The sequence below is a fragment of the Tachypleus tridentatus genome, chromosome 3, assembly GCF_004210375.1.
Source record: "Tachypleus tridentatus isolate NWPU-2018 chromosome 3, ASM421037v1, whole genome shotgun sequence".
NCBI lineage: Eukaryota > Metazoa > Arthropoda > Merostomata > Xiphosura > Limulidae > Tachypleus > Tachypleus tridentatus.
In genome coordinates this window covers 104599162-104660109 of record NC_134827.1, presented here as the reverse complement: position 1 = coordinate 104660109, position 60948 = coordinate 104599162, and the positions used below count along the sequence as shown (strand labels likewise).

Here is a 60948-nt window from a genome sequence, read left to right as displayed (position 1 = left end):
CTACTCCTGCCGAACACAATTTCAACTGGAAGGTATGCTGGAAACCTTTGTGATAAACAGTAATGTTGAATCGAACACACGCGCTTCACGCTTGGTATTTCTGGCACACAAAACAATAGCTAAGAAAAAGCAAAATAGGTATCATAGATTAGCTTACTCTAATTTCACGTAAAATAATTAAGTTTCACAGCTATTAAGGATACCTTATTGTTATATATTACTTTTCAAGTTCATATTTCATGCTGTGTTGTAGACTACAGACTGCATAATTCTTCTCGTGATTCATAACATGCACACGTGTTACTGACGTTACGACAGTATAAACTCCAACGTTAAGCGTCCCTTATGTGATATTTTAGTGTCTACTGACTGACTGATAGATAATGCTGTATAGTGGCTTGAGGCCAGCGATGAAAACGAGTGTTCCTTTCAGACGTCCTTCGGCTCCCTTTCGGAGAAATAATGTCGTCCTTAAAATCAGACTTTTTAAGGTACAATATTACAGAAGAATAGTTGAATAAAATTTGCACGACTGTTCTGCTGAAACGAACTCTGAAAATTTCATTTACTTTGTTGTTAGAAGGGGCCATTTCTTTCCCAACCATCTCTGTTTCGTGCATTTCTCATTTAAGTAGAATATTTTGAAGATATAATTGTTTGTTTGTTTTTAAATTTCGCGCAAAGCTACACGAGAGCTATCTGCACCAGACATACCTAACAGTGTAAGACTACAGGGAAGGCAGCTAGCCATCACGACCCGCCACCAACTCTTGGGCTACTCTTTTACAAACAAATATTTGGACTGACCGTAACATAATAACGCCCCCCCCCGGCTGAAATGGTGAGCATGTTTGGTGTGACGGGGATTCGAACCTGCGACTCTCAGGTTGCGAATCGAGCGCTTCCTAACCACCTGGCCATGCAGGACCATTGAAGCTATGAAGAATTTAACATGTTGCAAATATGTATTAAAAAGAAAAAGTGTCCATCCCATGAACAGTAATTTCCACAAACGTCGCTTGGTTTTCACGTGACGTGACCCGTAAGTCGTCCTTAGCCGTGCGGGATCTAGCGAGTAACATAGTGATTGGGCTGAGTCACGTAAGAGCCGAGGTTCGACTCTGCTGAACACGCTTGGTAGTTGTGGATGAATCACGAGATTCAGTCCGGATCATTTGTTTTAAAGCTGGACAATGGCTTTATATTCGCAGTAATACCGGATTAACGCATAGGCCACATAGGCTCGGGCCATGACCTTACAGGAAACACGGGTCCCGCTAGCCACCTAAATAATATTACATTTGACAGGCATAAATATTGTCTATTGAACGTCTTCGCCCTGATCAATAGTTGCAAATAAGCGGCGGTTTTACGCAAGTGCGTCTAGTCAGGTTACTTAGTTCACATTCCCCCCGCTAGTACAGCGGTATGTCTTCGGATTTACAACGCAAAATCAGGGTTTCGATTCCCCTCGGTGGGCTCAGCAGATAGCCCGACGTGGCTTTGCTATAAGAAAACACACACATACTTAGTCCACGTGTTGCATAATATGTTGTTTAGCTTGAAAATACAAGTAGTTCGTTGAGGCATTTCGTTGGTGGTTAAATTTAGCGAACTGCTTTTAGCGAGTTTTCAGAAATGTCACTCGAAATTTTCGTGTACTTATCGGGAAAAATAAACTTTTTTTTTTCAACCTAGGTGTCTAAAGAAAACCGTAGCATTCTGTAAAGACCTTGTTTGATTAAGAGAAAGCTGTACATGGATTCGAACCCCAGATTTTAGCATTGCCAGTTCGCAAACGTACCAGTTGTTTAACAAGCGGTAAAGCTTGTAACTTTATTGTACATGGATACAACATTGTTAATCAAACACCTGAAAAACTGTTTACTTTTTTTTGTGTCAAAATTCGAAACAGAAAAACAAACTAGAAGCCAATCTCATTAGAATGATAACAAACAGTAATGTCCTTAGATATTTTAATACACGATTTTTTTAATACGAGACAATTTCATGTTTTTATATTCAAGCAAAGAGTCTCATAATATTTATTTTATTTTAAATAATGCTTCCCGATAACTCGTGAGAAATTCTTCCCGTCTTGTGGCCCATATATATCGTTCGTATTTTTTCTTGTCTGACGTTACCTTGAGGAAACATGTTCAGGATAAAACAAAAATATTTAGTTGTAATTTCTTGTATAAAGCAGCTAGCTGTAGAAGGATAGTGAGAAACATGTTCAGGGTAAAAATATTTTAAAGGTAGTTTCTCGTTTAAAGCAGCTATACAATGACTGTAAGCAACCACTTGAAGCATGAATTTTGAAATAAATATACTGTCTGTCTCTCTTGGTTACGTCTTGTATAATAAATTAAAAAGGTTTATATACCCTTTGGTTATTTGCTTTTAAGCACAATGGTGACCTTGCAAAAATTGAGTCCCAGGTTTGAGAGATACGCCCTCGAAAATTAGTAAGTTATTGGGACCTTTACGGCATAGATCTGTAGTTCTGGTATTTGATACTGTTTTAATTATTAAAAGAAAGTTAAATTAGAAAAACAGTAATTCTAGTCCGTGAAACTTAAAAACCATTGAAGTGCAAAAGGTACGGCAATGTTAGAAGTGAAGGCTGCTTCGAGTTCTTTAATTAAGGTGATCAATCCAAAACCTTTCTTAATGAATCAGGTTAATTTGTTGGTTGCAGAGGTGTATTTAGGTAGGGGCTGGAGAGGACTCAGCCACAAGGCCCACGGTCTCAATGGGGCTCATTGATAATATTATTTATATAAAATTATATAGCATTTAGGGTTCAGACAACCTTGAATCCGCCACTGGTTGGCTGTTTGACGTTTATTGGCGTAAAACAACTGGGCTATCTGTACAATGGGAAAAGTAAACCGAGATGCAAAAATTGAATTGTCTATTTTTATCTCGCTTAATTTGAAGACAGGATATTTATATATAAACGTTAACATGTGAATTTAGTTCAAATGGTGCATTGAAATGGTTAACACTTACTCTAGGCCCGGCAGAGCCAGGTAGTTAGAGCGCTCGACTCGTAATCTGAGGGTCGCGGGTTCGAATCCCCGTCACAACAAACATGCTCGCCCTTTCAGCCGTAGGGCGTTATAACGTGGCAGTTAATCCCACTATTCGTTGATGAAAGAGTAGCCCAAGAGTTGGCTGTGGGTGGTGATGACTAGGTGCCTTCCCTCTAGTCTTACACTGCTAAATTTGGGACGGCTAGCACAGATAGTCCTCGTGTAGCTTTGCGCGAAATTCCAAATAAACGAAACTGATTATATACGATTAGTTCATTGATAAAACTCGTGCACTTCAAGTATCACAATCCCTTGTCTGTACTATACTTTAACTTGAGGTAGAGCACAAAACCATTCTAACCTCGTTCAGATTAAAAACGAAAATATTTTAGAAAGGACTTGCACTTTTAGTCAAATGCACATTAGATTAGTGTTTTCGATAGCTGGAAGATAAAACTCCAAGAATAGTTTTCCAAAGAGGGAAAATCTTCCACCCAGAAGTGATGATGTCATCTAAGCGTAGGTGTCGCCCTCTCTGTAGGGCAATGACGTTTTCATCGACTATAAACCAAACACATCGACCCAACTGTCAAGACGTATCGTTAAAAATTTTAAACATATTGTATCAAGTTTTGAAGGTTTTTTCTTGTCATTACAAGTTCCAGTTCAACTGGAATGTACACTGTTTGTTTGTAGTTAAGAACACACTAAACAATGGCTTTCTGTGCTGTGCCAGTGGAGAGCAGGATATATTGAATATTATATTCTCCTACGTTTTCTTAAGGTCTGGTCTCCTTTCGAGTTATTTGTTTGTGAAGGGAATGAAACCCGTTGAAACTTTGAAAGGTGGGATATATATATATATGTTTGATGACTTATTTTCTATAGTTTCATCGTGATGCAGCACATAATTGGTAGAATAAGGGATACAGTACCACACAAGAACTTCAAACTTTAAAAAAAAATTCATATTCAATACTCTTCTACTTTTCAGTAGAAAACTATTTATCATAAATTTATTTTGGTCCATTTCTTAATTAACGCTTTTGATAAAAACTGAATTTCTTCTTCTTTTAAACAGAGCTGAGATAATACTCATTTGATTGGATACAATTTTTCGAATAATATCTGCATCATTATTGGTTCATATTTCATGACGTAAGACAATGTGGCTGTCGAATAATACCTGCATCATTATTGGTTCGTATTTCATGACGTAAAACAATGTGGCTGTCTACGTCACGCAGACCAAGTGAAAAACAAAGTACATTATAAAAACAACACATACAATATAAAAAGTGGTAGAAAAAATAAAATCATTGATTTTTATAGCCTTGTTTTCGTTTTAAACAGAAGTAAGAAAGACGAATGGCCCATAAAAAATTCCTTCCAGACAGTGTAACTATTGTCAATAGCACCAGGATTGTAGTGAGGTAAACTGAAAAAACAAAACTAATGCCTAACTAGAAAGGCAACTCGTTGTTTTAACTAACTGAAATAACGTTTCAAAATATTATTCATAGAATATCGTACGTTCTCTCAATTATTGCGTAATGCAAGTCCTTCAGACACGATTCCATACGATTAAAACCTAGCTCACAATTATTTGTATCTACTTACACAAGTACCCAAAGATAGTACGAGACAAAAGCCTATAACAAAGGGTTATCTGTGATCTGCCCACCATGGGTATCGAAATCCGCTTTCTGGCAGCTGTAATGTGCCCCTGCACTGGGGGGGGGGGTATCCAAGATTGTAAAAATCAAAGTACATATTATATACATTTTCTGGTATGGTTGTTGGCTGGGCCTTTCAATCGGCAACGTTTGTTTGTTGTTTTCCTAATGAGAGTTGGTTTCTTTATCTCCTGTTTATCTGTTAATATTTGCTTCTTGAAGCTTGTTAGGCGATGTAGTTTCGTCTTGAAGTTGTTTACCTGGAATGGGGTTCGTTATTTGGAGCTGCTTGTTGCTGTGCTATTCGCCTGCTATTATTATCAGTGTATATTTTTTTAATTATTACGAGTTTTGTGTTAAATCTTTGTTAGTCATTGTATTTCAACTGTTTATCCAGACACACTTCTGTGCTAAGTGCAATGAAGAGAAGCATCCATAAGAAGCAGTGTGCGCATGCCCATCTCGGAACGAGCCTGCTTAAAGAAATGCCACCACTACTACATTGACACGTTTATTGGGGTTAAATTGCGCATGCGTTGAGTACGCTCCGCCTCGCAAGCTGTAGAGAAAAGCGAATGGATAAATTATTGAGAGGCGGGGTTCCTCAGCTCGAGCCTCAGGGCGGGAAGGTGTTTTGTCTGATTGCTTCGCATGGCTGGTCGCCTGGTGCACATAGCATGTAGGCTGAACGGGAACTCGACGCGTCTATATGAGAGTTTGAACGTAGAGTGAGCGTGCATAGAAGTACATAAGGTTGAACCAGATACTAGTGCGGACAACAGCAGTGACCTCGGGTGTTCTATAAGCACTTACCAAGTTCGAGTGCCTCTTCATAAATACAAGAGCTATCGAGAGTTGCGAAGTACGTCTTAAACTTTGACTGAATATCCGTTTATTTTTCTGCGTACAAGAAAAAGGAAACGGGATGCCCGTCATAAGCCCAGGGAAGTACGAGCCACCTGCTCCGTCCCACTGTGCGGGCTGCGGCGGGAAGATCGCGGACCGTTACTACCTCCTGGCCGTGGACCGACAGTGGCACGTCCGTTGTCTTAAGTGTTGTGAATGTAAACTCACACTAGACTCCGAACTAACGTGTTTCTCCCGGGATGGAAACATATACTGTAAGGAGGACTATTACAGGTAAAGTTTGAATAGATCAGTTAGTTTATTTAGATGTAACAAACAAGAATAACCGTAATATAGAATACGATAAGTTGTTATTCAGAGACAATGATAGGTTAGAAGGTTGTGAATGGGTAAAGTCACATTATTCAAAAGAAAGTTTTCGAACACAAAATTGTCTAATGAAAGAGTTGAGCGACCCATACGCGTTTATTTTGCGCGCAAAAACAACAACAACTTAGGACTTGTAAAAGACGACTTCTGAATCGTCATTTTAATACTGGCATTATAAAAATAAAAATGTAAAAAAAAATTATCCGCTCGTGAAAGCTAAAAACGTACAGTCGTATGGCATTGTTATTGTAATACCTAACACATATTACATACAAAATTTAGTCTTACCGAGTTCGTATTTCATTCGTGTATGGTTTCATCTATTCATCAGTATTATGCGTCGACTAAAAGGCCTATATTTATTATCGGATGAATTACTTTATATGTATGATGTATGAACACTATTTACCATTCTTAATACGACTGACACGTTGATGTACACGCCCTTGGAAATCCAGTTCGAAGCTTTCTGTATATTAGTTCACTGTTTTCCACACAGGTGAATGACGTAACTGTCGTACAAAGGGTCATTACGAGATGAAACGTTAATTAACTTTATATTCTGAAGTGTATGTAAGAAACTAAAACTAGAAATAAACGGCTTTACATATAACACCAAATTTTTATTTTTGTCTTTAACTGGACACTCAAGCTATGTATTGTTGGTTACGATTTGTGTTTTAGTGTCTGTGTTTTCGTATATTAAAGCCACATCAGGCTACCTGCTCAGTCCATTGTGTTTTAAGTAGAACGAAACATTGAGTGTCTATTTAAAGGAAAATGAAAACTTCGGTAATTTGTGTGCGTGTTTTGTTTTAGCAAAGCTACATCGGGGTGTCTGCTGCGTTCACCGAGAGGAATAGAACCTCTGACATACATATTGTAAATCCAAAGAATAACCGCTGTCTCACCGGTAGGGGGACAATTTGGTGTTATAAAGTTTATTACTAGAATTAACGTTAAATGTTGCCAGTGTGTAATGACAGTAAATCATTTCAAAATATAACCGTAGTGACGTTGTGCACTTCAACTTCAGCCGAATGATGCGTTTTCACGTACGCGGCACCACTGTTCCAACAGTCCAGCGTACAGAAAGTAACCTACACGTGTCGGAAGCGCAACGGCGAATACGAAACGTGCAAACGAGTTTTCAATTAACGTCATTACATTTCACAACGTTAATATTAGTAATATAGATAAAAATTTAGAAAACACGTTTTATCGAGCTGCACAATTTCAAAATCGTCTGGATTATCTGGATGTATCGGTGTTTATAAAGTACTATCGCAACGTAAGTCACATTTTAGCTTGACTTACATTATGTTCTGATGGTTAGAGCAATCCACTAGCTTTCTGCGAGTCGCGGATTCGAATCCTCGCCGCCTTCCATGGTCGTCCTTTCGGCCGAGGGGAATTATAAATACCGTACGGAGAATTTTGTCCGTCAGTAAAAAGAAAGACCAAAGAGTTGTCAGTGGGAGATGTCAGCCAGCCGACTTCTCTCTGGTCCTTCACTGCTAAACTAGGAGTGGCTTTTTAGCAAGAAGATGGGAGTCACCACGTAATATTTCCCGAAGCCACGGATGATGCATCAGCATTTAAGGCACTCAAGCGGTTGTAAACAAACTCGGAACCAATCAGTGGTACAATTATAGTGAAACGTTGAGCGAAAAACTCAAGATAACGTGCACATTCGCGCGCACGTATTTTTGTAATCGACAATGAAAGTGTTTTACAAGTCCGTAAGAATTATAATGTAATAAACATTAATTCCAAAATGACTGTATACAGAACTAGGAAACCTTCCGCTGTATTTTTGCGCGCGATTTAAACATATATGTACATATTACAAGTGTTTGTAAGTACGACTTTGTTCACCCGACTACAAAAATAATTTGAACCTATGTCGTACATTTAAAAATTTCGTAATTATTTAGCTTATATAATCGTATAATCTTACAGTAATTTAGCGTTTCTTTATTTCTTTGGTTTTCATATTTTCGCGCAAAACTATTCAAGAGCTATCTGCGCTAGTTGTCCCTAATTTTGAACTAACAGACTAGAGGGAAGGCAGCTCGTAACACACTCGCGTCAACTTGTGGACTGCTCTTCCCTGACAGAGTAACGGGTTTAGACCGTAACCTTTATAACGCACTCACGACTCCAATGTGCGGAGAATTTTTATTCTCTTCACGGTAAACTGGATGCGAATGAAGTATTCGCCAGTACAGCCAGTGGTATTAAATTGTAATAATTCAATGAACATCGTGTGTTTTCTTATAACAAAGCCACATCGAGCTCTCTGCTGAGTCTATCCAGGGGAATCGAACCCCTAATTTTAGCGTTGTAAATCCGAATACTTACCGCTGTACTAGAGGGAGACTTGAAAAAGTGAATATTACATGGAATATTTCAATCTGAAAAGAAAGCCTAATATAGTCTCGAACTAAGACTATCATGGGTTTAAGTCCTCTATAATCACCCCCCCCCCCACATACATGAAAGAGAGGGAAATTATAATAATACTGTCAACGTGATGTCACTATACACACTTCAAGTTAAATGTACATCTAATCAAAAACCTTAGATGTGAAAACGTTGCGGCCAGCAAAAAAAAGTGGTGAATGTGCAACCTAAGGAAATAAAACTAAAATTGTAAGTCAAACAGGTGGCCAGTTGCATTTATAGCACTAAGTTTACAGCAAGTATTCGTTCATTAATTAGTTAAACTGAGTTCAACTTAGTGGTGAGTAAAAGAAGTCCGAGGTATAGAAGATGAAATATCTAATCACTGTTGTTAGTAACACACTGTGTCATACACTTCTTAGGCCCAGGCATGGCCAGGAGCTTAGGGTGATTAACTCGAAGTCTGAAGATCGTGGGTTCGACTTCCCGCCCTTTCAACCGCGAGGGCGTTATAAAGTTATGGTCAATCTCACTATTCGTTGGTAAAAGAGTAGCCCAACAGTTGACGATGGGTGGTGATGACTAGCTTCCATCACTAGGAATGGCTAGCGCAGATGGCTATCGCGCAACTACAGAGCAACCCAAATACAGATTGTTCCTTTCGGACACAAGACACTTGATTTTTGAGAGCTATAAATTATTCAGTGATGAAGAAAACTTAGTTCTGTACTAACAGTTTAGGAAACGAGAGTAACTTATGTAACAAATTCCAGTGCGGGCTGCCTATTGAATGTATTGGAATAAATATTAAAATCGCATTATTATTTAATTAATTATAAATTATAAAATATTATTAGTAAATACTTAAATAAACTTATTCAGTTTATTTTTTTTATTTTGTTATTAGTAAAAAAATAAAATTCGTTGGTTTTTGGCAGCAGTGTTTTTTGTTGTTATTGTTTTCCAACAAAACACCACTTGCCTCCACTTGCCATACTCTCGTCTACAGAGACGTTAACTTTTATTATTAAACGCTATATACGCGTACACTATTGTCATTTTCTGCTTACCGATAAAACTGCGTTGTTATTTTTAGTTTACGAAAATGTCACTATTTTTCTGGTGACACGGAGCAGGTGCGTGTAATCTCATCAGAGCGTACAGGAAACCAGTTTCTCACGTGCTCTTCTATTGTTCAAACACTAAATCTCGTTTCGTTCCGTGTCGTGTTTCGTTTCGCCTCCGATTGCGAGCACAAAAATATTATTCGAAAGTTAAAATTAATTTTGACATAACTTTAAATTAAAAAAAAAACTATTAATTTACTGGCTCTAACAACAATGATTAGCTAGCAATCTGTTTATGAAAAGTTTATGAATTAGTTTTATTACATAAAAAACTAGTTTCAACAGTAATAAATTACTAATTTGTCTCTTAGAACTGCTGGTATGGGTATTAACACTTTTACTACAGGTATCGAAATTTGAATTTTAACGTTATAAGACTTGCCCCTGAGCCACTGGAACGGGCTGAAGGGAGTTGGTCTGATTTATTTTATGTTTACAGGGTTTCCCACCCGCTTGTAGGTTGCTCTACTTGGTGCCGTACATGTGCTGAACATGAGTTTCAGTCCACAGAAAAGCTGAGCGTGCCTTACTCGTAATTTGCCGATCTGTAAATCCAGTAGTCCATGGTTCGCGTCCCGTTCATAACTTTGGACCTGCGTTAAGTTTGAAGGTCAAATCCCACTATTTGATCAGAGTATCGAAAAACTGTCAGCGGGTACTATTTACAAGCTGTCTTTTCTCTACTTTATCGGTTCAAAATCAGAGGCGACTCATGTAGTCAGCGCAACTGACCCAAACAAACACAGGCCACAAACATACTGATGTTGTGTTGTTTTTTTTCTTGTTCGTCTTTCGAAAGAAAAAAAAAATGTACTTGGAAAACAAAATATTTAAAGCACTCTCCTACGAAACTAACTTAATGTCATCTCTAAGTCATCTAATAACGGTAAGGGGCCACGCGGTTGTCTGCGAAATGTTGCGTGCATGCATGCATGCGTAGAATATCATGCCAGCGTTTGACCTACAAGGGCTGCCCGTCCTTTAGTAGGTAGCTGCAAAGAATTAGGTACAAAGCCGTGGGATAGACTGATAGATGTATGGTACGTAAGTGAATTATATCCTTATTATTGTATTTATGTTTGGAGTGTTTATTTTCATCTCGATCGCACTCAAGAAACACGAGGGTGAAATTGACACCGACAACGTGGAATGGTGCACACCGATTACCTTCTAGCGCGTGAAGGGGATCGCGTGCAAACAAACACTTATTAATTATTAATTGCCCGTATATGAAAAGTAATCTAGCATACAGGTCTAACGCTCAGCGCCAAGGTTATATTCACTCTCCGCTTTACGTGCTTCCTAATGGAATGGAAATATACATTTAAATGAGTTTTTTTTTCTTCTTCTCTCCCTTAGTCACCATCAACACGTTAGTATAGCCTAACCAACAAAAACCGTTTAAGGTTAAGAGGATAGGAGTTCGGCACCTTTCTTTAAAAGTGAGAATCGCGTGTGGATATTTTATCTACCACAACTGGAAGTTCGACTACCGACGCGACCGTTAATCAACACGGTAAGAAAAGCCACACAGTAATTGTGACATTAGGGGGACGGCTATAAAAACGACTTTCCACGTTCAGTAAGATACCCCTCGTTCAGTTTCAAGAATGAATGATTCCAAAAGGAAAGATGCGCGTTACTGATATATCTTCTCAGAAATGACAGTCTTAAGTTAAAACCAACTACGTGAAGACTGCAAATAGAATTAATAAAGGATACAAGTGTTGTAACGTCCGGGCGTTTCTCTTCACGTGCAAGCTGGAGGAGAGAACGCCCGGACGTTATAAGGAGCTCCTTGCCAAACGCGATCATGTTCCCTGGCAAACAAGGGTCGCTCAAAGAGAGATGTAAATAGCATCGTTATTTCGAACGACTGTACAATTTAGTTCAACCACGTTATGTGTAGAAAAGAACGTTCGCGAAACACCACATTTTCCAACGAGGGAATATTGTAAGAGTATAGGGTTATAAACCAATTGTTAAGAAAATCGTATTCAACTGTTTAGAACAATGCATCGAGAAATATTAATCCAATTTCAAGGTATCAAAAGCATTCACGAACTTTAAGTGTTAAACCACAAAGTCACGGGAAAAGCACGGGCTGTGACTACGTCTCGTGAAGTAGCGGTTTATCATCTTCATGGTGACGTAACTATGGCGATACATTGAGTCGCTACGATGACTTCTCCAGAGAAATATTTTTATTTGTCGAATTATTTCGATACGAATTAAGATAAAACTGTAAATGTTGGAAGTATCCTACATTTAAAAAAAAATATTAAAAGTTAAAAAGGATAAATAAAAATGAGACAGAAATACAGAAACCTTCCAAATTTGAAGAAAGGCACAATATTTATCTGTCAGTCCATATACCGTGTTTCTCCGATAATAAGACCTACCCATAAAATAAGACCTAGTGTGATTTTTGGGGATAGTTTTAATATAAGCCCTACCCTTAAAATAAGCCCTAGTTAAGAGTGGCAGAAAGAGGAAAGAAATAAAAAAATTAATTTATTAATTAGTTTAATAGTTAGTTAATTAGTTTGTTTAAGTATTAATCAGTTAGTTTAATAGTTTAATAATAGTTTATTTTAAATGGTTAGTTTAATAGTTTTACTTTGTAACTTCATTTTTTTAATATATAAAAATAAGACATCCCCCGAAAATAAGCCCTAGTGTCATATTTTGGAGTGAAAATTAATATAAGCCCTGTCTTATTTTCGGAGAAACACGGTATCAACATCCTTCCGTATAACAACTTACTTAGCCAGATAATTTAAAGACAACCTGTTACTTACAAGGTCTGAGGCGAACTATATAAAACTGTCCCTTATTACATTCGAAGCTACTGTTACAAATGTAAGTGGTGTTGCTGGTTAAATTAGTGCTTTCCATAAAATTAGAAAAAAATATCCTTTGCGCAAAATTCCGAAACCAACAAAGGTATGCGGTAGTTATGTACGCACAACCATGTTTTAACCTGGAGTTGATAGGCTAGGTATAAAGCAGTTATAAACAACTAAAACCAACTCCTGGACTGATGTCCTGTTATCCGACTGACGGTTTAGCATAACAGCATTTTGTTTTTGTTGAAAAGAAACACGACATCTAAATCCTAGGAGTCATAGTCTGGCCACGCTAAACTTGACCATTGATGTCCGTAATTGAAAAAAAAAAAAAAAAAAAAAAACTTTTTGAAACAAAATTCAAAGAAGTAATAATTTATAAGTTCAGCAATGTCGTTAATGGACATGTTTCTTATAACGGTGATCTTGGTTCGAAACTGTGTAAAGTATAACGTAAATTTAAGCGTGATAAAGTTGTTGTTTTTTAGCCACCCCTGGCCCGGCATGGCCAAGTGTGTTAAGGCGTTCGACTCGTTATGCGAAGGTCGCAGGTTTGAATCCCCGTCGCACCAAACATGCTTGCCCTACCAGCCGTTGGGGCGTTATACTGTGACGGTCAATCCCACTATTCGTTGATAAAAGAGTAGCCCAAGAGTTGGCTGTGGGTGGTGATGACTAGCTGCCTTCCCTTTAGTCTTACACTGCTAAATTAGGGACGGCTAGCACAGATAGCCCTCGAGTAGCTTCGTGCGAAATTCAAAAACAAACAAACATTTTGTGCTTTGCATATTTTAGGGCATTTTTTTTTTTTACAATTAGATGCAAGGGAAGTAACTTTTTATATCCTTAGATAACCTTTCATTAATCATGAATTTACATAACTTACCACCAGGGAACCGATAGTCCAGATATCGATTCTTTTCATATACTATTATATTTTTAATATATATACATTTCGTAAGAGACAAATATCTTTCCGACTGATCGGCAGTTTTAAATAATTCGTATTGAAAGGTAAAAATATTTTTTATCTTATATTAGACTGCATTTAGTAGACCGAATTATAACTGGTTTTTAAATGTCTTTTTATTCTCCATGGTCAGTCATGACTTGTTTTGTTCGATTGTGAATCTAATGATTTACGTTTCTGTAGCAACTATAGCATCACAATAATTCAGTGTTTATTACACGAAACTGAACTCCCCCCCCCCCCGAATAAAGTGCAAATTCCTCTGAAACAGCGGGTAAATTTAGTTTGGTTTTGAATTTCGCGCAAAGCTACACGAGGGCTATCTGCGCTAGTCTTTCCTAATTTAGCAGTGTATGACCAGAGGGAAGGCACCTAGTCGTCACAACCCACCGACAACTCTTTCACCAACGAATAGTGGGATTGATCATAACATTATAACGCCCCTACGGCTGAAAGGGCGAGTATGTTTGTGTGACAGGGATTCGACAGCGCGGATCACGAGTGAAGCGCCTTAGCCACCTGGCCATGCCGGGCCCGGCGGTTAAAAGTGTTAAAAAATCAAAAAACAGACCAAAACAAAATTTCAGCCTTAACAACACAACCTAAACAAATCAGTGATGTCACCTACAAGCGTGTGTTATTATTTTGTGTAACTCGTGAAGCTGAACGATTCTGAGTTTTTCAAACTGATGAATTTCAAATATGGGATAAACATGGTTCACACCTTTGATCTTTATTTTCCACATACTTACATTAGGCCTCGTAAGGCTAAACAAAACAGGAAACACAGGTAGAAAAACGCAGATTTTTTATCATATTTCGGAGTGCAGGCCAACAATCTCTTCTTTCCTTCTCATGTGAAGAAGTTAGCTTATCAATGGATCGATATAATTGCTGTTTGACACGAAGGACATCGAGTTAAATGCCACCACGTCTTATGGCTTACTAAACATGGGAATTACGTTACTCTATTTAGAATGTTAGTAGAATAATTTATATATTAAAAAAAATTATACGAAAAGAAAATTGCCGGGAGCGAATGAGTAATTAAAGCAACGAGTTATGGATTGAAGAGTCCAAGGTTAGAGCTGTGATTCTCCTACACACTCTATACGCTTTCAGCTGTGCATGGGAGTGTTATGAAAGTGAGATATTCGATTTAATAAATTGTATTGAGGCCTTGTGATGACAGGTGCTGCTGGCTGACGTCACTCTGGTCAACAGCTCAAACTTATAGACGACCCTAAAAGTCAGACTTTTCCATTTAGCCAATCTGTACACAAATTACAGATCAGGTTGAAAAAATCAAATGAAATTCATCTAAAATGAGTTGCGAAATCCATTTAATAATTCTTCTGTTTTTAATAGGAGATATACTCAAGACCAATGGTATAGTTTCAGTCACGGTAATTCTTAGGACGACGTACTAAATAATATGCAGTACAAAATGTAACCCCTTTTCAGAACGAGCAATAACAGCACAACATTCATTATTGAAACTTGTTTCTTTTTTCTATTTTTATGTCCAAATAAAACGTCCCCTCCTCCTGGTAGGTCAGCAGTAATTTTACGGTCTTAAAGCTATCATCCGGAGTTCGATTCCCTCCAGTGAATTGAGAGTAAAAAGACTTGTGTAGTTTTGCGCTAAAAACGAGAACTGAAATGTATTTCATAGAGAGTTCCATCACGGAATACGAAAAATATTACACGTGTGTGTGTGTGTGTGTGTGCGTGCAAGCCTAAGAGGCGGCACTGCTTAAAATACCAAAAACGGAACCAGGAAACAAGGGATATTTTACCTTGTGGAGGGAACTGGGTGATCCCAGTGTTTATTTGGCTTTGTATTCCATCACAGAATTCGGCATGTATACCTCTACGATTTCAGAAGAAATTACACCGATGACAATAACTGTTAATGGTTTTCTGTTACACGTAATGTTCGTTTGATGTTCTAAAGTGTCCACGCAAAGCCATCCCTAATTTTGACCTAAAAGACCAGAAAGAAAAAATATCGTCAACAATACTCGTTGTCTGCTACTATGATCAGACAGTAGGGTTTGACTTATAGCACACTCACGTGTCTAAATATTTGACTGTTCCATGTATCTGAAGACGGAGCGTAATTCTGTGGCAACGGGCGTGAAACGTAAGCCCTCGAAATCACATTCTGGCACTAAAACCCACAGAGAGAGAAATAAGACTTGCGCATATGTAGTTTTATTTCGCTTTTAACAATAAGTTCCTTGCTTTAAAAGAAACAAACCAATATAACGGAAATGAAGCCACATTAGGCTGAGTGGTGTGCTCACCTTGGAGAATAAAACCCCGGATTCTGGCGTTGCAAGGTTACTGCTATCCCACCGGGAGGTAACATAGAATACTGAAGTAAATTCCTCCTATCTCCTCCCCCATATCACTCTCTGGGGGAAGATGGGGGAATAAGAATACGTGTCAGATTTGGTGATAATCTGACCCAGTGGTTGCGGTAATTATAAGTGGACATACATTGTCAAATAATGGTTTAGATTACAATTGTTTAATTACTTATTCCTTCGTTTCTCTTAGCTAATCAATATAAATGTATGTTTCAATAACCTGTAAATATTAAATCACCTATGATATTAACATCTTCAGTAGTATCGGTCTAACTACAAGTATGTTTGCATCTCTGTTATCGATGTTTTCGACCACAATCCCAACAACAATAAAAGAATTGACCATTTTAGGAGATTCAAGTTAATCCTAAATCTACATTCTAAGCTAACCATCATAACTGTCCTCGTGGGTTACTCTTGGTTTATTCCTTTACCAATGAATAATGGGATTGGGCGTCACATTATAAGGTCCTCACGGCTGATAGGGTGAATATGTTTGGTGTAACGGGGATTCGAACCCGCGACCCTCAGATTACGAGTCAAGCGTCTTAAGCACCTGGCCATGCCGGGCCTCCCTTGTACTGGAATCCTAGAATTTATAGTTCCAGTTTTGCACAAATTGTGTGGAAATACACTGATTTAGGTGGGGGTATAGGTGTATTTATGACACGAGTTGTTCAGTAAATGCATATCAAGATATACAACTCAGAACTATTTGTTATTTGTAACAGAATACTGACTTTTATGTAAGCTCACGGTTCCAGTGGAAGTTTTAAAAACAACTTATAATGTAAATGATAGCAGTCTCGCAACGTTTAATGCCACGCTAACTACGATGACGTAACACTGGGTCTGTACGACCTCACCCATCAGCAGTCGGGGCGAAGACCGCTAAATGATCACTCCGACGATCCGGTGTTGATAAGAAATCGACCAACAAGGAATACTTTGTTCGCTGTTCTTAAGTTACCGTTTACTTAGCAAAGGAGTGTGATAGTGGTCTTCGGTTGAGTTACAAACTCAGCCAACTTTCTTAGCATCTCTTACCAGGAAGCTTCAATCTGTACCCCCTCTCTCTCTGTTGTTGTTGTTTTTAATGTGTATCCTCTGTTTCTTGGACATAAATGATTTTTTCTTCACATTTTCTAGACGTGTTACGTGCAACTCGTATTAACGTGTCTACATTTTATAACTGACACGCTAGCCGCCTTGACGCAACTTCGATTTTTTTTTTTTTCAAATCTGTAGTTTAAAATGATAACTATACATAAATAAATTCCGTCGATACCCAACATGAACATCTGATGCAGACATTTACTGTTTGTTTTTAATTTCTCGCAAAGCCACACGAGGGCTATTTGCGCCAGTCGTTCCTTTGATATATTTTACTGTTCGTATGTTTTTCTTTTCTGATTGACTTTATTTTTATTCTCACGCGCACTGGCCTAACCACACAAAATGTTCCTCTTTTTTTATTTCCCTACAACTGTAGTGAGATGGTTTAAATATTTTTTCCGCAACGTAATGCGCACAAAAGAACCGCAGACACATACTCATGCATGATATTAGCCCCCGAGCCAAGCTCGGCCAAATAGGTTGTATCAAACATGTCCGAAAACGACAGTAAATTTAACACAAGTCCACAAGTACGCGTTGTGGGCACTGACACGGCCAGTCTTGTGCTAAAGTATGAATTAACAACATTGGCCGAAAAGTGACGACATTGTCCAAAGTTCACGAACGACAATTTTATATGAGTTAAAAAAACACCAACAATTTGTGACCCATATTTTCAATGTCCAGCCACTGACATTCGTGGACCGGACTTGTTATATATACAGTAGTTTTAAAAAGTGTTTTTACGTGTACCTTCCTGTCAGATTAGATACTCTATCAATATAGTTGTACCTATATAGTATCTATTTGTTACTAAGCACAATACTACACACTGCCCTATTGGTACTCTGCCTATCACAGGTATCAAAACTCGGATTTTAAAACGTATGAGACTTGCTACGTATTCCACCAGAGGAAAGAAGAAGCGACTGTACCTGTCTTTTATTTACCTACCTTTATTTCATAATAGAAATACTGGTTAAGGCACTCGACTCGTAATGTGAGGGTCGTGGGTTCGAATCCTGGTCACACCAAACATGTTCGCCCTTTCAGTCGTGGGGACGTTAGAATATAACGGTCAATCCCATTATTCGTCGGTAAAAGAGTAGCCCAAGAGTTGGCGGTGAGTGGTAATGACTAGATACCTTCCCTCTAGCTTCTTTCTAGTGTGCTTAGACGTATTATATAACTGATTACTGCATTAACCTTCACAAAACTCGCTTGTATATTGACACCAGGTCCTTAACTTCAAGAAAAATAACATTCACTTTAGGGCGATATTTTACCGAGAAGCACAAACTAACTACTACTATATTACGAGAGTTGAATATCCTCATTTTTATCGACGTTTTCGACCATAATTCCAATGATATCTCAAAAAGGTTCAGCCAATCTAGCAAATTTAAGTTAATCCCAAATCTATACTCAAGCTATTTGAATGATCCTCATGAGAAACAGATAGATATTACAATAAACAAATGAATGACTAAAATAAATATTTGTATATTATTCTAACTTTTCACGTGCTTGAATGTTTTTACAAACTGTTTCAATGTCTTAGTGTCCTAAAACTGGTGTAACACCTTGTTATTGCCTGTCTCCCATACAGCTGGCTCCATCTGGGAGCACGCGAGAAGTTTCTAAACGTTTTAAGTACCACACACACAAATACTTCAAAACTGAAGAATAATCTTGGCAAGTTGTGCCGCTAGGAGGTACTCAACGTTCGTACATTATTAATTTGTCAAAAAAAGATATTCACAAAAAGGAAAATATAAACCACTTTTAAGTATATTTTACAAACTTGCATCATGGATAGGCTGCTGATGAAACGCTCCGACTGGGATTTGGTTTCGTTTGAATTTCGCGCAAAGCTACACGAGGACTATCTGCGCTAGCCGTCCCTAATCTAGCAGTGTAAGACTAGAGGGAAGGGAGCTAATCATCACAACCCACCGCCAACTCTTGGGCTACTTTTTTTACCAATGGGATTGACCCTAACATTATAACGACACAACGCCTGAAAGGACGAACATGTTTGGTGTGATGGGGATTCGAACCCGTGACCCTTAGATTACGAGTCGAATGCCTTAACCACCTGGCCATGCCGGGCCTTCCGAGTAGGAAGTACACAGCATAAAATAGGGGGTTGATATCTCTTCTCTCCTCCCCCATTCTCTGTTAATATAAACAAGCATTATCCTGTTGGGGTAATAGAAACAAAACACTGGATCGAGTTTTGACTTTGTGATAGATTACTAGGTCGTATTTGTCGAACAGTCCACGCAGGAATCGAAAACTGTATGAATTTGAATCATTTTACTGACCGCAAAACATCAAATACTTAGGGAGACAACTTCAAAATTCACATCTGTTCGTAAAAATATGTGTTAGTCTCGCGAAATTGAGGTTAAGCCAAGCAGACGGCGTATCCCCCAACGCAATTTGGGCCTTATTTCCGGCGATACTTAAACACAGCCAAGAAACAAACATCTGAAGGAGAAGGCACGAACCATAAGCTGGGTCACTATGTCACGTGACCTATTTTTTTATTTTACTTTTCCGCAATATTCAATTAACTATTTCATCCAAGGTTTCGATATTCGGTGTGAACATTTTTCTCAGCAGATAGTCCGATGCGGTTTTACTATAAGAAAACACACAAACAATCCTTTTGACGTAATTTGTTGCCAAAATTTTGTAGTTTGTTTAAAATTATATATATAATTCTATTATTTATACCTAAAGTCCCTTTTCCTTGAGGGGTGGGGGATAAAACATACATTAGCCGTGGTTCGTTTTGTTTATGAAAGGAAACTGGATTTAGAAATTTACATCAATGAGCGGAAGCCTGACTCGTGACTGGCGCATGTGCAGGCAATATATGAAGGAAATTCCGTTTTTAAATCTCGATATCAGCTTCGAAACGTAGTTTCCTTCTAACAACTTAACTTCTCTAAAGTTTGAGGGGAAATTTTCAGGAATGCAGAACGTTTATATACGTTTTTTTTCAAGAGTAAGTTGTCGTTGTTGTTTTGAATTAAGCACAAAGCTACATAATGGGCTATCAGTGCTCTGCCCACCACGGGTATCGAAACCCGGAATTTAGCGTTGTAAGTCCGCAGACATGCTGCTGAGCCACTGGGAGGCCAAGAATATGCTATACGAAAAAACTGAAAACACAATTATCTTCGTTTCAAGCACAACGTTTTGGAATTCTCTGGATAATATTGATAAAGAGAAATTACATAATAACGTCTACCAGAGGAAACGGCTAAACATTCTTCAATAATAATCAGTAATAAGTGGTGTTAATTACAAAAGTTAAAGGAAAATAGTTTCCACATCTTTTGCAAATATCCACCATTTTATCTCAAAGTTTTTAAACGCACGTGTATATTTTATATATAGTTATAAATTATTCAGTAGTAATACAATTTTTTGAAATATTAAGACTTTAATTACAAACTGCGTGTGTGTGCTTTTTACACTCATTAAATTCCAAGAAAACTGTTTATATTCCGGATTAACATGCACACAGGTCACAAAGTCGACAGGACAGAATGGGTGTTTATTAATAACCGCTTGTTTATTGGCGTTGAGGCTACACAGGTGTAATTTAAACCGAGTTTCTGACGTGTTGGTATGAATAAACACGTATGACAATGACTTGGGTAAAATTCTGTATTCTGACGCTGAGATTAAAAATATTGCTTAGATATATTTGAATTTCAAAATTGTACGTTATATCAGCAGCAGTACCAGCCCTCCAACAGGGCCGTGTTGATCAATTACTCCCTGTGTAATGTGATTCGCTGAATCTAGGTAATAGATATAGACAAGGGTAAAGAAAAACAAAGGAAATTGCATAATCAGGTAACAACAAAAAGTAAAAAAAATATTTTGGAAAACCGTATTAATTAAACAGCTAAGCCAAGCAGCTGTAGCATATTTACGGACTATTAATTAATAACAATAACATAGTTTACGCATATGCGAAATAAAGTAAATTATTTATTTAGGGATTTATCATCTTATGCCATTTCTAGAAAAAAAATACTATCTTAATACTAACTTTTTACTGCCATTGACTTATACGAAACAACTCTTGTTTGAAATTCACGGGCAATGATCATATCAGATCTCTCCAGAGGTACAATATATAATTTTTTAAAACGCACGAGTCTCGTAAAGAAATATGGACACTTATTTCATTATTATTATTATAAGAGTATATATAAAATAAGGCTTAGTTGAAATCTCTTGACGCGATAACGAACTGTCGCGTTGCAAACACGAGGTTAATTTCTTTTGTACTGTCTCTGAAAGCTATACGAAGGCTTAATGTGCAAAACCAATCCTAATTGCGAGACATTTGACTAGAAGGAAAGGCAAAGCAAAACACCGCCAACTCTTGGGCCACTTTTGTTTGATCAAACAGCGGAATATTGCAGATATTCGTATGTAGCTCACCCACAGTCCCAAAACATATTCTTGGTGTAATGGTAGAACGCGAACGATGAACCGTCGGATCCATAGTCCGAGGACATTTGGCCTTATTTGGCTCACGTGCTATTTGTAATTTTCTTTTCCCTGCAATACTGTTAACATGCCTTCCGTAACGCGTTTAAATACGTGGTTACACCACGTTAACTTGAACGCAATATATGTTTACAACTCAAATAACTCGTTGGCATTTACCATTTTATTTATACTTTAACAATTGGCAAGCACGTGCGATTTTGAAACAAAACTGTCCAGAATCGAACGGGAGAAATATCGTTTAAGCATAAGTCCAGTTCTTTGTTTGTACCCCCCAAAGTTTTTTTTTTTTTTTTTTTTTTACGTTCTACATAGTTTGGGGTAATCTAAAACAGTCTCCAACCACCAGAAATGCCAACACTGTTTCTTGACACAGGTTGACACTTACATTCAAGGTTAGGTTTCCATGATAAAATACAGTAAAACGATATTAGGGCTTTGTACTTACTGGAATGTGTTTACACACAAATCACTTATTTTTGCTGAGTAACGACAGATATGACCTACCGACGGTATCTCTCAACTCCCTACTACCGTTTGATCCAATGGTTTAAACCACTCAGCCAGCTTTAAGTATCGTGTTTTAAGTCGTGTCATGACAGTAAATACACAAAAAACGATACATTAAATATGGTTAAATTTCGGTAAATATGTGCAATATGTAACCTTATTCAAGATAACCATGGCGAAGTTTTTAAAAAAAATTACTTACACTGTGCACCGAAACTATGATGAAACTTCACAATTGTAATACAAGGTAATACAAAGTAATACAATTTGTAGTTCTATTATGTACACGTGTTCTTAGATCACGCAACGACAATACGTGTGACGTAGAAAAAATCTGACAAATGAGAGGAATTCTGTAACTCAAAGTTAATATTTATATTCCAATTTAAAGTCATTGTATGATTAAGATAGAATATCGACCACTCCACCCAACACACACTTCTACTGACCGATAGTCAACATTACAACAAGTTATTTTTGTGTGAGTAGCTACACAATGGACGACATGTGCTATTCATCGCAGGGAATCTAACCCCAAATTTTCACGCACCAGGTCCGTAAACGTACTTACTTCTGGGTTAGCGGCAAGTTTTGTTGTTGTTGTTGTTTTGTTTATGGAATTTTATAATTTCATTTGAAGGGGGGTTTTAGGTTTTTGTTTTTGATTTTCGCGCAAAGCTACACGAGGGCTATCTGCTCCAGCCGTCCATAATTCAGTAGCGTAAGGCTAGAGAAAAGGCAACTAGTCATCGCCACCCACCGCCATCTCTTGAGCTACTCTTTTACCAACGAATAGTGGGATTGGCCGTCGAATTACAACGTCCCCACGGCTGAAAGGGCGAGCATATGTGGTGCGACGGGGGGTATAGGAATACTATAAAAAAAAGTACAGAATTTATCATCACCGAGAGATTATTATATTTAACGTACGAAGGAAAAAAACAATTTTTTTTCCTCAAAACTTTGCACCGAAATTAGTGTTTTCACTGTTGAGGCGCCAGTTTTATACAAGCATAATAAATATTACCCTTGCTATTAGAAATGTACAGAGGAAAATGAATGGCCACGTGACCTAAACACACACAGAGTTGCCGTTGCGTTTGTGTTGTTTTATTAAAATACATAGATAGAGTCAAGCAGTTAGATGCCTATACAGTATAGAAATAATGTTTCGAAATCTGATGGTTTTAAGGGACCCTGTTGGTAAGTTACGGTTTAAATACGTGGCTTATCCGTTCACTATTATATCTATACCCGGCATGGAGAGAACTTTCCCAATTTGTTACCATGGAAATGTTTTTTTTTTTATATATATACTAACGAGGAAGTCACGTTCGATGTTGCACTGAGTCATACAGCCCTGTTCAGCAATAGCATGCTCTCTTCTGCTTGTGTTATTTCGAATGCGAATAGAAACGTTTATTTTAAACACGGCACTAAATGCGAAGTAATCCGCTCGATGTTGATATTACACATTAACCTCGATTAGACATGTTAATATTCCTTATTAAACGGGTGTAGTTTAGGACGTTAGTTTGGTGCTCAAGTTCACAAGTGTTTTCGTCACTAGTTCTCGACAAAATTCGACGTGTCAACAACACCTTTGTTTACAATACGGTCTTATCGTACAAGTTGTGGAACATAACTCCCAAGTTGCACTAACGTGAAAATAGAGATATTGAAAGTGTCAGTGTGAAGAGCACGTGCTGCTTGCTTGACCAAGTTCAAAGACTCCCTGAGTTTCGGATGCATCCTAATTTCAAACCACTGGCCAGCAAGAAGAGGACGAGCTACTACTTTCGCACCAAATATGCTCGCCCTTTTAGTCGTGGGGTTGTTATAATGTTTCAGTCAATCCCACTATTCGCTAGTAAAAGAGTAGCCCAAGAGTTGGCGGTGGGTGGTGATGACTAGCTGCCTTCCCTCTGGTCTTATACTGCCAAATTATGGACGGCTAGTGCAGATAGCCCTAAGTAGCTTTGCATAAAATTCACAAAAACAAAAACAAACAAATACAAGGAACCAACGCCTCATCGCGTTTGATTAAATTTAACCAACAGGATTAAGTGTTGTCTTAAAATGCACTAATTAGAAGGGTAGGAATGCGTTCAGCGACATTACGTCTCGAGCCTTGGACCATTAGATTCATATATTGACTTGTTCGCAACTATTCAACGCCTAAAATCTTAGGAGAGACATACCGTTAATAATATGCTAAAATTATACAACCTTATTTCACGAATTTTACTTTTAGCAATACACCTTTACCACACATACACATTTCTTCCCTTATCGATTGTAGTAAAACAAACAAACAAGTGTACTGTGGAGAATTGTGTAAAAATACAAGAATAATTGTTTGAAGCCTTATCTATGTAAACAAGTTATTCGGTATATAAAGCTGATAATGGTTCTTTTCATTAATGAATTTTCATTACGCAGTGTCCTTACAAAAATATGTTTGTAATAGCTATTATTGGCGCGTCGTATTTCTCTTGGCAATTACCGTAAACAAATAATTGTTTAGAACTGGTGGACACAGTTCACACCTGGAAGCTGTTTTTGGTCTCACAGATGCGCAACTCAAAGTAACATCCATCAGCCCTAACCTAGGCCTAACGCAACACAAAGTAACATTCATCAGCCCTAACCTAGGCCTAGCGCAACACAAAGTAACACCCATCAGCCCTAATCTAGGCCTAATAAAATCTGAGATTTTGCGATTAATTTATTTTTAACTTCACGTCACCTCTCTGTAATAGACTGTACTGACAAGTGTCTGGTCTTCAGGTTGTAATTTCATTGTGAAGTGTAAACATTATTCTTTGAAGACCCCCAAGCATATATACGTAGCCCTCTAGCAGAAAGTCTGCATGATTACGATGCTAAAAATTGAATTTTGAGCATAGTTAAGCACAAGGAGCTAACAAACATAATTTAAGTCTTTATATTACGAAGAATAGAATCTGTGGAGTCTATAATAGGAGACTTTAGTAGCCTAAAAAAGGCAAAATTTATAATAGGAAATTTTAATAGCCTAAAAAAGGCAAAATTTATAATAGGAAATTTTAATAGCCTAAAAAAGGCAAAATTTATAATAGACTTTAGTAGCCTAAAAAAGGCAAAATTTATAATAGGAGACTTTAGTAGCCTAAAAAAAGGCAAAATTTATAATAGGAAATTTTAATAGCCTAAAAAAAGGCAAAATTTATAATAGACTTTAGTAGCCTAAAAAGGCAAAATTTATAATAGGAAACTTTAGTAGCCTAAAAAAGGGCAAAATTTATAATAGGAAACTTTAGTAGCCTAAAAAAGGGCAAAATTTATAATAGGAAATTTAACTAGCCTAAAGAAAAGGCAAGAAAATAAAAATAGGAGGCTTTTTTTCCCGGCTAAAAGAACGAGCATGTTTGGTGGGATGGGAGATCCGAAACCGAGACTCTTGGATTGCGAGTCTAGCGCCCTCATCACCTGGCCTATCAAAATGGTTTTAATAGATTTAAACACTTTTAACTTATATTTTTTCTCTAATTCTCCTGTAGCAGCAAGAACTTAAGTTAGGTTACCTATGTCTTAAAGGAGATATGTTAAACTTGAACATTAAGTGTGCAATTTTGCTTCTGATTGCTCACTAACACTAAGCCTATCCATACGTTTTTTAAGTTCTAAGATTTGCTGATTATAAATAGGCTAACGCTGGGATTACTTGATCTGCTAACTTTAAGGGTTGCCCGTTCTTCTATATGATGAGTAAAATTATTAACTCAGTTTAATATAAATAATTAATATCTGATGTTAAGATAAAAATATTTGGTCATTGATTCTAACCCTAATTCTGATTTGTAAATAACTTATAAAAATATTCTTCAACTCAATTCTGTTCACACCATAAGAGTTATTGTTCGTAGAATTAAATATTTTGAAGAGCGTATCGAATATTTCACTTCGAACTATTGCCAGTTATAGATATTTTCTGTAATTTTCAAAACTTCGTACATAGTCGATTAAGCTTGCATAAATCCTAAGAACTTATGAATGAAAGCAAAGAAAACCACGTAATACCATACTACAGGCCCGGCATGGCCAGGTGTATTAAGGCGTTGGACTCGTAATCTGAAGGTCGCAGGTTAGAATCTCCCGTCCCACTAAACATGCTCGCTCTTTCAGCCGTGGGGGTGTTATAATGTAACGATCAATCCCACTGTTCGTTGGTAAAGGAATAGCCCAAAAGTTGGCGGTGGGTGACGATGACTAACTGCCTCCCCTCTAGTTTTACACTGATAAATTAGGGACAGCTAGCCCACTATTCGTTGGTAAAAGAGTACCCCAAGAGTTGGCGGTGGGTGGTGATTATTAGCTACCTTCCCTCTAGTTTTACACTGCTAAATTAGGGACGACTAGCGCAGATAGTCCTCATGTGGCCTTACGAGAAATTCAAAAACAAACAAGCCATACTACATGTGCCATGTCCAATATTGACATGTTTTTCGCCCCAGTATCTAGACTTGTCGAGCTGGCTGAGCACACGACACACGCGTAGAAACGCCTAGATCGCTACTATCGTAAGTTTGTCAACAAAAACTTTATGATGGTGACTACATTAAGAAAGTGAGTTATAAGACACACACCCATTCCTAAATCATCATGAAGAGCAGATTCCAGTGCAGAAACAGTGAAGCCTTTTTTCCCATTTTATCAACAAGTGTAATGGATACATAGATGCTCGCTTTTACTTAGTTTATTTTTGTATTTTTTCCCAATGTTCACTAAACTTAATAGAGAGATTATATGAATGTATGTGTTCTTAACTTAGTTCACGAAGTGATGAAAGACCGTGTGTACACATCTCCGTTTGTACGTCGGTCACGAGCCATAGTGACCATGAGAAATTGATTAGATTCCATGGAATGCAAACCGCGAGTCAATCGAAACTGATTAACATTAAGGAATTTCAAATGTTCACGGCCAAAGATGGCGATTAGCTCTACCAGTTTGAACTCTCTCTTGTAACTAAAGGAACTTGTTAGGTGCCACAAAAGTTCACATTGTTAGAACCAAAAATATTTTCAGTAATAGATGAGCTGTTATTGTCATTTTTTTTTTATGTGAACTGTCAGTTCTTAATCGCTTGATATTTTCCTTCTCGACCTGGTTTTGGACCGTTGTATTTGTATCAAAGTTTAATGTGTTTTTTTTTCTTCTACCAGGTTGTTTGCAGTTAAACGATGTGCCCGTTGTCAACAGGGTATCTTTGCCAACGAACTAGTTATGCGAGCTCGAGACCTAGTGTATCACGTGCATTGTTTTACGTGCGCGTGGTGTAACACAGTTCTTACCCAAGGGGATTACTTTGGGCTGAAAGACAACTTGGTCTACTGCCGTACGCACTACGAACTCCTAGTACAGGGCGAGCCCTACCTGCCACCGGACGGGGCACCAAACGGCACGGTCGGAGACCGGTCTGGCGAGCTCGTGCAGCACCATTATTCAAGCTACCCACCCGTGGAGACCGCCAAAAAAGGTAGGCCACGGAAACGGAAGGCGACAGATGTAGGAATAGACTCCATGATGGGACAAAACATGGGTAAGTTTACTCTTCTTGTTACTGTGACAACAAATTACGTCAGTGACATTTCTATTATACATGTCTGAACTTTGACTTCCCATCTTCACAGATGCACGAGAGAAAAAAGTATAATAACATAAGAACTGAAACCTTTATAAAACAAAACATATATTCCCGAAGTGTGTATATATTTAAATCACATGACCAAAACTGAAATACCACATAACAACTAAAATAAACTCGCCGAGTACCACAAGCCCATTTCTAAACCATCAGTCGCTTTTTTTTTTATTGGCTTGGCCTTTGCACTGTAGTTTTAGTAAGGTAAAAATAAAAAATAAAAACAAATTTAAATATAACAAAATAACTAAAATTTAATAATAAATAAGAGAATCTGAGCGAATTTTAATTTTTCTTAAAGACAATTTCACTTGTTGAGTCCACTAGTGTACAAAGAAAAAGACAGTAAGCATTGTTTGGAAGAGATAAAATGAGGAATTATTCAGGCCGTGTCCCATATATTATATAAAAAAAGCACCTGCAATGTGGCCCGGCATAGCCAGGCTAAGGTTAAGGCACTGGACTCGTAATCTGCTAGTCGCGGGTTTGCATCCCTGTCACACCAAACATGCTCGCCCTTTCAGCCGTGGGGGCGTTATAATGTCACAGTCAATCCCACAATTCGTTGGTAAAAGAGTAGTCCAAGAGTTGGCGGTGGGTGGTGATGACCAGCTGCCTTCCCTCTAGTCTTACACTGTTTAATTAGGGACGGCTAGCGCAGATAGTCCTCGTGTGGCTTTGCGCAAAATTCAAAACAAACCAAACCTGCTATGTAACGAATGTCGCTACACGCATATCCAAACACCTGCCCTTTCAAACCTGACACATTGTCTTCCGAAAAACAACGTAGCAGAACCGTGAACCTCACAGAGCTTCCAATTGTTAAAATAGTGTCGTGATAATTCATGGAATGATACTTTTAAACAGTGGCGTTGGGTATTCCCCTCGCAGATTCCCATATGTTTATGGGGGAAAGCACAATAGCCAGAATTGTAACTACAGTTACAGGGAAACAAAAGTAGTGGTTCAATTATTTTTGGATAGGAGAAATGTTTCGTAGTTATGCCAGGGTTTTGAGATAATGGACTGTGCTTTGTCCGCTACGGGGAATAGAACCCCAGATCTGTGGCAATTCCGTAACGCACTAGCGACTCAGGGTAATTGATAAAGAAGGATTAGATATTCATCGCATAAAAAGTTTTGAAGCATGATACTAATTTATCATTCTCAAATATTATACCGTAGCGCCATCTACTGGATATGAGAATTCGACGATGAAAACTCAAAACTTATAAAAACACGCACAAGACCAGCAATGGAAGATAATTTAGTTTGTTTCAGAACTGAAAGCTAGTTAAAAATCACAATAACACAACCTGTAAAGATCAGAAGTTAACTACCGTAATAATTAAATACATCAACAAAATTGTTAGTTAGTTTTGAAGATGGCGCTAGAAGCTGTTAAAATGGGGCCAGTTTGTACCAAGTTGTTAATTAGAAGTTACGTTTAACTAGTTGACAGTAAATGAAATTGGTTATTGAGTTGGTTGGTAATTAATTCCAACAAGCGTTTGGTGTGAATTTCGCGCAAAGCTACTTGAGGGCCTATGTGAACTGGTCGTCTCTAGTTTAGATGTGATGGACTTGAGGGAAGGAAGCTAGTTAACAACACCTACCGCCTAGTCTACTCTTGAGCTACTCTTACGAAACGAATAGCGCAATTAACCGTAACGTTATAACTCTCCTACGGCTGAAAGGGCGAGCATGTTCGCCAACAGGTGTTTCGAATCCGTGAGCAGCAGATTGCGGGTAGAGCACCCTGCCCACCCGGCCAAGCCAAGCCTTTCAACGTGCGAGTAAACACAAATAGTGAATTGTCATGTATTAGTAACAACCGAGTTATTCAGAGACTGGTGGTTACTGTTAAAAACAATCCATCAACAAGCTATGTTGATCCACATAAAAGCGAGAATTCCTGAAGTGTAATGTTAGTGCGTAAAAAGATCGCGTTTGTTTGGAATTTCGCGCAAATCTACACGAGGGCTATCTGCGCTAGCCGTCTCTAATTTAGTAGTGAAAGACTAGAGAGAATGTAACTAATCATCACCACCCACCGCCAACTCTTAAGTTACTGTTTCACCAACGAATAGTGGGATTGATCGTCACAGGAAAAGCATGGGCGAAAGGGCGAGCATGTTAGGTGTATTCGGGGATTCGAACCCGCGACCCTCATATTACAAGTTGAGTGCCCTAACCATTTGACAATGCCGGGCCCGATTCTTCGCAATGTTGACTCCTATAAAATGCCGTGGACAATTAAAAACAAAACAAGAACGCATCCCATACTGAATTTAATAACGAAAGACCGAGTTGTTGTTGTTTGCTGGTAACAGTTGCTGTCTGGAGGTTAATCCACTGGCGACAGCCACTCCTGATAGCCCCAGAGAAGATACACTATTGCCACTAATCTTGTCTTTGCTTAGTCAGACAGGTTTACAACTTTTCCAGCGGGAAGGTCGACTTTGCGATTCTATCTTCATTGAAGTCGAAGAAACTCGATTTTCATTGGCTCTCTCAATGCTACAATACAAGCTTGGGTGTTTGATTGGCATTTTTTGTAGTAACAGTAGTAGCTCTACTAGGCGAGTCTAGCATTTTAAACTTTCAAGGATTTTCCACTTTCATGTAGTTTTGTTGTTTGGTTTTTTTCGTATTCTGCGAAGGTTTTTTCCCCCCAGTGTCTTAATTTCTGTATACACATTAAACAGAGCTTTACCTACCTTCTTGCAGCTGTGCGAATAATCGTATTTTAGTGGAAGAAAATGTTGCATATTACAAAATACTGATAAACTATTTCAGTATTAGTAATATACACCGTTTCCAGATCGCACAGTTTTTGTACAACTGTTTGCTAAAATTACATCTAGTGCGTTTTACATTAAGTCCAATGGAATGGTTCAACTATTCAAACTAGGGGTAGAAGGAACCCACTGAGATGGTTTTATTGAGGAGATATATCCCCTCCCTCTTACTATTATTCTTTAGTAATACTAGTAATAAAAGTTAGTATTACTTCTGTTCGCTATTTTTGCTGCTAATAGCAGAGTCTTGGTGGTTTCGTCTCAGTAATTTCTTGAATCATATACCTATACCAACAATGCCCTCTATCACTATATGCTCGAGTTATGACGCACTATTAATTCTGCAGGGATTAAAGCCTGGAATTTCGTAGTTCATATGCAATTTAAATGAACATTAACTGATATATAAACCTACCTACGACAGCGTTACTTAACAAAGTGATACCTACGCATATTTACAATTTAGTACAGCTATACATAGAAACGACATAAACTACCAGTATCTGTGAATTGAGTTACCATAAAATATTCCAGTTACGTTATGTTACCAAATGCATAAACTCTGGTCTCGTTAGCATAAGTGATCATACTGTGATAGGGCAACACGCAATCGTTCGAGTGACTCGGCTTCATTTAGCATCGTCAGCGCATGCGCTACAGGAGGTCCTTGATATTGAATGTTTCCGTTTAGAAAACTTATATCGACTACATTGCGAAGCACTTGCTCACGTGAGCACTATCACATCCGATATGTTTCCATTTGATTTCGTATTAACATACAAGAACAAGCTTACACTGTGAGATTTTCACATAACAAATATAATGAGAAGTTAAGTTAGGGTTACGTTACATAAACTTGTCTCGTTCAATTTTTTTTTTGAAGACATGGATAAAATAATTACGTTTAACTCTTTCGTTTGTTACTATTTATTTCGCGGTCTATTTTCTCAGGGATTCGAATGACACGAACTTTAGCACTGTTTGTCTAAATAAGTGGCCGAAGAAAGTAATGAAAAACGATTTTATTTTAACATTAATAATATTGGACAAACGTTAGTGTCCACTTCATAGAATTCAATGTATACGGACTATGTCTAAGGTCTTCCATCAGATTCTTAATGATTAGAAGAGGACTGTGGCTTTTAGTTTTCCTCAATAGTACTAGGATAATTTGTGCATAAACTTAATAGCTTCTGATGTTAATGGAGTATATATGTGTGCGTTTATATATTTATAAAACTTTGGTATTTCCAGGTGTTCCTCTGATTGATCCAAGAGGCTGCAATTTAAACATTCCAACCCTTGAGAGTGGTACACCCCATCAAAATATGCCGTCACTACAGAACAGCCAGCCTCAAAGAACGAAGCGCATGCGCACGTCCTTCAAGCACCATCAACTACGAACAATGAAATCTTATTTCGCAATCAACCAGAATCCTGATGCCAAAGATCTGAAACAATTGGCCCAAAAGACAGGTCTTTCCAAAAGAGTACTTCAGGTAGAGATCACTCATTGGTTGTTTTGACACGAACAGAGCTTTCTTTACTGTATGCATTTTGACTAGAACATTTCCATAGTAAAACAAAAAAACATATCTAAAGACACGCACAAAAACGTCGCATTGCAAAGAACCAAATAGTTCGGGAAAAGCGCTTAGTTTTTTAATAAGATGTTTTTCGTTACTACATCCGTGATAAGAATGAATGGAAGTCTTAAATACATCTTTCTACAACAATGATTTCTTTTGGATTCTAGGTGTGGTTCCAGAATGCCAGAGCAAAATGGCGTAGGAATAACTTGAAGCAACAGGACCAGCAATCCCAACACCACTCGCCACAACACCAACATAGCATAAGTGTCAGTAGTCCAGGAGCAACTAGCTCCTTCTCAGAACCTAGTCCTTCAGCCTCGTGTTCGATGGGGGTCGAGTCTTCCCTGGTTGGTGTTCCTCCTCACATTCCAGTATCTTTGTCAGGCATCGAATACTCGCCCAACTCTTCCCTCACGCCGATAGTATCCCATCATGCAATGCCTTCGGGTTCTTCCAGCGATTCATTTCCTTTGAGTTCGTTCCAAGAACTGTTTTAAGTGTTTCATCCCATAATGATAAAGTATATGGAGAGCCTAATAAGACGAAACATTTTTTGGACTTTCCAAGAATTATGAAAAACAGAGTTCGGCATTATTTAGGAGTAAACTCCGGTATCGTATCGGACAAGATGGTCAGTGGACAACCTATTCATAGTTCTAGTTAATAGATGAGCTCAGCTCTTTGAAGAGTCCAGTTTTTCAGACCATGTGATCAAATTGATATGAAATTATTAAGAGCATAACGATAAATTTACATTAGCAAAATCCTTTAAACATCAGAACCAGTTTTCAATGTGAACAGGTGTTTAACTGCTTTAGTGTATACAATATATATTTAAGAAATTGTCATTCGCCAGTACTGGACTGTTAACCACTTAAATAACACGGTGGAGTAATACAAAGTAAAAAACAAATTTCGCGCTGCCCAGGTTCAAATATCATACACAAGTTAGTGATGTTTGAAAGGGTATAAAACGTTCAGCATTCCCTAACTCAACCTCAAAACTCCCCCCCCTCGCCAACTGCAGGACTACACTTGAACTAACTGCCCGAAAACATTTAAACAAAACCTTGCTCAAGTTTAAATATCACACTTGTATAAGTTTTACAGGCTTAACTCATGTGAAACATCACGTATGTTACCCCTCTCCCAAACACTTGTGTACTTGAACGGACAAAATACGTCAGCGTACAATATATTAGTATTTTCAGTTTGGAGTAGTGAATACATTCCAACCGCTAATTAGTTTTTTTTTAACGTACGCCAGCATTAAAAGGTAGGGCTGTCGGAAACAGAAAAAGGACATCTAACAATATCGTTAATTTGTTGTAATTATTATAATTATTTCAAGAGATGATGGTTTGTCAATATGTTTATATTTCTACTAATTAGGGGTAATAACAATAACTAGTAAATTTTTATATTATATTTAAAGGTTATAAACTGATATTAATAGAAATGGAATGAATACAAAACCTATGTTAAAGTGTCTTACCATTGTATGGCTACTACCACAGTTTGTAATTCACTAACATTAGAAGCAATGTTGGACGGACAGTGTCTTATCATTTTATGGCTACTACCACAGTTTGTAATTCACTAACATTAGAAGCGACGTTGGACGGACAGTGTCCTATCATTTTATGGCTACTACCACAGTTTGTATTCACTAACATTAGAAGCTTGGACGGACAGTGTCCTATCATTTTATGGCTACTACCACAGTTTGTAATTCACTAACATTAGAAGCGACGTTGGACGGACAGTGTCCTATCATTTTATGGCTACTACCACAGTTTGTAATTCACTAACATTAGAAGCGACGTTGGACGGACAGTTTCCTATCATTTTATGGCTACTACCACAGTTTGTAATTCACTAACATTAGAAGCGGACAGTGTTTAGTATTATTTATTCGATACTTTCTTCACATCATTGCAGGTGAAACAATATGCTGTAACAGTATCGTATTTAGGCTTAGCTTCTATTCACGTTAGAGTAAGTTGTACGGAAGGCTGGAAGTACTACACCAAAAACGAGTTGACCACATTTTGTGGTAATGGAAAATGGAAGGCTAAACATAACTAATACCAAAAATAATCTTTTAAGAGTTGCAGATAACTGAAAATGTTTTTAGTGCAAAGCCACAAGATGAAGGAAAGAGCGCAGATAACCTATCGCAAAGAATCTAATCCTGGATTTCAGCATAGCAAGTCCATAAACTTTTCGTTGACTCATCAGGGAACAGAAGAAAATCTTAGTTGAAATAATTAAAAATGTGATTTCTCCTAGAGGTCGCCAACAACAATTTCTTTCTTCAACCAAATGATTGCCGATTGAGGTACTTAAACTGGTTATAAAACAAATCTACTCCAAACCCTCGCTAGGTTTTAACCTTTGTTTTCAGTCTAACCTTTAAACTAGCGTATCACAGTTATTCTAACTGAGCTCAATCACAAATAAAAGCGAGTTACGGAGTAAACCTTTTAAAAGGTAATTTAAACCTTCAGTTATTTAAACTGCAATATTAAAACTTGAGTAACCAATTCTCCAGAGTGTAGATACTGGAAGTAAAAGACTGGATTAATAACAGAGTTTCTGGAATCTAATTTCATGGTGAGGAAACCCATGTACACTATTGTATATAGATTGTTTTTACTTGTATAGGATGTCACGTAGCTACTAATGATAGCAGTTGTTTTACATTGAATTTTGAAGGGAGAAGACGCAAGTGCACAGCTGAGGACTTTTCCAAACACAACATGGCAAGCACATAAGAAGAATGTTAAAATAAGGGCTTTGACTGGCTGTATATCGTGTAAATTTAGCTATCTAATCATATGACATTTAACTCTGTGCCGGTGTGTGTTCATGAGGTTGTGATGTGAGCAACGTTGTACATATTTATATTATTCGCTAGCACGTGCTGCTCGTGGGATGACGTAAGCACGCGACGTGGAGGGCGTGCTTTCACTATTGTTCAGATTTACACTGATCTGACGTTACGAGGTGTAAAACTCGTGAAACGAAATTTACTGTTACAAATAAAGAAAAAATTACAAAATGTGTGTTTATGTACATTATTCTTGCAAAGTATTTACACAATTAACTTACGGTTAAACACAAGACAAAAAAAAAACACGAAAACACACAAAAGGAAATGCGAGTCCGAGGTCGGCCAATTTTTATCCACCAATAAAGAGGCGACATTCCGTTATATAGAGGGGTTCTAGAGGACAATCATATCGAATATCTAAAATACGTGATGGGAAATATTTTTATGTTTCCGTAGTTTCGTTTGAATTTCGCATAAAACCACACGAGTGCTATCTGCACTAGCCGTCCCTAATTTAGCAGTGTAAGACTAGAGGGAAGGCAGCTAGTCATCACCACTCACCGCGAACTCTTGGGCCACAGCTGAAAGGGCAAGCATGTTTGGTGTGACGGGGATCCAAACCTGCGGTCCCCCGGATTACGAGTCTAGCACCTTAACCACCTAGCCATGAAAGGCCACGAGTAAGAAAGAGAAAGACTTGCATACTCTTCTGCAAGTGGAAGAGAAAAATCATTACATAAGAACTACTTGTTTGTGTGCATCACTACATAAGAACTACTTGTTTCTGTGCATCGTTACATAAGAACTACTTGTTTGTGTGCATTATTACATAAAAACTACTTGTTTGTGTGCATCATTACATAAGAACTACTTGTTTGTGTGCATCATTACATAAGAACTACTTGTTTCTGTGCAAAGAGAAACGTAGCAGCAAACAGGCTTATGTAGATTTTTTTTTTTCTAGAAGAAAAAAGAAAAATTCATCACGGCCATTTTGGTTGAAGAAACTACCATATTAACTAACTCTAATCTCTTCTTTAGTTTGTCCATTGTTTCATAAGTTTAAAATAAAAGGAAAACAGTAGAATTGAGATATTAGAGATAGAAATTCGAACAAAATTCCAAGAACTAAATTCTTTCTATATAAGGGTGATGTAGTTACGTTGTCACCACGTGCATTATCACATCTCTGTAGAGATTTCTACTCTTATAGTATGTTTACTCTCTCTGTCTCACACACGCGATCTATTCTATACAAATAGTGGACGAACTAAACGCTGATGTGGCTTCATTTTACCAAGAAGCGGTCTCACCTACTGGGCACTTGGACAATGGTCCGTGGCCCCACATATGGAAGGGGCCGCGATGCTATACCTTTTACTCTGCTTCCGTGGTTTATCATGATAGCCGCCTTCGCCGCCCCCCTCCCGTTTACAGAATTCCGCCCTGGGCTTCAGAAAGACCAAAACAGCCCCTGATTTTAGCGGCAATATTGAGAAATATATTAAAGCTCTTCGATTCGTTAATTTTGCTTTCGTTGTTTTACTAGCACGTGCTTAAGGTGGAAATCAAACAATCTCTCCGCTTTGTTTATTAATGGTTTTATCTAAAATCTACTACAGTGAAATTAAACCATTCTTAATCACATTTCATGCGGTTATTTATCTGGAATCATTAACGTTTTGTGATTAAAATATTTGATTAACATATGCCAGACGACACCAAGCGACATTTAAACGCGTGTAAATGATAAATCTGTTTATGATGTTTCTCAGCCAAACAATAGCGAGATTTCCCAACAAAAACTGACAGAATGTTCATGTGTTAAATTGTAATGGCTTTTCCGTTGTTCCCGACTTCAGAGGCCTGGCCCCTGGTGTCAATAAACGATATGACAAAACTTATTCCAATAGGAATGAGCTATTGAGGCTTTGGTAAGTTATCCTGAGAAACAAAGATTCAGATTTGTTTAGAATTAAACAATTCAGTTTAACACAAGAAGCAAACTATGTTAAAGAAAACGTTTCTAAAAAAAGTCCAAATCTAATGGATAAGCGATATTTAGGCTTAGCAGAAAACTTGAACTTTAATAACTAGTGACTTTCCAAAACCAAACCTTAATGTGAAGTTTTACACCAGTGATTTCCTGAAAAAGTAAAATCTATACTGTTTAATGGCAGGATTTGTTCTGTTTGCTAGGCACAAAGCTGTACCACGGGCTGTCTGTGCTGTGCCCACCAAGGGCATCAAAACCGGATGTTTGCGTTGTAAACCTTCAGGCGTACTGCTGAACATCGGGAAACAACTTAAAGATTGGTTAGTTGTTTCATTGGTTATCTGAAGTTTTAATGGCTCAAAGCAACAATGGTGTCTCTACTAGGCGACATTTAAAACTAAAAGACGATAAAAAAAAGTAAAAATAAGCTAAACAGCGCTCAGAAATCAGGTGAAAAAACTGAAAACTTGCAGATAACAATGGCTCGTAAAAAACTATAAAAAACACGATACGGACGACGTCAAACATCGCCAGTGACACTGTTAAACATCGAAGGTGAACCCAGAAGGAAAAAAAAAACTCACTGAAAACAGGATCAAAGATTTCTCACACCGAACGCCAACTCTTCGAAAATAGTTATTTTTTTAACTATGACATTACTGTTGGTAACAAAACCTATTGAATTATTACTGTTATTAAATTTTAGTTTTATTTTAGCTATTTGTGCACGAGATTACTGTAATTCTGGTGATTGCAGGATCGCTAATGACTTGCGAGCACACAGTAAAAATGTGAACAAGAAGTACAATCAGTTTAGTTAGTTCCATTAATTAACGTTAGGAGGCTATCTGAATATTGTAGATAAATGAACAAAATATTTTGGGAGGGGAAAGATTTATTCTTTATCGTATGTTGTAGATTTGTTTGTTTATTCTGAATTTTGCGCAAAGCTGCACGAGAGTTAACTGCGCTAGCCGTCAATTATTTAGGAGTGTAAGACCAGAAGAAAGGCAGCTAGTGATCACCGCCCACCGCCAACTCTTGGGTTATTCTTTTACCAAAGAATAATGGGACTGAACGGACATTATAACGCCCCCACGGTTGAAAGGGCGAGCATGTTTAGTGTAACGGGGATTCGAATCAGTGACCCTCAAATTACGAAGTAAGCGCCCCCTAACCAAGCCAGGTCTGCTTTAGTTGTTGTTGTTTTTCATAATACTAATTTCTTAAGGAAACCAACTGAACAAACGAAACATCTCCATCATACTGTGAATAACTAAAACCATAACTGTTTGTTTTTTAATTGTCCAAATAGCCACACCTTCTTCTACCGTCGGGAGATGTGAACAAATTTTGAGGAGTGTAGGGTGGGGAACAAAATATTGTTTCAGATTATTATTATTATGATGACTCATGTGTATACAGGAAGAAGGTGGGAGGAAAGGCCCCCCTTCAAATCACGCCTCCTCCTTCCTTGATGAATAGTCCAAAATCCGTTAGGTACGAACTTACACGCGTGGCGGAACAGTGAATCAGGAAGGAGAGATCGAAACTTAACCGACTTACGGAACAAGGCCGAATAAGTTTCCCATTTATCTTGAATGTTTAGCTTATAAAGAAAGCTCACTAGACACGACTTGACGTTGTCTTACTTAAGATAAGGTTAATAATTTACACGGACCACATGCTGTAGCACTAGTAGGAGAGTTTTTTTATTGCATAATATTATTCACCGATAATAATCAATGTATAAAAAAGTCACTATTTGAAGGCAAGTTTTAACGCTAAAGTAAAGCCATTGTTCGCGGCAGCAAAAGTTCCGCATGGAGATTCGTTTCTCCGATTTTTTTTTTTGGCAGTGGAACGAGAACCATGGATCCACAATCCGGCACGCTAAGCCCAAAAAAAGAATTTGATATTGAACATTTGAATTGTATACATATTATATTGTTTTGGTATATTAAATGAAAATTGTAGTTAACAACAATAAATAAATAAATCATATTTGTTTCTCCCCCCCCACAATGAAAATTGTAGTTAACAACAATAAATAAATAAATCATATTTGTTTCTCCCCCCCACTTATTTCATAAGAACTTTTCTTTACATAAGTCTAAACAGTGGTGTATGTCCAATAGAGACTTACCGCTCTTCCTCTGTATAAAATGTATATTTGATCACACCATTTAGCTTAGTGTCTTTAGTACAAGGTGTTGCGTGTCTATCACTGTCATGAGGTTCGTTCTGTACAACGTACCTAACCTACTTAATTCGCGCGTAGTTTCAGCACGTTACTTCACTAATTACTTGAAATGAACATTACCTTTACGTTTTATACTTAAAATATATTCACAACAAATCATTTCGTACGAGTACCATTCCCTCGCCTATAGTTCATTATAGTATTATTACTTTCAGCTGAGACAAGTGTTGAAAAGGTTTTAAAAAAGTAAGTAACAAATGGGCGGGTTAAGGCGTTCGAGTCGTAATCTGAGGGTCACAGGTTCGAATCCCCATCGTACCAAACAAGCTCGCTCTTTCAGCCGTGGGGGCGTTATAATGTGACGATAAATCCCACTATTCGTTGGTAAAAGAGTAACCCAAGAGTTGGCGGTGGGTGGTGATGACTAGCTGCCTTCCCTCTAGTCTTACACTGCTAAATTAGGGATGGCTAGCCCAGATATCCCTTGAGTAGCTTTGCGCGAAATTTAAAAAAAAAAAAGACTTCATTAACCATTGCAAGAACTGTCACAACAAACATGATCGCCCTTTCAGCCGTGGGGGCGTTATAATGTTATGGTAAATCCCACTATTCGTTGGTAAAAGAGTAGCCCAAGAGTTGGCGGTGGATGGTGATGATTAGCTGCCTTTCATCTAGTCTTACACTGTTAAATTAGGGGCGGTTATCGTAAATAGCCCTCGAGTAGCTTTGCGCGAAATTAAAACAAACAAACAAACAAGTTGGTCGTTATGCCATAAACGTTCTGAAAAGAACACATTATGTTTAACTATAGAGCATCGTAGCTAACAAGGTACGAAATCGTACAGACCTAGTTAGGATTAATTACAAAAAATCTATTTGAAAGTTTACACTTCCAACTGAAATAAGACTATCATATGTCGTAACAAGAGCTGGTTCTGGAGAGCAGGAAACCATCTAATTGACCAGCGGCTGGTGATTTCATTGAAGGACTGGAGGCACGAGGCCCTTGTGAGTTGAAAGCAGGTAGGGGTGAGGAGCTTATGTTGAGGTGTTGCAAGTTTTGATGGCCCGATTTTACTGATACTATGCGTTTTTACCAAACGAGATTAAGTTTCTTGTGTAGCTGTTGAATACGGCCGCTTTACGACAGTGTAGTGACGAATACTAGCACTCCAAGTCAAAGATGACATGCGCAGTAGGGGCAGCTTCTATCTCGAGATCTAAATTTTATTATCGAGTAGTGTTGCAAATAACCATCACGTTTATTTGTTTGTTTTGTTGTTTTTAAATGTGGTACGTTATCTGTAAATAGCGGTGAAATAAAAGTAACAGAGGCGGTCGATAAATGAGGAGATAGGGTTAAAAGTGGCTTAATCAAAGGTCCTTTTTTATATAGGAGTATAGATTGTTTGTTTGGTTTTGAATTTCACGCAAAGCTACCCGAGGGCTATATGTGTTAGTCCTCCCTAATTTAGCAGTGTAAGACGAGAGGGAAGACAGCTAGTCATCACCACCCACCGCCAACTCTTGGGCTACTCTTTTACCAACGAATAGTGGGATTGACCGTCACATTATAACGCCTCCACGGCCGAAAGGGCGAGCATGTTTCGTGCGACTGGGATTCGAACCCGCAACCCTCGGATTACGAGCCGAGTGCCTTAACCACCTGGCCATGCCGGGCCTAAGAAGTATAGAAATAAAGGTTTAATAGTATTTGTTAACTTTGATGTTTGTTAAATGAAATTATAGACACATATTCCTCTATTTTCATTTTGAGTAACCCTTACCGATCAGAGATACGATTGGTAAAAAGTTAGCGGTTGGTTGCGTCTACAAGCCTGTTGCATTCCCTGTTGACAGTATTTCCAAACAAGAAAAGGCAGTATATAGCCATAGGTTTTTCAATATAAAATCATTATAATTAGCTTATTGATTACATGGGTGAAGGTTTAGCTTTTCTCTCCTTCCGTTGTCCACAACTTTTGCCCTCCTACATAAAAAAAAAAGAAGTGACGTCACCAACAGTCCTGTTTGCTACTCCCAGATGTCTCCCTCCAGCTCTATTCCATTTCCACATCTTTGGTTCACGTGCTACCATGAGTTAAGCATATCTTTGCTACTAGTGTCATGACGCCCGTGTTGTCATGAATACACTTTTTTTGGGGGTGGGAGAGTGTTCTTCGTACCCTTGCAGGTCTGCAAGATCTCTAACTGCTCCGTGTACCAAGGACAAGGGCGTTGGCAGAGTTCACCACGTATACGAAGTTGGGCACATTTATAACTTTAGTAATCCAGTTTACGGACGCTGTACAAGTTGAAACCATTACGAGTTCACGTTACGAGGAAGTCGAGTTCGTCAGAATGTTAACGTTTATCGAAAAATGTGCAATTTCTTAGCAGACGAACACTTGTAAAAAGTAAGTTTAATAAACGTTTGAAAGAGTTCTACAAGAGGGTCCCGACACTTTGACGTTAGATTTGTCTCTTATAAATCACTGTTGTGAACCAAAAAGTGATTTGAAAGAAACCTAAATAACCACAATAACATTTTAGCGAAAATACACTATCTGTCCACCGTGAGAAACTGAATCCTGGGTTCTAGCGTTGTAAAACTTTTAAGTTACACGTGAATAAAAATAACCCCCCACCCCCTCCTCATCTTATATGTAAAGAAGTTAAGGTAATATTCCGTCGTAGGCTCAGCGGTAAGCTGAATACCGATTTATAACGAGAAAGTCATGGGTTCCACCTCGTGCCAGTACTGTATTAGTATTTCATTGTGTTATTCTAAAGTGAGGGAAAAGTTACTGTTGATTAAAGTTTCTATACTACCAAAATTACACGTGACGTCAGATTGTTGCTCATTAAATGAAGACATGTTAAGCACTGTAGACGTAACACCAGTCTAGCTGCGAAACTCGAGATTATGTTGTGATGTAATAGACATCGTCTCTAGACTAACGCGATTGGTCGAGCACTAGGCTTTTGAATGTACCGCACCAATAAAATGTCGTTTGGCACTGCAATGCTGCATTATTGATGAACTAACAACAGATAACATGAAAGTACACCTAAAGATTCAGGCTTAAGGAATTAGTTATTCTTTGCTTATTTATTCGAGTTATTATCTACGATGAAAAGTTCCGATAGATAAAAATTCCTTCAAGTAATACCAAGGAATCTGCCACGTCACGATAAGAAACATTCCGCATAAACATATTTAAACCAAAATTTGTTTTGTTTTTCTGTTGCGGTAAGTGAAGCCATTGTAAATGTTCAGGTTGTTGATTTTTAACCTCGGAGGAAAAAAACAACAAAAACTTTCAGCTAGGCCTACCTGATCAAAGTTAAACAAAGTAAAAACAATACATATAGAAAAAAAAACAACTAAGAAACAAAAATATCCAAGGTTTGTTAAACTAACCACGAAAACGTTTAAAACAAAATAAACAAATCAAACATTTCGCCTTCGAAACAAACGTGTAGCTTTATTTAAATATTATATTTAAGTGTAGTTTAATGTAGTTTAGGAATGAGGATTAAGAAAAGGCCCAGTATGACTCGTAATCTTGAAATCGCCGGTTCGAATCCCTCTCATATCAAACATGGTCGTTCTTTCTGTCGTGGGAGCGCTATAAATTTAAGGTCAATCCACTATTCGTTGGTAAAAGAGTAATCCAAGAGTTGGCGGTGGGTGATGACGACGACCTGCCTTTCCTGTGGTTGTAACTTTTTAGAAGGAAGTGTATGATTTTTGTACATTTCTATACATGATTGATGTTGTCTGTTTGTTTAAAGTTAAGCACAACGTTATACAATGAGCTCTCTGTGCTATGACAGCCCCGAGTATCGAAACCCGGTTTTCCGCAGACATACTCATGGAACCCCTGTTCCACTCGGGGGCGCGCATGATTTAAAGCAAACAAAAATAACCATAAGCTTTATATTTGAAATTTATAATAATAAATGATTTTTTTAAATATAATAATTCGTATTATTACGATTACGAAATATATCCCCATTTAAAGAAACCAGTCCACGAGTCAGTGGATTCACTAACACATAGAAACCAGTCCACGAGTCAGTGGATTCATTAACACAAAGAAACCAATCCACGAGTCAGTGGATTCACTAACACATAGAAACCAGTCCACGAGTCAGTGGATTCATTAACACATAGAAACCAGTCCACGAGTCAGTGGATTCACTAACACAAAGAAACCAATCCACGAGTTAGTCGATTCACTAACACATAGAAACCAGTCCACGAGTCAGTGGATTCACTAACACATAGAAACCAGTCCACGAGTCAGTGGATTCATTAACACACAGAAACCAGTCCACGAGTCAGTGGATTCATTAACACACAGAAACCAGTCCACGAGTCAGTGGATTCATTAACACATAGAAACCAGTCCACGAGTCAGTTGATTCACTAACACAAAGAAACCAGTCCACGAGTCAGTGGATTCATTAACACAAAGAAACCAGTCCACGAGTCAGTGGATTCATTAACACAAAGAAACCAATCCACGAGTCAGTGGATTCACTAACACATAGAGACCAATCCACGAGTCAGTGGATTCACTAACACATAGAAACCAGTCCACGAGTCAGTGGATTCCTTAACACAAAGAAACCAATCCACGAGTCAGTGAATTCACTAACACATAGAAACCAGTCCACGAGTCAGTGGATTCACTAACACACAGAAACCAGTCCACGAGTCAGTGGATTCATTAACACACAGAAACCAGTCCACGAGTCAGTGGATTCATTAACACACAGAAACCAGTCCACGAGTCAGTGGATTCACTAACACATAGAAACCAGTCCACAAGTCAGTGGATTCATTAACACAAAGAAACCAATCCACGAGTCAATGGATTCACTAACACACAGAAACCAGTCCACGAGTCAGTGGATTCATTAACACATAGAAACCAGTCCACGAGTCAGTGGATTCACTAACACATAGAAACCAGTCCACGAGTCAGTGGATTCCTTAACATAAAGACACCAGTCCACGAGTCAGTGGATTCACTAACACATAGAAACCAGTCCACGAGTCAGCGGATTCATTAACACATAGAAACCAGTCCACGAGTCAGTGGATTCACTAACACATAGAAACCAGTCCACGAGTCAGTGGATTCATTAACACAAAGAAACCAGTCCACGAGTCAGTGGATTCACTAACACATAGAAACCAGTCTACGAGTCAGTGAATTCATTAACACATAGAGACCAATCCACGAGTCAGTGGATTCACTAACACATAGAAACCAGTCCACGAGTCAGTGGATTCATTAACACAAAGAAACCAATCCACGAGTCAGTGAATTCACTAACACATAGAAACCAGTCCACGAGTCAGTGGATTCACTAACACATAGAAACCAGTCCACGAGTCAGTGAATTCATTAACACACAGAAACCAGTCCACGAGACAGTGGATTCATTAACACACAGAAACCAGTCCACGAGTCAGTGGATTCACTAACACATAGAAACCAGTCCACGAGTCAGTGGATTCATTAACACAAATAAACCAGTCCACGAGTCAGTGGATTCACTAACACATAGAAACCAGTCCACGAGTCAGCGGATTCATTAACACATAGAAACCAGTCCACGAGTCAGTGGATTCACTAATACATAGAAACCAGTCCACGAGTCAGTGGATTCACTAACACATAGAAACCAATCCACGAGTCAGTGGATTCATTAACACATAGAAACCAGTCCACGAGTCAGTGGATTCATTAACACATAGAAACCAGTCCACGAGTCAGTGGATTCACTAACACATAGAAACCAATCCACGAGTCAGTGGATTCACTAATACATAGAAACCAGTCCACGAGTCAGTGGATTCACTAACACATAGAAACCAGTCCACGAGTCAGTGGATTCCTTAACACAAAGAAACCAGTCCACGAGTCAGTGAATTCACTAACACATAGAAACCAGTCCACGAGTCAGTGGATTCATTAACACACAGAAACCAGTCCACGAGTCAGTGGATTCACTAACACATAGAAACCAGTCCACGAGTCAGTGAATTCACTAACACATAGAAACCAATCCACGAGTCAGTGGATTCACTAATACATAGAAACCAGTCCACGAGTCAGTGGATTCACTAACACATAGAAACCAATCCACGAGTCAGTGGATTCCTTAACACAAAGAAACCAGTCCACGAGTCAGTGGATTCACTAACACATAGAAACCAGTCCACGAGTCAGTGGATTCATTAACACACAGAAACCAGTCCACGAGTCAGTGGATTCACTAACACATAGAAACCAGTCCACGAGTCAGTGGATTCCTTAACACATAGAAACCAGTCCACGAGTCAGTGGATTCCTTAACACAAAGAAACCAGTCCACGAGTCAGTGGATTCACTAACACAAAGAAACCAGTCCACGAGTCAGTGGATTCACTAACACATAGAAACCAGTCCACGAGTCAGCGGATTCAATAACACATAAAAACCAGTCCACGAGTCAGCGGATTCACTAACACATGGAAACCAGTCCACGAGTCAGCGGATTCACTAACACATAGAAACCAGTCCACGAGTCAGTGGATTCACTAACACATAGAAACCAATCCACGAGTCAGTGGATTCACTAACACATAGAAACCAGTCCACGAGTCAGTGGATTCACTAACACATAGAAACCAGTCCACGAGTCAGTGGATTCATTAACACATAGAAACCAGTCCACGAGTCAGTGGATTCACTAACACATAGAAACCAGTCCACGAGTCAGTGGATTCATTAACACATAGAAACCAATCCACGAGTCAGTGGATTCATTAACACATAGAAACCAGTCCACGAGTCAGTGGATTCACTAACACATAGAAACCAATCCACGAGTCAGTGGATTCACTAACACACAGAAACCAATCCACGAGTCAGTGGATTCACTAACACACAGAAACCAATCCACGAGTCAGTGGATTCACTTACACACAGAAACCAGTCCACGAGTCAGTGGATTCATTAACACATAGAAACCAATCCACGAGTCAGTGGATTCATTAACACATAGAAACCAGTCCACGAGTCAGTGGATTCATTAACACATAGAAACCAATCCACGAGTCAGTGGATTCATTAACACATAGAAACCAGTCCACGAGTCAGTGGATTCATTAACACATAGAAACCAATCCACGAGTCAGTGGATTCACTAACACATAGAAACCAGTCCACGAGTCAGTGGATTCACTAACACATAGAAACCAGTCCACGAGTCAGTGGATTCACTAACACATAGAAACCAGTCCACGAGTCAGTGGATTCATTAACACACAGAAACCAGTCCACGAGACAGTGGATTCATTAACACACAGAAACCAGTCCACGAATCAGTGGATTCACTAACACATAGAAACCAGTCCACGAGTCAGTGGATTCATTAACACAAATAAACCAGTCCACGAGTCAGTGGATTCACTAACACATAGAAACCAGTCCACGAGTCAGCGGATTCATTAACACATAGAAACCAGTCCACGAGTCAGTGGATTCACTAATACATAGAAACCAGTCCACGAGTCAGTGGATTCACTAACACATAGAAACCAATCCACGAGTCAGTGGATTCATTAACACATAGAAACCAGTCCACGAGTCAGTGGATTCATTAACACATAGAAACCAGTCCACGAGTCAGTGGATTCACTAACACATAGAAACCAATCCACGAGTCAGTGGATTCACTAATACATAGAAACCAGTCCACGAGTCAGTGGATTCACTAACACATAGAAACCAGTCCACGAGTCAGTGGATTCCTTAACACAAAGAAACCAGTCCACGAGTCAGTGAATTCACTAACACATAGAAACCAGTCCACGAGTCAGTGGATTCATTAACACACAGAAACCAGTCCACGAGTCAGTGGATTCACTAACACATAGAAACCAGTCCACGAGTCAGTGAATTCACTAACACATAGAAACCAATCCACGAGTCAGTGGATTCACTAATACATAGAAACCAGTCCACGAGTCAGTGGATTCACTAACACATAGAAACCAATCCACGAGTCAGTGGATTCCTTAACACAAAGAAACCAGTCCACGAGTCAGTGGATTCACTAACACATAGAAACCAGTCCACGAGTCAGTGGATTCATTAACACACAGAAACCAGTCCACGAGTCAGTGGATTCACTAACACATAGAAACCAGTCCACGAGTCAGTGGATTCCTTAACACATAGAAACCAGTCCACGAGTCAGTGGATTCCTTAACACAAAGAAACCAGTCCACGAGTCAGTGGATTCACTAACACAAAGAAACCAGTCCACGAGTCAGTGGATTCACTAACACATAGAAACCAGTCCACGAGTCAGCGGATTCAATAACACATAGAAACCAGTCCACGAGTCAGCGGATTCACTAACACATAGAAACCAGTCCACGAGTCAGCGGATTCACTAACACATAGAAACCAGTCCACGAGTCAGTGGATTCACTAACACATAGAAACCAATCCACGAGTCAGTGGATTCACTAACACATAGAAACCAATCCACGAGTCAGTGGATTCACTAACACATAGAAACCAATCCACGAGTCAGTGGATTCACTAACACACAGAAACCAATCCACGAGTCAGTGGATTCACTAACACACAGAAACCAATCCACGAGTCAGTGGATTCACTTACACACAGAAACCAGTCCACGAGTCAGTGGATTCATTAACACATAGAAACCAATCCACGAGTCAGTGGATTCATTAACACATAGAAACCAGTCGACGAGTCAGTGGATTCATTAACACATAGAAACCAATCCACGAGTCAGTGGATTCATTAACACATAGAAACCAGTCCACGAGTCAGTGGATTCACTAACACATAGAAACCAATCCACGAGTCAGTGGATTCACTAACACATAGAAACCAGTCCACGAGTCAGTGGATTCACTAACACATAGAAACCAATCCACGAGTCAGTGGATTCATTAACACATAGAAACCAGTCCACGAGTCAGTGGATTCATTAACACATAGAAACCAATCCACGAGTCAGTGGATTCACTAACACATAGAAACCAGTCCACGAGTCAGTGGATTCACTAACACATAGAAACCAATCCACGAGTCAGTGGATTCACTAATACATAGAAACCAGTCCACGAGTCAGTGGATTCACTAACACATAGAAACCGGTCCATGAGTCAGTGGATTCATTAGCATGTCGCCCCACGCTAGTACAGCAGTATGTTTACGGATTTACAACGCTAACATCAGGGGTTCGATTCCCCTCGGTGGGCACAGCAGATAGCCCGATGTGGCTTTGTTATAAGAAAAACACACAGTTGCATTTAAAAAAAACAAAACAGCCAAAGGTCAGTAGAATCACTAAAACTTAAATAAACCAGTCCATAAGTTATTGACAAGCCTTGTGTTGATTCAACACCTGATGTGATAAAAACAGTTTAAAAACTGATCCCAGAGATGAAACAAAACGTTATTCGAACAGCAAGGGGTAATAAATTTGTAGCACAAGGAAGGTTCTCTCCGCAACACTATAACGTGTGGATAATTAACATTGGGAAATTAATTTATGCGGACAAATATCTGATATTATATTAGTTTTTGAATAGTTTCATGGCCTACTGCCAGGAAATCCCTTTCACTCAACACGACAGCCACACCAGCAGAGATTGGACTTCCAGTGATAACAAGGTTTAGAAGCAGATTGTAATAGATACAAAAGACTTAAAGTGTAGCAGAGGAGAATATAGAAAGCCAGTAGTCCAAAACAAAAGACGATCCAGTTTTTAGAGGTAGAACTTCAGCGGCGATAAAATGACCTAATGGTTAGCTTCAGACAAAACTCTGCCAGAAGTCTCATGACGAGTTCCAGCTTTTCTAATGATAATCACTTCAGCGAATCACGGGATTCCCTTACACTCCACCAGAAAAGATGACAAATGACAATAAAAGATAAGATGTGTCATCTTCGTACCATGAAAGAGAATATATATATATCAAAAGGCTTTAGAGACAATAAATGAATACAAAATAAAATTTGTTTTGTTAGTCAAAGTTATGGTTTTATTTTCTCCCTAATTTCAACGACTGTAATATTTATATTTATTAATATTATTGTTTTTAATCGTTCGGTCTGTTTGTTTGTTTGTTTTTGAATTTCGCGCAAAGCTACACGAGGGCTATCTGCCCTAGCCGTCTCTAACTTAGCAGTGTAGGATTAGAGGGAAGGTAGCTAGTCATCACCACCCACTGCAACCCTTGGACTACTCTTTTAAAAACGAATAGTGGGATTGATCGTAACATTATAACACCCTCACGACTGAAAGAACGCGCATGTTTGGTGTTAATCATTCGGATTTAATCTATTCTAAATAACTGACGTTTAAGTTCAATGTACCTGTGTTTTGTTATAAGATCGTTCAAGGAGTTTCACAACCACTAAAAGAGCAGTGTTGATTTTTAACTTGGATATCTGTAGCGTCGTTTCGTCAGAGGGAGTGTCGATGTCACCTGATGGTGTGTGTGTGGTTTAATGTCTAGAAAATGTATTGCAAGTTTAAAAAGTGATTTGAGCATTTTAATATTAGCTCTTTTCAAGCGTTACAATTCATAATTTAGAACTACTGATCAAAGATAAAGAGCAGCCAGTCAGTAGAAAGCGCCGCTTACATGGATACTCATAACAGAATAGGTGAAACTACTGAGCACATACTGCGACTCAAACCACAGTCCAGAAAACTAGCCATTAAGTTACGCGAAGTTATAGGATTATGGAAATTCAATGCCAATAAACATGACGAAGTGTTCGAACCTGAACTGGAATTGTATGTATACATCGCCACGAGAACGTCGTAAGCAACTGAAAATGGCTACAACCTCACAAATTTGTTAAGGCAGTGGTTATAAAAAAGCTTTCTAACTTATGTCTGTCTTCGTTTTTCAGGAGATGTCACGTTCGATTTACACACTAAATTTTAAACTAATTAAATCATGGACTGCCGCTTTCCAACCGGTTACAAAGCACGAGTTTCAACTAGTTGGCTATTAGAAGTCAACGCTCTCTTTTCCGCTCGTCTTGAGAAACCAATACCAAATCTTTGAAAATAGATAAAATATCAGGAGGACATGTAAGTATGGCTATTACTACCTCATGAGGAGGCTTTAAACTGATCTTATGACGAATACCGGGTTCTACAGGGGTTTCCGGTACTTTATTATGCAAAAACGCACACCACCACAATGAACGCTTTGCTGCACAGATGGCCACTGTGCAGAGTGAACGAACGATTGACAGCTTTACGACTGCTAGGACCTCACAACAGTTTCGTAAGCCTCAGTGTCTTAGTGTTGTGGAAAATGCTATATTCATTACGGCCTTGTGGTTCTACGGGTCGATAACAGAAGATTTACTTACAAAAAGGCCAAAGAGATAATTAAGCATCATAGCATATCAAACTGTCATGAATTTGGAACTAACAGTGGAACCCCTCTAATCAGGCCGGTTTGTCTCAGTCCCGAAGGTAGCTGCTTTAAAGGGGTTCCACACTGTATACCCTTGAGATCACGGTGCCTTGAATTGTACTTGACAACAATCTGTCAAGTCAAATATACTATAAATGTGCCAACAACTAAATTTCTTGGTGAGACATGGGAAAGTTATAAACTTACAGTCTTAAAATCCGAGATTGACGTAGCAGATAGTTTAATGTGGCATTACTCTTAAACAACAAACAGAACTTACCCGGTTCGTTTGAAATTTCGTACAAAGCTACGCAATGAGATATCAGTGCTCTGTCCACCACGGGTATCAAAATACAATTTCTAGCAGTAAAAGTCTACAGAATGCTGCTTTGCCACTAGGAGGCGGGACTGGGGGAATGTCACATTTAATAAATACAAGTACAATTTATACACAGTTCAAAAGAGTTGATAAGATAGGAAAATATTTTAAATGCATTTTACCTGCAAAACAATAATTGAAATAGAGGACATATACGCATATATGTATATACACGTATACATACAACAGATATTTTCATATTTTTAAGTTTTTGTGGTTTTATTTTTTAATTACGTGTAATAAATAAACAATTTAAAAAGCTTTCTAAAGTCATTTGATATTGTTTCCTTTTTATTGTTAGAAACTGGGTTTCGACACTCGTGGTGGGTAAAGCACAGATACCCCTTGTGTGGCTTTGTACTTAATTGTAAACAAACGAACAAACAACTTATTTCCTTGTGTTATATGCCCGGCATGGCCAGATGGTTAAGGCAGTCGACTCCCAATCTGAGGGTGTGACGGGTTCGAATTCCCGTTGGATTTTAGCGTTGTAAACCTGTAGACTTACTGCTGTACCAGCGGCGGACTATAGTTTAGGATTATTCTGTTTAAAAACACACCGTGGTGATGTTTAATTATTAAGAATTGTTGTGTTCGAAAGCACAGCATAGTGAGGAATCATTATACTATGTAACACAAGTTTTGTTCCTGGATAGTATGTGTTATTTCTTAATTATGTTGTAAAAGTACAGAAAATGGCCATTATTCCCTTCAAACTTTGCTTTTGTGGCCTAGATAATGAAGTTTAGAAATTAACCTATTTTCTTTGTAAAAACGGGGAAATTTGCACATTTTCATTTACATAAGGTCTGAATAAAACAACATATGAATCAAGATTTACATGTATTTATACTAAAGTTATACAAAAATGAACAAAAATGTTTAGAAGTGAGTAGTTTATCGATATTTGCGACTGTAATGTATATCGCTTTCACATATCAGCCCCCAAATATACGAGTAGTCTCCCATCATGTCTTTGTTATACGCTCTTTGGTAGCAGCGTTCAAAGTCAGTATATCTTGATGGAGGCGCTTGTCTTGATCCTCTGTGTATGCTCCCATGTTTACCTTGAATTTATCAAGATGAGCGTCAAGGATATGGACTTTCTGGGACGCTTCCTCTGACTTGTAACTTACACACTTTCATCTAACAAATCTCTCTCCTTAAGCCTACATGTCAGAAGCTCGGCATTCGACTTTGTTAGATCAATATATCTGATCAAGTCATTGAGGTCTCTTTGGTTGGGGTAGTATGGGTTTCTCTCACCAGCTGCTCCTCTGAAATTGTAATCTGGATCTTCAACGTCTACCTTCTCTTCTGATTTGCTGTTCTCTCCTGATGATGGCTGCTCTCTCTCTGGTAGAGTAGGTACAGGAAGCTCAGGGCAGTGTGGGATAGGGCGATGGATGATGGAAGGTCTGATACATGATAGCAGATGCAATCTTGCCAGCCCAACATTTGAAGGGTCCACTATGCAGAAGTAGCAATTGCTTGAGTGGTCAGTGGGTTCAAGCCAAATTCTTGGAATAACGAACTTCATGGCTCTCTTTTCCCCTCTGTACCATCCTGTAAATGAGCAAAATAAAATTATTATGAAGAATACATTTATTTTATCCACAACTAATGTGTGAGAGGATCACGCAAAATATTTTATATGTGATATTTTTTCTATGCTATTGGAAATTAAAAAATAAATTAATTAAAAGATATTTAAATTTTAATAGGTTTAAAAGTTTATAATATAAAATCTTACTATTCAAGCAAGCAGAAATTGTCCGCCTTACCTTCTAGAGTTTTTTTACAGTGCCCAGGGTTTGTCTTGATACCCGACAGACATGTCAAAATATGTCTTGTAGACTTCACACATTTTAGCAGATGCTGTCACAGAGTACTTTTTCGCTTTTGTCTTGATAAATTGCCAACATACATAGCAGAATGCGTCTGGAGAATGCTTGCAGCTTCTTGATGCCATCTTTGATAAAATCAGATAGGTCTATGTGTTCACTTAGGCAGCTAGAACTAAACTGAAGTAGTGAACCCTGTATATATATATTACTACTGAAAATTCTAGAAAATTATCCTAAGTTCTACAACATTCTAGAAAGTTCTTGAAAATTCTCGTAAGTTCGAGAAAATTCTCCATTAGCTACTCAGCACCGAATCTACCTGGAATGCTCTGGAAAATGGGTAAATTTGAAAATTTCATTACCCAAGTCACAAAAGCAAAGTTTGAAGAGAAAAATAAGTCTTTTCCATTTACTTTAGGCATAAGCAATTGGAACGTAACACTTTCTGCCCAGGAACAAGAAAAGGTAAAAATTTTGTTACATAGTGTTATCAAGGATTGCTGTATTTACGCACAAAACGAAGTGAGACTTCATTATTAAAGACTGCTATCTTACATACTAGAATATTATGAGGTATTTCTTATTAAGGATTGCAGCCCTCTTGTGGTCAATGTGGCTAAGCCTTATTACCGAACATTGCTGTCCTTTATAACACCATGTCGTAATGACTTATCACTGAACACTTCAGATCTTTATAACACCATACAGTAATTATGTGGTGAGGCCTTACTTTTGAAGATTTATCTTCCAAAACACATTGTGTTTCTTTAATCACTTGAATTATGCCACTTACACATATATTATTACTTCGTTCACGATGTTAAGTTTTTAAATTGTTTGTTTGTTGAATTTTGTGCAAGTTTACACCAAAGGGACCTGTGCTAGCCCTAACCGTCCCCAATTTTGAAGTAATACAGCTAGTGGAAAAGATGTTTGTCAACACACCCATAGTGAACTCTTTGGTTATTCTTGTCGATTGGAACAGTTGGATGTAATTACCACTCTTATAGCAATCCACTACCGCAAAAAAACAGAATGTTTGTTTGTTTTTTCTAAACTGACGTTAGAGGGACACGAACCATCGAGTCTAGGTTCCACAATCCAGGAAACTAATCAGCGTTAGGCCTACCTTCAAATTTGGATTAAACAAAATCCAAACTTGACTCTTACTCATCTGTATATTTTATATCCAGTGATGTAAAAATCAAATAATTATTGAAGGAACTTAACCGCGAAAGAAAAAAACAACAGCAAAGTTAATTAAACATTGATAAACGTGAGTTACAATATGGCCGAGGCATTTTGCCCTTTTTCTATCTTCAATTTCAGTAAATTCGTTTACCTATGTTAAGAGTATCAGTTTTACCTCTGTAAACGCTTAAAGTCTTTAAAGAATTAAGTGTCTGTTGAACCATAATGTTTCTAAGATCTGATTTAATGTATGGTGGTGTGCTCAGAAGTGGCAGTGGTTGTGGAAGAAGTAACATCTAACGATACCACTATTTCAACCATCAGGAGCGGCTACTTCACCAAACACAGTGTTTCTGGACTTCATACGATGCCCATCGTAGAGTCGGATCTATATTATTTCACGACTATTTTCCAGTAAATATATTTTTGTCTCTTTAGTTACTTTATTAAAGTGACTCCTTCCCACTATCCTCTTCACGCGTCACTGTCTACATGAATATACACATACTTATCAAATAATCTTAACATAATTTACTCCTGAAACAGCTCACTTATGCAAGGCGGTACTACTAAACTACACTTACCAAATTAAATTAATGAGGATGGTCCAATGATTAGGGCACTCAGCTCGTAATCTGTTGGTCGTGGGTTCGAATCATGTCACCAAACATGCTTGCCTTTTTCAGCTGTGTATACGTTATAACAGTACGGCCAATCCCACTGTTCGTTGGTAGAGATTTGCCTAAGAGTTGATGGTGGGTGGTGTTGACTAGTTGCCTTCTCTCTTTGTCTGTTACTTCAAAATTAGGGACAGCTTAACAAAGAAATTCAATGAGAGTAAATATAAACACTGTGGGCTCAGCAGATAGCCCAATGTGGCTTTGCTATAAACAAATACACATAAAGATAAACAACATGGTTGTAACAACAAGAAGAAAAAAACCAGATAATTTGACTGAAACACGATAACATATTGGCCTCCAGTGGCTCAGCGGTACGTCTGTAGACTTATTACGCTAAAAACTAGGTTTCGATACCCGTGATGGGCACTGCACATATAGCCCATTCTGTAACTTTAGACTTAACAACAAACAAATAAATAATCTTTGCAAATTAACGCATAAAAAAGCCTAGAAGAAACTCAGCATTTCAAAAGTTCGTGGTTTCAAACCTATTATCTTTATGAAGTCAGTTCTTAAAATAAACTCGAAGCAGACTGTGACTTACCGGGAACTTTAAGTCACCAAAAATGTTAGTCACATTTCAAGTGATGTTCTGAACACTCGAAATTCATTGACAGAATAGAACCAGTGAGTTAATTTTGATAAGTGACTATGCGCTCCATTAAAAAAAAAAAAAAAAAAACCTTCCGACCCAGGCTTCAAATATCGTTCTTAAGCTGGTGTCAGATATTATTTCGTCACAGAAATTAGTATTATAGTCGGTCTATTTGGCCCTCTCTCCCACACCACTCACGGTCCTGCCTTTTTATCTATTAACCTCACTTTCGTGTAAGAGATTTCGCTTCATTACGTTTTCTTACCAGTGAGGCTCTACCATTGTTAGAAGTGTCGTCGAGTTTCATGTCACAGGGTGGTCCTTTAGTTACTGGGCACGAGCCCACGAACTTACGACCATTGTTGGCTCGCACTAATGAAAGCGCCTCTGTTTGTTGTGAGCTTAAACTCGTATATGAACAGCTAATGAGCAGGCCAAAATCAATAGGTGTTCGAAATTACTGACCGCTGCTAGACACCTTATTTTTCAGAGTATATACCTTTGTATCGTTTGAGATTCGACATATCGATAAGACATAAATTTGGTTTGGTTTGGTTTGCATTTCGCACAAAGCTACACGAGGGCTATTTGCACTAGCCGTCTCTAATTTAGCAGTGTAAGACCAGAGAGAAGCAGCTATTCATCACCACCCACCGCCAACTCTTGGGCTACTCCTTTACCAACAAATAGTGGGATTGACCGATTATTACAACGTCACCATGGCTGAAAGAGCGAACACGTTTGGTGTGACGGGGATTCGAACCCGCGACCTTAAGATGAAGTTTTTTGTAAATATAACAGTTTTCTAAAGGTTATTGGCGGTGGGAGGTGATGACTAGGTGCCTTTCCTTGTGTAGTTTTGGGCAAAATTCAAAACCAAACAAACCTCTAAAGGTTAACAACCACGTTGTGAATTAAATTTAAGTTTGATAAAGCATTACTCGTAATGGGAAAAAAGTTGTAGAAAATAACAGTCTCGTGATTTGAAGACCAAGCGCGTTGAACGAAAGAACCATACAGTCAATTCAAGGTAGATGAAATAGAACAATCAGATTTGATATCTACGTAATGCTGTGCTCACCATGAGAACAGAGACCCGATTTTTAGTAGTGTGCAGCCTCGGAGTCACTCGATATCTTATGAAGGCAACTGAAAGATAAACGTTATGGTGTTAAGTCAGAAGAAGGTTGTGTCCAACAAAGACAAGGTGTATTGTACAATGAAGTGTAACAACATGGTGTCCAGTAAAGACAAGGTGTATAGCACAATGAAGTGTAACAACATGGTGTCCAGTAAAACAAGGTGTATAGCACAATGAAGAGTAACAACATGGTGTCCAGTAAAGACAAGGTGTATAGCACAATGAAGAGTAACAACATGGTGTCCAGAAAAGACAAGGTGTATAGCACAATGAAGTGTAACAACATGGTGTCCAGTAAAGACAAGGTGTATAGCACAATGAAGAGTAACAACATGGTGTCCAGTAAAGACAAGGTGTATAGCACAATGAAGTGTAACAACATGGTGTCCAGTAAAGACAAGGTGTATAGCACAATGAAGTGTAACAACATGGTGTCCAGTAAAGACAAGGTGTATAGCACAATGAAGAGTAACAACATGGTGTCCAGTAAAGACAAGGTGTATAGCACAATGAAGTGTAACAACATGGTGTCAAGTAAAGACAAGGTGTATAGTGCAATGAAGTGTAACAACATGGTGTCAAGTAAAGACAGCATGTATAGCACAATGAAGTGTAACAACATGGTGTCCAGTAAAGACAGCATGTATAGCACAATGAAGTGTAACAACATGGTGTCCAGTAAAGACAAGGTGTATAGTACAATGAAGTGTAACAACATGGTGTCCAGTAAAGACAAGGTGTATAGCACAATGAAGTGCAACAACATGGTGTCCAGTAAAGACAAGGTGTATAGCACAATGAAGTGTAACAACATGGTGTCCAGTAAAGACAAGGTGTATAGCACAATGAAGAGTAACAACATGGTGTCCAGTAAAGACAAGGTGTATAGCACAATGAAGTGTAACAACATGGTGTCCAGTAAAGACAAGGTGTATAGCACAATGAAGTGTAACAACATGGTGTCCAGTAAAGACAAGGTGTATAGCACAATGAAGTGTAACAACATGGTGTCCAGTAAAAACAAGGTGTATAGCACAATGAAGAGTAACAACATGGTGTAGAGTAAAGACAAGGTGTATTGTACAATGAAGTATAACAACATGGTGTCCAGTAAAGACAAGGTGTATAGCACAATGAAGAGTAACAACATGGTGTCCAGTAAAGACAAGGTGTATAGCACAATGAAGTGTAACAACATGGTGTCAAGTAAAGACAAGGTGTATAGCACAATGAAGTGTAACAACATGGTGTCCAGTAAAGACAAGGTGTATAGCACAATGAAGTGTAACAACATGGTGTCCAGTAAAGACGAGGTGTATAGCACAATGAAAAGTAACAACATGGTGTCCAGTAAAGACAAGGTGTATAGCACAATGAAGTGTAACAACATGGTGTCCAGTAAAACAAGGTGTATAGCACAATGAAGTGTAACAACATGGTGTCCAGTAAAGACAAGGTGTATAGCACAATGAAGTGTAACAACATGGTGTCCAGTAAAGACAAGGTGTATAGCACAATGAAGAGTAACAACATGGTGTCCAGAAAAGACAAGGTGTATAGCACAATGAAGTGTAACAACATGGTGTCCAGTAAAGACAAGATGTATAGTACAATGAAGTGTAACAACATGGTGTCAAGTAAAGACAGCATGTATAGCACAATGAAGTGTAACAACATGGTGTCAAGTAAAGACAGCATGTATAGCACAATGAAGTGTAACAACATGGTGTCCAGTAAAGACAAGGTGTATAGTACAATGAAGTGTAACAACATGGTGTCCAGTAAAGACAAGGTGTATAGCACAATGAAGTGTAACAACATGGTGTCCAGTAAAGACAAGGTGTATAGCACAATGAAGTGTAACAACATGGTGTCCAGTAAAGACAAGGTGTATAGCACAATGAAGAGTAACAACATGGTGTCCAGTAAAGACAAAATGTATAGCACAATGAAGTATAACAACATGGCGTCCAGTAAAGACAAGGTGTATAGTACAATAAAGTGTAACAACATGGTGTCAAGTAAAGACAGCATGTATAGTACAATGAAGTGTAACAACATGGTGTCCAGTAAAGACAAGGTGTATAGCACAATGAAGTGTAACAACATGGTGTCCAGTAAAGACAAGGTGTATAGCACAATGAAGTGTAACAACATGGTGTCCAGTAAAAACAAGGTGTATAGCACAATGAAGAGTAACAACATGGTGTCCAGTAAAGACAAGGTGTATAGCACAATGAAGTGTAACAACATGGTGTCCAGTAAAGACAAAATGTATAGCACAATGAAGTGTAACAACATGGTGTCCAGTAAAGACAAGGTGTATAGCACAATGAAGTGTAACAACATGGTGTCAAGTAAAGACAGCATGTATAGTACAATGAAGTGTAACAACATGGTGTCAAGTAAAGACAGCATGTATAGCACAATGAAGTGTAACAACATGGTGTCCAGTAAAGACAAGGTGTATAGTACAATGAAGTGTAACAACATGGTGTCAAGTAAAGACAAGGTGTATAGCACAATGAAGTGTAACAACATGGTGTCCAGTAAAAACAAGGTGTATAGCACAATGAAGTGTAACAACATGGTGTCCAGTAAAAACAAGGTGTATAGCACAATGAAGTGTAACAACATGGTGTCCAGTAAAGACAAGGTGTATAGCACAATGAAGTGTAACAACATGGTGTCCAGTAAAGACAAGGTGTATAGTACAATGAAGTGTAACAACATGGTGTCCAGTAAAGAAAGGTGTATAGCACAATGAAGTGTAACAACATGGTGTCCAGTAAAGACAAGGTGTATAGCACAATGAAGTGTAACAACATGGTGTCCAGTAAAGACAAGGTGTATAGCACAATGAAGTGTAACAACATGGTGTCAAGTAAAACAAGGTGTATAGCACAATGAAGTGTAACAACATGGTGTCCAGTAAAGACAGCATGTATAGCACAATGAAGTGTAACAACATGGTGTCCAGTAAAGACAAGGTGTATAGTACAATGAAGTGTAACAACATGGTGTCCAGTAAAGACAAGGTGTATAGCACAATGAAGTGTAACAACATGGTGTCCAGTAAAAACAAGGTGTATAGCACAATGAAGTGTAACAACATGGTGTCCAGTAAAGACAAGGTGTATAGTACAATGAAGTGTAACAACATGGTGTCAAGTAAAGACAAGGTGTATAGCACAATGAAGTGTAACAACATGGTGTCCAGTAAAGACAAGGTGTATAGCACAATGAAGTGTAACAACATGGTGTCCAGTAAAGACAAGGTGTATAGCACAATGAAGTGTAACAACATGGTGTCCAGTAAAGACAAGGTGTATAGCACAATGAAGTGTAACAACATGGTGTCCAGTAAAGACAAGGTGTATAGCACAATGAAGTGTAACAACATGGTGTCAAGTAAAACAAGGTGTATAGCACAATGAAGTGTAACAACATGGTGTCCAGTAAAGACAAGGTGTATAGCACAATGAAGTGTAACAACATGGTGTCCAGTAAAGACAAGGTGTATAGCACAATGAAGTGTAACAACATGGTGTCCAGTAAAGACAAGGTGTATAGCACAATGAAGTGTAACAACATGGTGTCCAGTAAAGACAAGGTGTATAGCACAATGAAGTATAACAACATGGTGTCCAGTAAAGACAAGGTGTATAGCACAATGAAGTGTAACAACATGGTGTCCAGTAAAGACAAGGTGTATAGCACAATGAAGTATAACAACATGGTGTCCAGTAAAGACAAGGTGTATAGCACAATGAAGTGTAACAACATGGTGTCCAGTAAAGACAAGGTGTATAGTACAATGAAGTGTAACAACATGGTGTCCAGTAAAGACAAGGTGTATAGCACAATGAAGTGTAACAACATGGTGTCCAGTAAAGACAAGGTGTATAGTACAATGAAGTGTAACAACATGGTGTCCAGTAAAGACAAGGTGTATAGCACAATGAAGTGTAACAACATGGTGTCCAGTAAAGACAAGGTGTATAGTACAATGAAGTGTAACAACATGGTGTCCAGTAAAGACAAGGTGTATAGCACAATGAAGTGTAACAACATGGTGTCCAGTAAAGACAAGGTGTATAGCACAATGAAGTGTAACAACATGGTGTCCAGTAAAGACAAGGTGTATAGCACAATGAAGTGTAACAACATGGTGTCCAGTAAAGACAAGGTGTATAGCACAATGAAGTGTAACAACATGGTGTCCAGTAAAGACAAGGTGTATAGCACAATGAAGTGTAACAACATGGTGTCAAGTAAAACAAGGTGTATAGCACAATGAAGTGTAACAACATGGTGTCCAGTAAAAACAGGATGTATAGCACAATGAAGTGTAACAACATGGTGTCCAGTAAAGACAAGGTGTATAGCACAATGAAGTGTAACAACATGGTGTCCAGTAAAGACAAGGTGTATAGTACAATGAAGTGTAACAACATGGTGTCCAGTAAAGACAAGGTGTATAGCACAATGAAGTGTAACAACATGGTGTCCAGTAAAGACAAGGTGTATAGCACAATGAAGTGTAACAACATGGTGTCAAGTAAAACAAGGTGTATAGCACAATGAAGTGTAACAACATGGTGTCCAGTAAAACAAGGTGTATAGCACAATGAAGTGTAACAACATGGTGTCCAGTAAAG

At 38.3% G+C, this 60948-nt stretch overlaps 1 protein-coding gene across 2 annotated transcripts; it reads left to right on the top strand.

Annotated features, from left to right (window-relative positions):
* Positions 1 to 5337: 5337 nt before the first annotated feature.
* On the top strand, positions 5338 to 33521 carry LOC143247661 (LIM/homeobox protein Lhx9-like). Of its 2 annotated transcripts, none has more exons than XM_076496043.1 (4): positions 5338 to 5854; positions 27053 to 27366; positions 31587 to 31831; positions 32089 to 33521. In XM_076496043.1, the coding sequence occupies exons 1-4, from the start codon at positions 5640 to 5642 to the stop codon at positions 32419 to 32421; spliced, it is 1107 nt and encodes a 368-aa protein (XP_076352158.1). In that variant the 5' UTR covers positions 5338 to 5639; the 3' UTR covers positions 32422 to 33521. The 2 variants fall into 2 exon arrangements, with proteins under 2 accessions (XP_076352158.1, XP_076352157.1); XM_076496042.1 differs by having other exon boundaries at positions 5345 to 5854; positions 27053 to 27429.
* Positions 33522 to 60948: the final 27427 nt, after the last annotated feature.

Bases quoted from the DNA above. Each gene is read 5' to 3' on its own strand.
- LOC143247661 (XM_076496042.1), top strand. From the start codon at position 5,640: ATGCCCGTCATAAGCCCAGGGAAGTACGAGCCACCTGCTCCGTCCCAC. The intron at 27,430-31,586 runs GTAAGTTTACTC...TGGTATTTCCAG, and splicing joins CATGATGGGACAAAACATGG to GTGTTCCTCTGATTGATCCA. The intron at 31,832-32,088 runs GTAGAGATCACT...TTTGGATTCTAG, and splicing joins TTTCCAAAAGAGTACTTCAG to GTGTGGTTCCAGAATGCCAG.